Source organism: Hetaerina americana, unplaced genomic scaffold (genome assembly GCF_022747635.1).
Source record: "Hetaerina americana unplaced genomic scaffold, ioHetAmer1.1.p SCAF_4, whole genome shotgun sequence".
NCBI classification, from domain to species: domain Eukaryota; kingdom Metazoa; phylum Arthropoda; class Insecta; order Odonata; family Calopterygidae; genus Hetaerina; species Hetaerina americana.
Window position 1 is genome coordinate 47941400 of NW_027286985.1, and position 67419 is coordinate 48008818.

At 37.6% G+C, this 67419-nt stretch overlaps 1 protein-coding gene across 1 annotated transcript; it reads right to left on the reverse strand.

Moving 5' to 3' along the window:
• Nucleotides 1-38104: 38104 nt before the first annotated feature.
• Nucleotides 38105-47101, reverse strand: LOC139692189 (dynein axonemal intermediate chain 4-like). Its single transcript, XM_071590252.1, has 6 exons — nucleotides 47080-47101; nucleotides 46451-46560; nucleotides 44553-44806; nucleotides 43374-43540; nucleotides 40050-40273; nucleotides 38105-38161 (listed from the first exon to the last, which is right to left on the reverse strand). Exons 1-6 carry the CDS (start codon nucleotides 47099-47101, stop codon nucleotides 38105-38107), a joined length of 834 nt encoding a protein of 277 aa, XP_071446353.1.
• Nucleotides 47102-67419: the final 20318 nt, after the last annotated feature.

Below are 67419 nucleotides of genomic sequence, written 5' to 3' on the forward strand. Positions count from 1 at the left end.
CATCATACGAACATTGTGCAGGCATAGAATGATTGTATTCCATGTTCCTCTCCATTATGACCTCATTACTTCCATGTCATTACGCGTACCTCTCCCATTTCTGAACCCAAACTGGAGCAATAATTTTCCGTTCTCTTTATCCTCTTATTGATGATCCACTAACTGATTGCGGAATCAAATTTATTGTTCTATAGTCCTCACCTATGGCTGCTTTTTCCTTTTTTAGGATGGAAACTAATGCTGATCTGACGAAATTTTTCGGCCTCATTCCTCCGATGTAATTAGTGCAAATAGTCGATAAAAACTCTTCTTCCCATATGTCGACTCGAACAACCCGAAAATTTCCTTACTCTTACCATCTCTTGCATTAGATTAATAAATAATTGTGATTGTCTCATTTCCCCGTTTTTTGCAATGCTCTTTATTTCAAGCACATATTCTATTTCAGTCTTCTTCTGTGTCTTCTTGGGTGCTGCTGTCACTTCCGCTTCGCAAGGTTATCATAATATGGCGATCGTGGAAGCCCTGCTTCTGCCGAGAACGTCGCACGGCCGATTGGGACGAGTTTCGCAGTGGCCACGACTCATTGTTTCTAGAGTGCCCACCCTTAAATTTTTTAGATAATTAATTAAGGGTTTCCCGGTAACTTCCTCAATATTATTTTTAATGTGGCAACATCACCCCATTAGCTGCTCCACTGGTGCCAGATGCCTTTAGAACCGTCTCACTGAGAGTAGACATTGCGCGGACTATATTTCATCTGGCTACTACCCTTATACCTATCTGGCATGGGTGACCCTGGCTAGAACAATTATCATTGCTCCCTCCAGCACAGGTCTAGGGGTCATCAGAACATAGAAACCCTTCCACCACTTCAAGGTCATAGTTCTTGGGGAAGGAATTGATACAATATACAAATAAAACTATTTGCGATACAAACCATAAACATTTTTATCAACCTGAAGGTCGGTTTGATAGGAGATGTTAGAGTTCACCCAATACTAAAGCCAACGGCGTATGAAATTCACACATCAGGGTAGGCGATTCCCTTCCTTGTGCCGCTCATGGTTCCCCAGGAAGTTATGGTTCCCGAACAATCACACAGCTCACGTAAAGTTGAGGGCGCCTAGAGGCTTCCCCGGAATTGAACCCCCCCCCTCCGGTGCAACGCTCTGTCCCCGGAATACCTCGTCCCCCGTTTACAATCTACCCATATTAAAAAACTAAAGAAACTCATTTGATTTTTTCCGCAAAAACACTCTCCCGTCAGAGATTTTAAAATGTTTGAGGAAAAAGGTCGTTTTCTGATCCTTCCTGATCCTCTGCTTGGAAAACCTTTCAATGACTTACTGTTGGAGAAAATTTAAAGTTATTTAAATCCCCTCATATTTTCATTATTTATTTCATAATAATTTATGATGCCATGATTTAGTCGTAAAATATCTCTTGGCCTTTCTCCCTCACAACAGAGTGGCTCCCTTTCAGCATTTCCCCGCCTCCCCTCCGCAAATCCAAGCAAATTTATGCTCGGTCGTGCCGTTACCTCATGGTAAATGTTCAGATAAAGCGTTGAAGTTTTCTCTCCTTCACAGACTCACTGCTCTCAGAACTAGTAACAACAACTAATGTTTACAAGCAACGCAGTTGAAACAGATCAGTCTCTGATTTGCGTCTCCCATTTTACGTCGTTTCGCGTGCGTTGAAATAGCAGCCCCCCCTTTCCAAAAAGGGTTGTTAAAGTTGAATACGACGACTTTTTGAAAAAATAAATCCCCCCTCTTAAACTAACCAATAAAAAAACTCATCCGAAGTCTTGTCTTCTGCTCATGTCTCTTGCCAAGCATTTAAAACTTGAAAGTTTACCCCGAATAAAAAAATGAGAACATAGAACGGCGAGATTTGCGGAATGACTAACGAACTCATCCTTCGAGGAGTTGCCGCTAAAAATTTCTTCCCTTCCGGCTCGCTCGGGTTCTTGTGTTGGGATGTTAAACGTTAACTTATTAACGGGACCTGTCCTTTACGCCTTGGAGCACTTGTGAAGTTGAGCAAAAATCACGACTCTTTTGATGGCTCAAGAAATCCGAAAGTTGCTCTTGGCTGGAAATCTGGAATGGGTCCAAAGATATAGGGTTGGTTTCGTGAAAGGCCAGCAGATGGCGATGAGAAGGAATTTGGCCCCCTGAATCGTTTTCTTTTGTTTCCCCTCCACAATTTACGTGGATCTCCTCCCAAAGCCTCCGCGAGAGTAGGTGCAGGATTAAGACCTAATATGGCCAATTATAAATTACCGCGGAGAAATTGCCTCACTCCTCAAATTCAATCCCTCTTTCTAATGACCCCGACCTGCTAATGCGAAAGAATGAATCAATGATTGAAAAGCGTGTCTTCGCTGAGGGGAATACATTCATCTTGAAACGGATATGTCAATCCCCATGCATTCCTTCTATAATATGTAAAGCATTAGGAATAGCATATTTCATTTATCAAACTACCACAGATTTTTTTTTACTAAGGGATTTATATTTTCTCTGCGGGGCATGGATCCTGTGGCAACACTGATTTAAACCAAATGTCATCTACATGTATAAATCGATGCTGGACTGCTGAATGAACCAAAATATATGGTCTCATTAAGTTATTACCTTCTCTTAAAAATCTAAATTTCAATATTTTCAATTGACTGTCCCTGTTTCCTGTTGACTCTTCTCGTTTATTTATCCTAGGAAAGGGTAGGCAACGAGAAATGCAAAAGTAGGGTTTTTCATTGATCCGTTATATTTGCGAATAACGACGTTTGTTGAGCTAAGAAGATGGAAAGTATTCCAGATAACCTATTGGCTTTTTGGTGTACAGTAGGCGAGTAGAAGAACAGCAGTGCCTGAAGAAATACAATAAGTTTTTAATTTCTCAAAGATTATGGGCAGAAATGTAGCGATGTGTAGAGTGTGCAACATGAACTGTAACTTTTAGAGTAGCTTACAAAATAAAATTAAAGTTATAAGGAAATTTCATTAAAATTGAATAATTGTGTTCCCCACCAGCATTCTCCGGGAATATACTTCCCTACCTTCAGGCTGTTAAGCACAATCTGCAGAGAACGCGTGACTACCACGGACTTTTAGTCCCAGTTTTCAGCTGCAAGTTGGTTGATTGATTGAATAGCCAAGTTTTACTATGAGCATCTTATTTTCAAGATAATCATTGTCAAGAATGTGTCATTTCGCAAGTCAATATGAATATAGTACCAGTCCTCTTTTTTATGTGATGAATGCGAAATTTTTGGTAATATTAATGAATTAATTTGCGTATCGCCGTTTTCAACTCATTTTTACAAAAATTATAGTTTCTTCCATCGAATGCGCTGCAACCTTTTCTGTTACTGTATAATTTCAGAAACGTCGCCTTAACCGATTGTCAATATCTCCAATGCAAGTGAATTTTAAATGTTAAAATTTCATCAAACAATAGTTGTGATTAATAGTTATAGTTGTTTTCACGTTTTAATTCAATGGTATTCAACAAAAGATATTAACTTGACCCATTTCATCCACTTTTGCGAAAGTTGAGTTTTTTGCAAAAGCATATAACTTATTCAGAATTGAACTTTAGGGATCGACTTCGCTTATCATTTTCTGGGATCAATTTAATGCAGAAAAAATTCTACGTATATGTATTATGGTTGCATTTATTTTTTCGAGCATTTTCTAGAAGACGATTTCAAAGTTTAAGTTTCGAGTATACGGTTGCTTCAATATGCCTCTGCCCGGAGAGCCTTGCAAAATGAAAGAATTGGTCTTCATTGTGAGAAATCATTCACCGCATGATGTCTAGCACACCGTAAACACAGATGTTTTTGGTTCATTAAATTACTTAATCTCTTTGGAATGTATTATGAGAACGTCATTTGGTGTAAGGATATAGGCAAGGAATTACACTGTGATATTGGATAATCTTAAATGAATTAGTATGATCGGGAACCTAATCCTGTAGTTAGAGATGGAGGTTGTAAGTAGTTAAATGGGGTGTACGATATCTTGAAGGTGGATACCGCATTGGAAGCGGAGATGTAAAATGAGTCCAAGTTTGTTAGAGATATTTCTTTGGTTGTTCTTCTTTGTAAATTGGAAATGAGAAGGCAAGAAAGTGCAGGAGATAAATGCCCGTTGAAACCCTTTACCTTGTTCAATGTATACGTATTTAAAAGTTCCCATATCAATGCGTGCACACCCTCCTACAGCGCCAGCTTCAGATGAAAAAAATTGTTTGCGGTACCCTTGAAAACGTTTCGGAGTCAACGTCACGCTACTACTCGCCATGTGTTTGGATCGCTCTTTTAATGACCCATCCTTGTTTCCGTGTTTATGCAAGGACGTGGTTGCTATGGTTTTTATCTCTCGTTCTACCAGGAGGAAAGAGAGGGCGAGAGGGAAAGAGGAACGAAGGGAAGACAGGCGAAAAGTTTGGCCAAGGTGTTTACGAAGGAGGATATACTGTATGTACTAACTTATTTTAAGAGAGAGGAAGTTAAAAAGACGAGATCCAAGAGGAGGAGAAAGAATCTAATTTGCCACTTCCGTGAATACTCCCATCAACATGGTTTATCAATAACTTTTCGCGCTTCATTTTTTTCGGCCTGATTTATGATGCCATCTCATTAGAATATGATTGTGTGCACGCTTACCATAATGTAAATGTAATTCAGATTTGTTCATGAAATCTTTCAATTAATGAAAAAGTGCAATATATATTTTGCTATGGCAAAAGTAAGTAAATAATAACTTGAATTATTACCAAGTGGACGTAATGACACATGTAAATGTTGCCATTTATTGATTTGTAATGAAAAATTGTCACCGTTTAAAATAAAAATTGTTGCTATCTTGATCTAATAATGTGTTTATTTCACTTGATTTCAAAATATTATCTTTATTTTTACACACTTCTGTCAATTCATATGACGTTAATGCAACATAAGGAACAGAGTTTCCTACTAGACATGTGCATTAAAAACCTCAAATATACCCATTCAAATTTTCAAGGTAAACATATCAACATTATTAATTCTTCCTGAGTCACCAAGGTAAAATTGTACATGAAATTATTCATAATTTTATTGACCACTGTGTTTTACGCCAAAACAATGGTGCTCGACGAGAAGGTAGGTTTTAATAAGCGAGTTTAGAGCTAACCCCGAATCAATCTCTAAAACTCATTTCCTGTGCCACGATTCAATTTCCTACGAAGTTCTGGTGATAAGAAAAAGTGCACCGCTTCAATTTTGTACAGGATCGTTCTAACTCATCACACGGGATTTGAACCCATGACTCTCTGATCCACGGGGGACATCTCTGGGGTCTTCCATCTGTTCCTCAACCTGTGCAATTTTCTGAATGCAATTACTTGCAGGAAAGTCACCAGGAACAGGAACTACCCTCCCCGCTCCAATGCAGTATTTGTTTTCACAAACCGTATGTCTTAGGGCCAGAGTAGCTCTACCCTCACTTAAAAATCATTTTGAGGCTCGATTGTCTCAACTGCCCAACCGTTTGGAACTACTCCATTGATGATGGTATTTAACATTTCAAAAGTTTGTGTTATTACACCTACGAAATATACGAATTCCAGATACACTTTGCCACTGGGTTCAATGATTAAAGCGTAATTAGAGGTCTTCTGTGATTTCATGTGTACATGCAGTTTTCCCTAGCTCCAGTTACATATGACAATAGTTTGATGGATAAAATATGAAAATTCAATGTAAACTCTTTGGCTCTCGGCCGATATTGATGTAGGTAAAAGTACATATATTTGAGCACGTGCAACCTTCTCCATCTAAAAGAAAACTTAATTTGAAGTTACACGATTATGGAGTTATCATTTGAATCTAATTGGACTTAAAGAATCTATACTTTATTTGAATTTTCATCTTTAAAATAGCATAGGGTGTATCCTATCTTGCTCGAGGTAATAGAAGCAACGTAATTTTTCAAAAGCAAGTTCGTGCAAAAGAAATGTGATTATCGACAGCAATTTTATCATCGCACGCGTGCTTATCGAATCAGGACAGAAAGGCATTTTGCATTTAACTGCGAACCAAAAAGTTATTATTAGACATTTTTTAATATTTCTGTCAAAGATAACAAATATTGATTGGCTTACATTTTGATGATGCAGCATGACATTCCGACTGACTCAACATCGCTTTCGCCAGCTAATCCGAATCTCGTGCGCTTGAATTCTGCAGCAGTCATGTTCAGTTTTGACGCCGTGGTGTCTCCTTAAAACATTACCGCTGCTAAAGGGCCGGCCTTTGGTGCTCATGTACTCTTATTACCGCCAAACAATAGCTAAATCAGAAATGACGCCAGTAGCCAAATTACTGTCGACGGAAAATATTTAGCAAAATGTTTGTGTCCCTCGGTTGAAAGTTTGCGAGAATTTTGCGACGACTTCACGGGATTGCAAAAATGACCACCCGCTCTTAACTCATTAGAAGGCAGCTAAGAGAACAGACCGTCATTAGGGCGGCCGCCCTCTCTCGAACTCTCGACGCCTTGTGCCTACTCTGCATGAGGCTAGATTACTCCCATCAGCGTTTCGCCCGAGCGTTTAAAGATTTTCATGCTGACGATTAAGCGTAAAACGAATGGCATCTTCGTGTTTTGTTCGACGTGGCAATTGGAAAATAGATGGAGAGCAAATAGGAGATGTTATTAACATGCAATAAATGCAACTAACATCAATGAAATCGGAAATTTGGATCCTCTCACAGCTTCTGTAGCTTTCTCAACGATCCTGCAGCTGCTTCATCGATCTTAACTAAGTCGAGAATCGTCGGGCCGAAATTGTGAAAGTAAATGTAATGTGATGGAATTTTAATAATCTAGTAACACTTAATTAGTTTACTAGCATAGAAAATCAGGATGGAGCTTTTAAAATGTCTAGAGTTGAAACAAATATAAGGAAATGGATCCACCCTAACTCTGTGTGAAAAGATTGAAAATAAACCCGATGTAACTGATACGGGAAAAAAACCCAGGACGCCTGGTTATGCAAGATAAAATGAGGAGGTAAGAAGATGATAGAAGACAAAGGTATAAATGAAAAGGTGTGTCACTACATCAAGCATTATCGTGCCGAAATTGTGAAAGCAAAAATAACTCAGTGGAATTTTACTTCCTAATCGAGTAAAATAAATTAGCTAAACGCTCCCAAATGATGTTTTTGCTACTCCAGAATTTTCCGCACTGCTCCGACATTGGACGCTCAACGTCTCAGCGTCTGGATTCGCACATTTTTCCAAAAATCATCCCTCAAAACTTCTCCCACCCTCCCACCCATCGTTTTTAATTTGTTTCACAGCTAAGGAAAACCTCGTCCTCACACTTTGCGGGCCTTGAGTTTTCGGAAGGGCTGGCGTGTTAAGAATGCAAATTGGTGAGGGGATGTAAATGAGTTGGAAAGACTCCCGCCACCTGCTTCCCCGGTCGCATCATCGTCATCTCCTTCATCTTCATCATCATCTTCCTCGTATGCCACTCTCTTCCCTCTCTCTCCATCTATCCATCCCTGTCTCTCTCTCTCTCTCCCTCTCCCCCTTTAAGGCCTCCAGCCGCGTAAACTGCTTGCGGCGCATCAATGACGTTTTGGGTGGAGGTGAGAAATTAAGTTGCCCGACCCCATAATTGTTTGCCTTCGTTTATCCGCTCATTAGAAGACCTCGGATCCCATCGCTCGAGCAGTACTTAATCCACCCAAAAACGTGAATCGCCCCCACCCCTCCCAGCCAGTCCCTTGTGTCCCAAGCGCGGGGTGAAAGTCATCCCATTGAATCCCCGAATTATATGCGGGTAGGAAGAGCAGCAGGATGCGCCCCGCTCCCACTCCTGCCTTAAATCGGGCTCCTTAATTAAACACGAGACTTAATTCGGGTGTCTCGATCGCGCGGAAACCGGTTATTAATTCCCTTTCCCCAACCGCCTAGAAGATTCTAAGTGGGAATTTTAGGTGGAAGGATGAGGAGGTGGGGGTATCCCATATGTCACGTTAATTCTGAGTAGGGCGTCGGAGTGTTTTAAGTCATGAGGATAGTTTCGTGGTGGATTACAAAATTCACAAATTTCGCGCAATTGACCCAGTGAGATGGGCCTTGGAGACCAGCTTTGAGTGAGTACTTTCATGAGGATTTACTCTTGAAATCCCGGCCGTGTAATAAACCTTTCGTGGTGTCAAATAGGGAGGGCATACCCATGGGTGTAATCAGTCGAATTTTCTCTCTGCTCTGGCGCTTTTTAATCTCTCCAACTCCTTGGGAGACAATGAAACGACAACGACAGCGTGACCCCAACGGTTACGCTCCTCTATTCGGAGGCTAAAGATTACTCGATAACTTCTCCAAGGCGCCATCATCTGGTCCCCAAGCCTTTAGACTCATAGAAATTCGGCAGGTATTCTGAATCTATCGGAGAAGACATAAATTGTGGATTTGGATGAAGTTTAATGGATATTTGCAAGGTTTGTATAAATTTGGTGCGAAAGAAAAGTACAAGAGATGCGGCTACGAAAGAAAATCTCCACGCACGGAATGCCCATGCAGGACTACGATTCTTGGAAACACACAGTGAGTGCATTTTATCTAGAGCACAGTGGAAATTATTGGGGTCCCACTTGATTAAAATGAGAGAAATACACTCCATACTCTTAAATGCGATTTTTCTCCTAACACCAACCACAATCGCTATAAATCCAAGGTACTTGAACAACCGCACTAAAAGAAACTCATTGTAACTTGAGATTCGTGCTGCGAAAATATCACATTAACCTTAACTATGAGAGACTGGTGTCGTGGCATCCCACACCGAATGCCCTCGTGGCGGCTCATGTGATATAATATAAGTTTAAATGATATATACACTTGTTCACCCACCCGCCAACTCCGATTTGCTAAGGCGAATGTCCTCAAATAAACCAGCGCAAATCCTTACGCACTGAAACCAACACGCTCATATGTCTCGCAAATAATTAAGAGATCGCGATCATCTCATCGTCTCATCTTGCTCCGGGACAACAATATTTTCGATTTTTTGTTTCCTCCTTTAATTTTGATTTTAATTTATTTGAAAATCTCTAAATATTATTTTCTGCCTCATGTATATAATCCTAAGCAGTAGTTGTGAATACTCGGGTTGGTTTGCTTGTAGCACTATTCCATTTTGTCAATAAGCCCATGACTTCCATTTTGTAGTCACATCTTCCCTGATTTGCCCGAGATTTTCGGTTCTCTTCGTTCGTGTTTCTTATCATCCCTTCTTCCTTTCATGATTGTTTTCAGAAGGGTGCTCTATGTTGCACTATGTTCATTAATAGTTTCACTAACCGCAGCGAATAACGTTGTCCGACCGCACTACGGGGAAAATGTTCGGGTCAATAATAGTCTAGTGTGTATTCACCCCCTGCCACACACTCTAGCGGTGGCTTACAGGGTACTGAAAAATACTAAATAAACACATAATGAATTCAAAGAATTTTAGTCTTCTTCGATCATTCATGGAACTTTTTCATTGGTAATTATATCCGTCCGCTTGATTTGTGTCCGTCCTTTTAAACACCGTATTTTCATCAATACGTTCTTAATAGCAATGCGAAAATGCATTTCTTAACAAGGAAAAAGTAAACACAATCGATATCATTTTACCCACGACATAATCTTACCAAATTAATTCATTGGTGTATTTCCTATATTAATGATGCTATTAACGCTGAATCCGATAACATTATACTCATTCCTCTATTATTAGATGGCTACCTCTCCTTCAAAAATAACTTTGGAATAAAAAAATGCATTATTTGATGCTGAAAGAATATACTTTGTATCCTCTACTAACGCAACTTACATCATCCAACGTGTGTGCAGGAGTAAGTGAAAGAATGTCTCAAACTTGGGGACTTAAGCAATGGTTCCTGGTAGTATCGATCGAATACAAAGAATTTCCCTGTGTTTTCAGTGTAAATCGAAGTAATGTAAGCTAGTCGAATCAGTAATTGCACTGTGTTGAAATTTCATCTTCTCTCGTGCTTAGCTTCTCCAAAAATTGTTCTTTTTCTTCATTACAAGAATCAAGAGAACAATGCAAGCTAAAAAGGAAAATGCCACTCTTCCTGTGTGTGTGTGTATTTTATTTCATGCCGGCAAGAAAAAATATCCTTTGCTCTAGCTTTTTAGACGAACTACGATATGTGACTTTTAGACAAACCCTTTGGCTTAATCTGAACACGCTAATCAATTACACTCATTCCATTCCTTTCATTTTCTCAAGTTACTGTGCTCTAGAGTTACTTTGATGAGCTTCTCCGTACTTTTACCTGCGCGCTATTCTTATTACTCCTTTAAGAGATATGCTAAAATAGAAGTTCATCTTCTCACCAGCGGATAGTCAGAGGCCGACGAAGGAAGACGAGATAGAGAGGAGGGAAGTGAGAATTTAGAGTAGCAGATTTATCTGGGCATTTAAAAGTTTACCAATAGATTAGATTACATAAATTATTAATTATGCTGTTTCCAGCATAATAGCCGAAATTTATTCAAGAAAATCTTCACATCAACGCCTTGTCCTCCATATGTTTTTTTTTAAATTCCTCATTGTGTTTTATCTCCCATAATAAATATTCCTTTAATTAAAAAGCATAGTAGGGCTTCTAAAAAATCTGCAGCAAAAACAAATATAGGAATATGGATCCACCGTAAGAGTGCCAGTTATGCAAAAAGCGTGAAAACAAAGCCGATCCAATTGGAGCGGAAAAACCAGGATGCCTGGTTACGCAAGATAAAATGAGGAGCCCATTAGAAGTAAGAAGATAATAAAAGAAAAAGACGAGAATGGACGGGTATTTAATGCATGAAATAAGTGGAGATATAGACGTTATAGGGGGAAAGTTATTATGGGTATGAAAAATGAACTTTGCAGGAAGAGTAAATGTAATCGTAAAATAACATTTTACTAGAAAAACATGTTTAATGAAGATTTTCAGCCAGAACCTATTCATTACACCCAGCGTCCGAACACAGTATCCAAGCTCATTAAAATGCACCCTCTGTGATATCTCATTAAAGTAGAGTATTATAGTTAACTAGGGTTACACTTAGCGTACATATTTCTTGTCGTCAGAAGATTTGAGAATTCTAGAAATCGTGCTAATTAACTATGAAAAAGAATATAAACCTAAAAGCACATGTAATTTACTGGGAAATAGAAGAGCGAGTCTTCCGGCGACGAGGAAAACTATAACAAACGTTCGCCAAAGGATATTTCCCATTGCTACTTTCCAATTTATCCCTTCGTATTATTGCGGATTTGTCGTATTCTTGGAATATATCAAAACACTCGAGCTTGACGCTCACAATGGGCCCATAAAAAAGTACGCATTTTCGTCAATTTTGCTGCTCTAATTGGCCCCCTTTTTGTATCATCCCATAAAAATCGAGCCATTGTGTGGTATTCACAAAAAAAACTCCAGATATTTGAAAACAAATCTCCTCCCAGAATCGCATGGCCCATCAATGAAATGCGCCCGAGGAGCTAAGTCAAAGAAAGCCTTGAATTAGAGTGGGGAGAGAAAGAGAGGGTGAGAGAGAGAATGGGGAGGATGGGTAAAATGGGTTGAAGTTAAAAGAAAAGAGCATCAAGCCTCCTTCCTTCCCTTTCAACTTCATCCCTGCTCTCTCTCTCTCTCCTCACCCCTCCTCCGCGCTCCATACTCGCCTCCCCTTCCCATGGAGTCAACCTCAAATCCTCCACAGAGGAAGAAATATACTGGAAACCGCTTTCCCGCGACCCCTTTAACCATTGCCCTTTCCTTGCCTTATCCCCATTTCCAGCCGCCGTCTTCGAACCACTTCTGAAAGATTTGACTGCCGACCCGTATCTCAACCGCTGCCCCCTCCCTTCCCCGCCATTCCTTTCTGCCTCGCCACTTCCACGTTTCCCTTTCTTGCGCTTCACTCCCTTTGTCCCTGGTTTTGCCTTGCCATTCCCTCGTACTCGGCGCTTGAGAATAATTCCCGTCATGACTCTGCCCGTCGCCGTCTCAAATACGGATCTTCAAAGCCGTTTCCTATCTCCCGGGCCCGACTTCACTTTTAGCTCGTTTTCATCCTGCCTGGTCACGGTGAGGAATACCGAATGTGAAAATAAAATCAATCACGTACTCTGCCAGAATGTCCGGCATTAAAAATTTGACAATAACTGCAGGGCATCCCTCGATGCAGAAAATGGTCTAGTTATTTATAACGGCACGGAAAAGTACACCTCTGCACAAACGACAAGAAATCTCGCGATCATTTGTACATTCAAACGCAGTAAATACGTTTACATATCGTCCTGGTCACTAGAAACATATTCTGTGGTGGCTCTTTGCGATTGTCATTTCTAAAACATTGTCATGTAAATAATGGTGCTATGTAGATAAGACTTCTTTATTCGAAGTCACAAAGCCCTCCAAAAACCTTAAGATTACCGTAAAACTCATGTTGCGTCATAGATCGTATGTTGTGCGATATCTGTTATCGAGTCACGAAGTCGGCTGTAACTCGAATTAAACAGAACAGAATTTCTTGTCTTCGCTTTCACATTTCCACTTCCTATCCTTGAACAACTAATTTTTTACGCACCCTCTTCGGTATTCATTAATCGCTTGAGTGGGCTTGAGCGTTAAAATGTGAGGACGCGGAATGAACCGTTGCGTTCATCAATTGATGATGGTTAGTTGATATGCTGCCAAATTCTGCCGTTTTGACGTTTAATTTCCGCTTGAATCTCTCGGAAGATTTTAAAGAGGCTTTCTCGTTCTCACGTTTCGTTATTCGCATTAGAATGTGACTAGGGTTCCAATGATAGGATTAGGTTCCCGTTTTTTCTGCAAAGCTGTTCTTCAAGGAAGTTGTTTTCAATTCACCACCTCATATTACAAGTACTATGCATAAATCTATGTTTAGAGTAATGGGTAATTCTGATAAAAATTGAGAAATCTATAGTTAAGGTAATAGTGTGTATAATAAATTTTCTAGTAATATTTTTTCACTGTTAAATGTATGTGATGATATTTATTTATTCATTGAATTCATTAAAATTGTAATACCTTTACATACGCATACCAATGCTAAATTCACCTCTCTTTATTTTTTCTTTTGTGCCATTTTTTAGCTTCGAAATATTACTTTTTATTTTTTTCGCTCATTTTCATATTCATTTTTCATTTGTGACCTAAACATAATCAAATAAATTTAAACTCCCTTGTTCCTACGGAAACTCTTCGCATCATACAGCTCAGTGCGGCTCAGCATTGGTTTCCAATATTATTCATTTCCATGAAATGTTTTTACATTTAATTATTTCATTTTTACTGGAATGAAAATTCCAATAATCCCCCAGCCTGCCTAATAACTGTTTCTACTCTAGCCAACAGACTTGGTAATGTACCGTGATATAATTTTCGTACTTCAATATTCCATGTGTGAACTTTCCCGTAAGAGAATAACCAATCGAGTTATTCCTTTTGCATCCGTTTCGTTTGTCTTCTTGCCTTTTATTCGCCCAAGAATGTGGTGCGCTCATAAGTTACTTTGGTAATAATATAACTGGTAAGTTACCACTACCAAATAAGTTAGCCACAAACTAATGGTTTCTATTTTAGCGTAGATTTTTACAAATTCCTCCACGATTGAGACCTGACTGCTTTTATATTACATTTTTTCAGGATACCGGATTTAGGGAAAATAATTCCAGATCTTCGAATCACCAAGAAAATATAAAACAACGACTTCAGTTTATTTGCAAGAAAAATTCATTTTCTTCGTAATTGAAATGCAATGAACTTTGTGTCCGGCGCACGAGCTTTCCCGATCATATTTGAGAATTAAAATGAGCTTTTTACCTCCTTGCTCTTCTATACAACTCGTACATATATTCACGCTCAGCATGATGTTTCTCAATATAATTATAAGCATTGTGTAATTTTGATTTTATTGTGCATTATTTTGTTTTCATTTGTTTTGATTGAATTTCAAGCTTAACGCTACGCTGTCGATTAAACATTGAAGAAAAGATTCTTTCTTCTTTGCCGTTCGCGTATCATCACCGAGGTTGCAATTCCATCAAACTGGACTCATGGGCCGGCCAATTCTGCGCTATTTCCTCTCGTTCCCTGCCTTCCTCCCCATCGCCTCTACCTCACCCGCCTCCTCCTCCGTCAACAGCGTTCTTACGCTCACATGCTACCGACATGCGATAAGGAAATGTCTCTCACGAGCATTACCGAAGTTCAAATTGGACCGAAGTGCGTCTAGGCAGGTCTTCGCGGTTTTTTACCTCTGTGCTCTGCCGTACATCTCCAACTAGTGGTATAGATAATACACGTATCACTTTTTCACGTATTTATGCATTAGAATATTAATCATTCATGATATCCCAAAGTATACTTATTTTACTCGATGATTCTTTTCAAAACGCTTACTTTGATTTCCATTCGCTCTTACACTCGTATTACCATTTCCATGCATAGTTTATTGTAGCATTCAATACTCGATTCATTTAAACCGCTCGATCATATGCCCTATTCACTCAAAGCCTTCTGCAATTTTCTCCACTTATTCTGTTATTTGCCCTCTCCAAATCAGCAAGAGCATAATACATTTTCTCCCTTTTTCATAGCATAGCAAGGATTTGATGAAGTGCAACAAGACGATACGTACACCCTGTACTTGACATTATACCACATTACACTACCCAGATTTGGTCCCGTTTTCCTCCGCACTTATATCAAGCAACCCTTTATCTGGTATACTCGAAGCATTAATGCTCTAAAACCCATCACAGTAACTTTTTAACATTTCCTTTTTACAAAGGTCCAGTATTGCATTTGTTTTTCATTGCATTCTTGCAGGCATTTTCTTGGGACTACAAAAATATCTAGCATAAACAATACGCTTGAATGACTTATAAGTGACTTGCCCGTGCATTCAATTCTTTAACCCGTGAAAACCATTCTCATTTTCCCATCCTTATTCATTACCCCTTCCTCTGGCCATAGCGCACTTCAATTACTGGCCTTCGATTGTGGATTTCCAAACGAAAACAGGGCTATGGACACGACTTCATATTGTTTCACTTAATTCTTAGTCATCTGGTTCAACAACCACGCCTACACACTGAGTTTGGCGTCATTATCTTTGCTATCTTCTATAAATAACCTTGGGTAAACCATCCATATTCACTACAGCGAAAACTTCCTCCTTGAGCTTTGTTTCACATATTTACTAAAGGAATTGGTTGTCTCCAGCGTAACTTTATGGAATTTGCATAACACATTGAAATGAAGTGAAATTGCATGGAATTACAAAGTAAATAATTTGATTTCATTCCAATACTAAAGGAATATCTGGAATTCTAGTTGTCCATCTAACGTTAAGCAATTTTCTAGCGTGATCAAATCTTACAAAAATTGGAAGTTTATATTTTTCTTCTGGTATTTCAAAAATTGTTAGCATATTCAATTAATAATAGGTATCAATCGGATGTGTCAACGGGATTCCATTACCGAAATACCCCTGAAAGCTGAGGAAAAGTGCGAAAACTGAAAGTTTGAGCGTTGAGACCATATCTGACTTATCTTAAGGGCATGTGTATCAGTCTGGGTCAGGGAACGGAATCATGCTTTGTATTCTCTCCGAAACTCAGGAGTCTGGCAAAACGACTGGAGAGAGAGAGAGAAAAATTCTATCATACCAGTGAAATATTAGTTTCTCAGTTCAGGCGTAACTTGCTAACATTGGGGAGAACTATCTTCGGAAAAGGAGTGGCATACAAAATAGTGCTTATTAATTTGCGCTGGGGACAACCATGGTGCATTCAGTTGTGAAAAAACAGCTACAAATGAGGAAAGCTTATATGCGGAGTTTAATAGCATTGATCCCCATTCACTAGATGCGTTGTACCGAAGAGGTACAGAAAACGCAAAAATATTACATTTCAGAAGAACTGTGTAACGATAAAAAAGGAAAAACTTAGAACGAGCTGAACCTTAAGGGTGACTAAATTAGTGATAAATATAGCCCCCTGAATTTTTGGTAGCTATTAATGTGACTGTGCACACCCATGCCTTCATAAAGAGAACTAAGAGACCCAGAAGCAATTAACCAAAATGATTTTTTTAAATTATCTCTCAGCTATTAGCTTCGGAAAATGAACGAGTTCGCTAAAACATTCATTTTAAGTACTAATGTAGTGTAATCCCCTATATTTTGTCAGGTTATTAATTGTTTATTGTGATTTTATAATAATTATAACCAATACACAAGATAATATTTTATTTTACTCTCGTTTGTTCTCTGTTAGGAAATAAAAGTTTCACCACCATCACGCGGAAAGAAGAGCAACTACTATATAAACAATGTCTAAACACAGTAATCAACCCGAAGGTCAGTTTGGTAGGTGATGGTAGAGTTCACCCTGGACTAAGCCCTATACGGCGTGCGAAATTCAAACATCAGGGTAGGGGGGCCAGCTCCTTTCCCTGTGCCAGTTATGATTGCCCAGGAAGATCTGGTACCCCACACATAGCTTGCGTGGAGCTGCAGGTGCCCAGAGACTTGCCCGGGAATCGAACCCGGGCCCCTCCGGTCAGCAGTCCAACGCTCTACCCCCTGGACTACCGCGACCCACAAACAATGTATACATATATTAAAATGATGGATTGAAATACTTGGCATTTCATGTGTTTAGGGGTCCCACGGGGACTTTTTGAATGTACCGTTCCGCGGCTATTCACATTTGCATATCATGTACCATACTCATCGACACTTGATCATAACACGGGCTCAAAATTATTTACGATTTCATATTTGAATATTTAAATATTTTGTAAAAGACATGCCATATTAAGCATGCTGGTTGACTTTCGGGCTATATGTATTTGATTGGCAGAGATGCATTACAAGCCACATTCCTACTTCTGTAAATGCTACCATAAAATGTAGTTCACTCATTCGACCAATAGACAGCAAGTGATTAAGATACAGCGTATCAGCCCATCGGATCGTAGAGTTTCACCCCTCCGTTTTGAAAATGTACACGCACGTGTGGAGATAGATATGGTGTTGAGCGGGAGAGAGAGCTCCACAAGTTTCGAATCCTTCTTTCGCTGATTCCGATTCCCGTCGACAACCATCGCCACCCGAGGCGCGCGCGTCCCCTCTTCCGGTGTGCTGCCTCGCCGTCGCCCGAAGACCAGGAGCGGCCTCCTAGGACGGGGCGAAGAGAGGGGCAGGAGGACTGAGCCTCCATCCGCACCCTCAAGACGACATACCCCGCCCCCGGCCCCTCCCTCCGATTGTCTCCCTTGGCAACCGTCAAACCCGCGTGCATACGAAGCGTGTGACGCCGCCGCGACGCGAGGGGCAGCGGCGTGGTGGTGTGGGATAGAGGGGAGTAGAGGGAGAAGATCTTTCCCCAAAACCCCCTTCGTCAGGTTCCCTTTAAATGTCCTACTTTTCGGGATCTTCGTGGGGTTTTCGGAGGAGTGTAGGAGGGGAAGTAGGATGTGACGAGGAGGTAAGCGGGAGTTGGGGAAGGGCGGGGGAGAATTCCATGGGTTGAAAAGCTCATGGCGGCAAAACGACGAAGGGGTGAAAGGGGCTGTTAGAGGACGAGGGCTAAGAGCGAGGGGGAAAGAGAGAGAGATATAGGGGTGGTTCGAACGATGGAAACTTGAATGTCGGTGGGTGGGAGGTGTGTGCTCCGCACAAGCTGTGGGATGATGCCCGGGGTCCAGATGGAAGGAGGAATGGAAGCCCGGGATGAGAGAGAGAGAGCGGGTGGAGGGGCTGGGAGGAGTGCAGGGCGGGGTCCTTGGGGGGGGGGGGGGGAAGAGGAGAGGGTTGTGAGTGGAGAGGGACTGGGAAGGGAAGGGGAAGACGACACGGAGGCTCGGCAGGGAGGCGGTCTGCGTGGTTTTCGAAGGGGGGAAGTGAGCGGGGGCGGTTGGACCTCGGGAATGGCGGATGGGGTGGAGGAGGCGGGAAAGAGTGGTGCGTTGGGAGCGCGTGGACGTATTTGCTGATGCGCCCCTCGGGTGTGCAGCTGGGGTTGGAAAATGACGTCCATGCCGTCGTGCGAGAAAAAGGCGGAGGGGTGGAAATACAAATATGGCTGTGCGGCATTCATTTTCCAATACCTATCTCAGATATAACACAGATATCGAATCACCTGGCGATAATTATCGAGCATTTCGAGTGATTTAGCATTATTTCGACCAGGGTATGTCAATAATGCCAATATCGTCTGCATCGTAATATGAACCCTATTTTATATGCTCTCACATCGAATATATCTCCTACATTGATATTATTGCTATATATATAATTCGTCTATACAGTAATATCGACGACAATTATCATTTCTCCCTAGCATCGATTTCTAAAATTACCCCTGTTAATCTGGTGGACATGAAAAACTATGTGTATGGAACTGATTAATCGAGATTGGTCCTATCCCTTACCCCATATAAGAAAAAAGGGATATTATCTCCGAACTACTTTTGTGATATACGTTTTATATTCGTAGACTATTCAGTAGGTTGATCTCTCCTTAACTCTTATTGTGAATGAATACCCGGACTGGTTTAATAGCTAGTTTAATTTTTTTCTCTGTGAGTAACGTAAAAAATTAGCAAATCTTGTTTGCCATTTAAGCTTTTTGCCCGCTGCCCACCACGGTTTTCCTTGTGTTTTTCCTATTTTAAATTTCACAAAAAGAGTTTCAGAATCATGATAAATGTGTTGTAGCATTTTGCAATGAAGGTTTAGTTGGTTTCAGTAGCATGGTAGCCATCAAATCTCCTGCAAAATATTCGTTATGTTTACGCTTTTGAATTCATAGCAATCACATAACTGTTTTTATTGAAAGTATATTAAATATTCTTCAATTTTCTCATTAAAAAGGAATAAAAACGAATTCAATAAAGATCAATCCTTAGACCCATCCTGATTAAATTATAAATTATTGGAAAATTTACAAGAAAGGTGTTGCTGCAGGAGTACCATGTTAATCTTGTATTCATGCGGATTGTCAGTTTTTTTTCTGACATTCCTGTTAATGCTAGGGTATTTTGCTGAGGAATCTAATAGATGCCGTCCATCAATAGCGATTTGAAACCGTAGGCATTGTGACAAATGTCGAAGCGAATACACTAATATCAAATTCAACTTTCTCTCCATCCTATTCTTTTCAGTTCTTACCTATCCCTATTCATTCAACTATTAGTTTTGAACAGTTCCGAAGTAGTACATAAGTTGTACGAGTAATCTATGCATGTTTAACCGTGCGCCAGTCACTCATTTCGCAGAAAACATTCTCTCCCTCGCTAAGCTAGATACTAAAAGGCACTTAAGAAATGAGATCGCATTGAGAAATTATTGTTGAAGATGACCACGTAAAAAGTAAAAACAGAAGATGAAACTTTGGGAAAAAAATGCACACGGAAAGAACATGGTCAGAAGCAGGTCGAGGACATGCGCTTAGCAACAGCGTTGGAGATAATTTACCGAAGAGGTTGAAGGAATCAAATACATTTATCCACAACTGGGCGATTAGATCGTGATAAACTCACGTTATAGCCCGCGAATGATGGAAGCGGCGAGGAATCGCGATTCTGCCGTTGATCCGTGGGTGGGAGTTAAGGGTAACATGGTGTGGAGAAAAAAAAAGAAAGATTTTATGGATTTCAAGGAGATAGAAAGATGGGATGGAAAGCTGCTATCGCGTCTGATGTTTTGAAGAGCAATCCATTATTCCAAAAAAATATTCTGAAAAAAATAATTGTCACAATGCACGATTATCAAGTATCAACAGTGCCAGGTCCGTATCTCCATACCCTCCTCTCGATTCTTTTATTTAGTAGGTTTTTAATGCATTCCATTGTTACATTTTATAAATGTGCTCTTTATTTCACGTTTAAATGCGCTCAGCGGTGTTCCTACATTCATTTCCGTAGAACCTTCCTTCGCTCATTTTCATCATCGAGTAATTATGCCTATAAAATGGCCTGATCAGTTTACCTTTTATTCAAGAGTTTCCATTAGCATCCTTAGCCAATTAGAGTCCATTAGGTTAGGTTCGTCTGATCGTTCTGCAGTTTTGCCAAATTCCAGTTATTCCAACTTTTATGCTTCATTAATTCCGCCTTCATAAATACACACACACACACACACACACACACACACACATATATATATATATATATATATATATATATATATATATATATATATATATATATTATATATTATATATTATATAATATATATTATATATTATATAATATATATATATATATATTAAATATATATAATGTATATGAAGTTAGCACTAGTGGACAAAGACAAAAACACAGAAATACACAAAAAAGAAAAGAAACTGACTGGTTTTTGAATTTTCAGTGGTCAAAGGCCCCTTTCTCAAGAAAGAGAAGAAAAGAACTCTTTCCTTCTCTCAAAAGTCTGTCGTCAGCCAAGGCATGTCTTTGAGAGCGACAAATTCGATTAAGCTGTATTCGTCGAAATAAACAAGTCATAAAATCAGTCTTTTTTTATCACACCTTATGCATACACATACGCAAATGTGTAAATATATATATATATATAGTATATAATGTGGGTGTGGGGAAGGATGGAGAAGGTGAAATGGACCGAAAGGAAAACAAATGAGGAAGTACTAGGCATGATGGGCGAGGAGAGGGGTTTGTTGGGAGAAATCCTAAGGAGGCAGGAAAAATGGGTGAAGGGCATAATGGTCAGCAGTGGGAGGTTGAAGACTTTAATAGACGGGAGAATGTTAGGCAAACGAGGAAAGCACAGGAAAAGGATGGGGATGTGGGACGGGATGAAGGGAGGAAGGAAGTACTCGGAGATGAAGAGGGACTCGATGTAGAGTAGGTTGCTGGATTGTGTTTTGTTAGGAGTCACAAAATATTTATTTGGTAGTTGTGTCCATCCAAAACCTACCTTAACCGGTAGATTAATTTAATTAATAAATAAATAAATACATATATATGTGTATATATATTTTTTTTTCAAGCACAAACAGACGAAGTACGCAAAAAAATATAGCAAACTAATCCGCCAGACCTCGTATAGAACAAGTACTACTTCCTCGGCTATAATAATGGAAGGTACTTGCTTCGCGCATCCATCTTACCTGTCACGCATGAACTTTGTAGAATAAATTTTTAATCGATAAGATGGCGCAGCAGTACTCTTCTACCAAGGCGTGCTAGCTTATCTGATTAAGAATTTGCAAAGACTCTGAATAGGGCAAATGTGCTGGGGAATACTCCGCATACATCTCCTGATTTCACCTCTCCAGTCTTTTATCTATCGGGGAACCTAAAAGATGCCGTGTATCGCAGAAAACTGACTATAGTGTTAGTTCTTAGGGAAGGGAGGAAGAGGCCCAGGAACCTATAATTGTGATGTTGTGAGGATGCTAATTTAATAGGTGGATCGAGAGTGGGAGGTGGTAAGCTGGAGAAGATAAGAACGGAGAAGGGGAAAAAGCGATGGAAGGAGGGAGGGCTATGTGTGTGGGGGGGGGGGGGTTGTAGCCGTTGCTTAGAGCCTAGTGACTTTAGGACTCGAGACGAGTTCAGGAGACATGAGAAGAAGCAAAGGGGAGGGAGGGAAGAAGAAGGGAGGTGGAGGAGGGATGTGGGAGAAGAGCGGAGTGAGTGGAGAGTTCAGGAAGGCGGAAAGGAGGACACTTCGGCGCGTGAGGTGAGGGGACCGTTTAGTACGTTCGAAGGTAGCAGGGGAGGAATGGAGGAGGAGTGTGGAGCGGTATTAGGCGTGGGGGAGTGCTGGAGAACACGTACCGGAGAGGAGGAAAGAGGGAAGGAGGGTGGTTTTTCGATCCTTTGTGGGGGTGGACGAGCGGCAATGGGCAACGGTTTAGTGTTGGCTGTGTGCGGAAGCCGTGGTGGCAAGCAGCGCAGATTCACATCGTAATATCGAGCGCCAAGCCGCCACCCAACTCCCCCTACACCCTCTTCACCCTTCCATTCCCCCATTTCGGTCCCACCTCAAGCTACCTGCCTCCCGGTTCACCCCCTCTCCTCCCCATCTCGGGACCTTGATGGCGCGTGGGAGGGAATTCGAGTCCCGAAACCACCCCCGTCCACCCACGCCCGTCTCTCTCCCAGCACCCTCCCAGCTCGTTCTCATCGTTTATCCGAGTGGTCCTCTAGCGTTTCTACCCTCCCCCAACTCTCGGACCCCTTCGCTCCGGTCGGTCCACGGAAAAAAACATAATTCCCGCTAGGTGCAAACCCGTCTTCTCTCCTCCCTTCCTTCTCCAAATTGTGTTGCCTTGGGGCTGACGAAAAGCAGAAGCTGTAAAAGATTTCAGGGAGACCTTTCGCCGTGGCAGAGGTTAAAGAAACGTTTTTCAGACACGGGGGAGGTAGGAAAAAAGTTCGAGATCCAGGGAGGGTAGTTGGAGGAGGGATGAAGGCAGCCACATTGATAACTTGACTAAGAAGTGCAAGGTACATGCGGTGGCATAGTCGAGTGATGGGTACAAATGAATACGATGATTCAGATGCAGATGACCGACGTAACGCCATAACGATGCCTGTAACCACATAACGGTGCCTACACGAGATTTCATATCCATTCTATCATGTGAAAAAAGTCAGATGTTGTCCAGGCTATTTACACATCCCGTGTGTTTTATATTTTTTAAGTGCCAGTGAATACACGAAAGATATTTGAGGTATTTTCTTCATGGTAATTCATTATTAATACAATTATGCTTTGCTCTTAGCATCAGACAAAGCTATGGATTAATGGCTACTATCCGCTTATCGAGTACATGGTATAACACCAACTATTCATTATGGTATTTATATACCTGTAAAATATTGAAATTGTTAATTGTTCCTACAGTGAAACCATAAAAAATAGAAACCTAACATTTTCGGAAATACAAAGTTTCCCACGTTTCTGTCAAGCTCCTTGATCCATTTGTTTAATAAAAATGTTTATTTCATTCGTAGTATATTCATGCAAGAGTTCGTAATTGAGTGAATATAACATATTGCACAGTCACGTTATGGTAAAAAATATATACAATTAGTAATAAAACAACAAAAACACGTTTTCATATTAATAATGAATTACCTTGAAGAAAAAACTTAAAACGTATTCCACATATTCGCTGGCACTTCAGCAACCATTATTAGAGAGAATCTTTTGAACGTTCATTTTCAAGAGCAGCGACAGAATACATTTGATGTCCTTTGGAATTTTGTTAAATATCACTGAAGCAGAGTGAAAATAGAAACTCAGGTAGAAGAAATAAAAGTGCAGATTTGGATCAGTATCATTTTTTTTGAGCGAGTAGAATGGTTGTGAAATGGGGGTCATTAAAGATAAAATTAAAATTTGTTTACAAGTATATAAAAAGACCTCTCCGCATTGATTTAAACCTTGATCTGGTGGAAGAGTTTGTGCGCTCTGATGACCCCTAGAGTTCTGCTGGAAGGAGCAATGACAAATGCTCCTGGTATGAGCCAGACGAAAGGTAATCCGCGCAGCGTCTGCTCCACAGTGGGACAGCTACAATGGCGCCTGGTCCCATTGGAGTCGCAATATGAGTGATGGTGTCATGTTAAAAACACCATTGAATAAGTCAATTGAAAAGCATTGGAGGTATAGTTATAGAGTAAGATATAGCGAAGGGGAAGAGAGCCAGTGAGGGGTGATATTAATATTAAACAAATACAGGTGGGTAGGAAAAAGCGCAGCCGGCAAGTGATAAAATATTTTTAGTAAAGCGGAACCAAGAAACTTAGCTATTTTTCAGCTCGACATGCCACCAAGCAATCATAGGTAGGAAGAAATCAACAGGATGAGCGATCAATTAGAGGGCACAATTGTGGGTGTTCCTGGAAAGAAACATTTGAGAGTGATGAGGAATTGGAACGCGACGATGGGCGAAGGGAGTGATGGTAGTGAGGTAGGGGACTACGGTTTAGGAACAAAGAATGACCGCGGGGAGAAAACAATAGCCTTGTGGAGAAGACTGTGTTTAATAATTACAGGTCTAGGTACGAGTATACATGGAAAATGCCAGGGTATTTTTTAGACTATTTAATGGTAGGGCAAAGATTCAGGAACAGCGTGGTAATTGCTCACAGCTTCCCAGGATGCCGATTCAGATTATAACTTAGATCACATTAGAAACCTATTGCACAGGCTAATAATTTTCTCTACTTTAAATTGTTGTCTTTTTCATTACAATATAGTTATTTCTCTCCCTCATTTTCTGTCGTTCCTTCACTGAACCGTAGGTTAAAAAGTAATCTGAACTGAGAAACATGTACCACACCTCTTGGCCTTGATATTTCCCATAACTCGCTTTGATATTCTTTTAGCTGACTTGGAGGACCCAATTTACTTGGATTTACGTTCTTAACGGTCACCTTTTCGATCCTCTCGAGCCTATATTGCTCTCATCTCTCTTCCAAATCCAGCGCGACTGGCCGACTCAATGGCGTGCGTGTACATTACTCCCTCCCAACCAGCTCTCTCCGCCGCCTCCTCCCGCCCCCTCGATGGCTTCATCACAATCCACGTCCCCGGTCCATGAGGGACAACCTCCTTTGCCGGAAGCTCTCATTGTCGGAAAAGCCAAAAACCTGAGTTAAACCCCCCTTGCTCCCCCAAGCATACAAATGCGCTTCTCTTCTGCCGGCAAGTATTAGAAAAATTAATTCATTCGAAGCTATCTACGCAGAATGAGGTAATCTCAATATGATCTGGCCTAGCCGTTAATAACTGGAAATCACGAATGCTGGGTGAAATGACTTGGAGTGATTTTCCAATTATATCTTTTTATTTCACAAGAGTTTCAACAAAACATTGACGTCAACACCAGGTGATGATAATGATTTGTTGAAACTGGGTTTTGTAATGAAAATATTTTTTTAAATTGATATTTAAATATTCCAGTACCATTAATTTCAATTTCTGTATCTGAAAAAATCTATTTCTGCATACCAAAGAGCCTAATGAATTAAATAACAAATAATGAACACCCTTCCCATGGACTACAACTTTGACGTGGTTGAAGGGATTGTGCGTTCCGATGACCCCAGTAGTTACTAACTACAGTAATTTTACACTACACTTACAACTAAGTACAGTAACTTTACTTGTGCCCCCTGTGGTTTCCCAGGGAGATTTGGTACCCAAATAATCACACAGATTGGGTGAAGCTGATGGTCCCCAGAGGTGTCACCAGGAATCAAACCCGGGCTATCCAGTCAGTTGTCCAACACTCTACTCACTGGTCATCCCCAATGAGAATTTATGAAGTATTAAATGAGCGAGAGATTTTCGATAAAAGTGACCACAAGTTTTTTATATCCATAATTTTTTGTGAAAAATGTTTTACTGTATTTCGTCCGTAGCAACCATAGCGAGTTGAAATAAGTGTAGTCCACCTGCGGAAACTAGAGAAGCAACAAGTGACGTAGCATTGAGATTTTGCTTTCACCTTAAAAAATCATCAACCTTGGTCTATTTAAAGCCGCAGGAGGCTTATAGAGAGTGTGTTTCCCTATGTTGCAACTAGAAAATGGTTTGAAATGTATAAATGGGAGACAAAAATATTATCAAATGCAAGTGAATCCAAGACTCCAAACACTGCTCCTAGAGATATAAATATTAACACATATGATGCCATTCTGAGAGAAGATCATCAAACATATTAAAAGCACCATCAGAAATATTGAAAAATGTTTTGAATGTCAACCACATGTTGGAAACAGAGAAAGGGCCCAATACACGCGTTTTTTAAGTGGTTAGTTTCGATATTGATAATAAAGAATGTATGGGTGTTCACAGTTGAATTTCATTTCGTAGGAAGTAGAGAAGTTCCTTTCAACGTTTGCTATTGCAGATGAAACTTGCCTTCACCATTTCTATCCTGAGAGAAAACAGTAAAGCTCTAAGTGGAAACTTCTGGCATCATCAACACCAAAATGAGCCAAAAAGAGAGTTCACTTGGGAAAGTTATGGTAATATTATTCTCAATTATTCAGGGAATGGTATATCAGAATGTCATACCAGCACACACAACTGTAGATGGAGCATACAGCATAGGGATGTGCTGAAAATTCCCCAAGACCACATTATTTGTAAAAGGCCACATTTCAAATAAGCATGCTGCACTACGATAATGCACCACCTCATATCGCGAATATTTTCGCGGAATATCTTGCGAAAATCAGTGTGAAGTTGTTCTTCATCCCCCCAACACTCCAGACCTATCCCTGTATGACTTTTTCGCGTTACCCAATGTGAAGAAACACCTTAGTAGAAAGGGCTTATCATCATTAGAAGAAGGTGTAAGCGGACTGAATATATTTCAACGATGGCGGCCACTCACCAATCACTGGAGTCAAATCAATGTAACAGAACCTTGTGCGCCAGAAACAGTTGCTTATGCATATGTTACCTTTAAAAACATAGAAAAATCAATACACAGGTTACACATCAATAGAGGCAGTTAAATGAAAAAACCGAATCTGCCATACCACCCAGTCCTCGCGAAAGAAGGCAGCACTGTTGTTATGTACCGACACTGCCATCGCAGAGGTAGGAGAACTGCAAAGTGACAACTCAAAAGCGCACGCAGTTGTTTGGTCACGTTCTTGTTGGTGCGCTGATTGGCCTAGTGTGTTCATCCGTTAGGTTTTCATTTGACTGCCCCAAGTACTAAGGTATTTAGGATGCAATGCCGGATTGAATTTTATGAGCACTCGATCTAAGCAGCACTCTTTATATCGGGTAAATACTCAATAAACACATTCCCTTCGTGTGGTTAAGGAATAATTTCACGCTCTCCATTGGAAAGCGTGAGATAAAACATTTGCGATTTAATTAAAGTAAATTTAAACGTCAAAACAGTCCAATAATAAACGCTTTTTTCTTAATTTAGCAACTTTCCTGTAGACATTTGGCATATTTAAGTGTCGCAGAAGAAACATTTAGTCTAAAAAATATATAAATAATCTTTTAAAAGTATCCCTAAAGTATGGAATCGGAGATTAAGGGTTTCGAGTTCAGCCTTGCTCTAAATCGAAATGATATGAGGTTCAACGGGACGATATAATGAGAAAGGCAAATAGAAATACGTAAAAAGACATCGTGGTTTTAATTTGTCTCTCGAGAGCTCACTCTTTCTCTACGGTCCCTCGTGCCTGTCTGTCCTAAGGATCCATTAGGTGGCTCTGACGGCGCGGGAAGCGAGGATTAAAATTAGAAGAGGCCCTGAGCAGGAATGAGATATGCGAAATTCTGCTCATATCATCAACTTGGGTCGTGGATTTGCGTACCCTGTATTTTCGGCAGTAAGTTATTCCGAGTATTTCAGAATGAATAATATGTGCATTCTATTGCCTCAAAAAATGTCTTCGTTGCTCGAAGGTGAATTTAATCGCCAACATTATAGCGAAATATCGTCGACATGATTATTCAAAATTATGGCCTGTTGGATTTGGCGTGAGGGATGGTAGGATTATACGAACAGATGACGAGCGGTCATTGACGTGTTTTTGACGTCGTTTTAATTGGGTTACATCAGTTAACGAAGTTTCTCTCAGCGACCATAATTACCATTTAAGCAGAAAAGTATAGCACGCAATATAGAAATGGTTTCTACCTTTGGGTGTTTGCCATGTTACACCAAAATATCTAAGAAAAAATATATCTCTCATGCCTTTCGTGGTCTCAATATGGTTAGTTTTCTACTATTGGATATGAAATAATTTATATTTGCTAATTAAAAATTATAGTTGAGTATATGTTTATAATCAGAAAATTTTCCTCTGTCCTTCCGGCCAATTTTTCCATGCTCAAATGAAGAAGATAAATTTACAATATTTTTATTATCAATTTATACTATCTAAGATAAATTCAAATTAAGTTTCTAAACAAAATTTTTAAAAAAAAAGTTATTCTCAACGTACTTTGTCATACGTTTAGCCTTAACCTAGGTTTTCTGTTATTCAGCCTTTTTGAATGGAGCCCCAGTGTCTTCCAATTCCGCTAAAATCTCCGGCTTATTCACAAGAGCCTTCTTAATAGCTTTTACAAGGTGCTGGACCTGTACCGAGAAAAGTGATAAAATTTTAAGGGCTACAAGGAATAATTTTATTATAGAATTATTCTTTTCTCAAAATTTAGCAAAACTACGATATTATCTGGAATTTTTCCATCATTTACTCGTAATTCCAACAATCATCCAACATTACAATTAATTTCAAAATATTTCTACTTCTCAATGCATGAATGTAAAAATCGTATATATCATCCAAAGGAATTACTGTACTTACTGGAAATTTCGAAATAAATGGTACATCCTTGAGGTGATAGATACATAGGTTGCCTTCTGAGTCCCCAGTTATAATGTTCTGCGGAAGAAAATAAGATAATAATGGTAGGAGATGAAGTAATATTTCATTTTCTATCTCCCCTCTTTATATTAGAAATGACATGAATTTACAATAAATTCAAGGAAACTGAGAGAAATACTTAAGCTGTAATTTTTGACGCAGTCGTCCGCGATATATATATGTACAGGTATACACACACATTCAAACACGAAATCCCACCTTGTGGTGAACAAATATTCATTCATATGGATAGGAACATATGCAAAGGACGAACACAGGAGAGGTGGGGAAGGCGGAATCGAGAAGATGGCACTATATATATATATATATATATATATATATATATATATATATATATATATATATATATATATATATATATATATATATATATATATATATACACACATTCAAACACGAAATCCCGCCAAACGGCGAATAAATACTCATATATACAGAAACAGATATAAGGAAAAGGGATAGGAACACGTATAAAGGACGAACACAACAGAGGTGGGGAAGGCGGAATCGAACGGATCACAAGAGTAAAAATATTTCCTCAACCGGGACTCGAACACCGGATCTTTCCACTTGCCGGGCGGATGCTCTTAACCACTTGAGCTATCGAGGATAGTCAATTTACCCTGAGATCCGTGGGTCTAATATGTCGCCAAGCGCCCCGATTCTTTCAGCCAAGAGATGGCGTCAGGGGGCTGTTTCACCCACCAAAGGAGAAATAGACAATACACAAGGAAAGGAAAGGACAGTGGGTTAGAATTCATACAACATCATACAGGAAAGGAACAGTGCGTTTCGTGGCACGCATAGCCAGAAGAAAGAGATGAGCCACATTGGCCAAATACACATTCAAACACGAAATCCCGCCAAACGGCGAATAAATACTCATATATACAGAAACAGATATAAGGAAAAGGGATAGGAACACATATAAAGGACGAACACAACAGAGGTGGGGAAGGCGGAATCGAACGGATCACAAGAGTAAAAATATTTCCTCAACCGGGACTCGAACACCGGATCTTTCCACTTGTTCCTGTCGGGGCGCTTGGCGACATATTAGACCCACGGATCTCAGGGTAAATTGACTATCCTCGATAGCTCAAGTGGTTAAGAGCATCCGCCCGGCAAGTGGAAAGATCCGGTGTTCGAGTCCCGGTTGAGGAAATATTTTTACTCTTGTGATCCGTTCGATTCCGCCTTCCCCACCTCTGTTGTGTTCGTCCTTTATATGTGTTCCTATCCCTTTTCCTTATATCTGTTTCTATAATCGAGCAAACCACTATATATATATAGTGGTTTGCTCGATTATATATAAATGAAACTATTCTTACCAGGCCATCAGTGCTAAAATTAACAGATGTAAAATTGTGCTTCCTTGGATTAACAAAAACAGAGACTGGAGAAGATGTTCGGCGGGCCAAATCCCAAATGCATACTTCATTTTTCCTTAGGCTTACAATTATTGTTGGATAATGCATCGACCACTGAGCAGTTTCTACATGCTCCTGAAAATGAACAATACTACATTAATAGCAAATCATAATGAAAGACAAGTCATCTAGTCTAGTTAGATCATGAAATATTTGCATACTGATTTAAACTGGTGAACATTTCACTTTCCTTGTCTGCATCATAACTAAAAAATACATTATTGATAAGTATAAACCGGTTAAGTAAGGTTTTGGATGGGCAAAACCACCAAATAAATATCTTGTTTCTCCGAACAAGACACAAGCCAACATCCTACTCTAAAACAAGCCCCTCTTCATCTCCCTATACTTCCTTCCTCCGTTCATATCGCCCAACATCCCTATCCTATTCCTGCCCTTCCTTCATTTGCTTGACATTCTTTACTCTACACGCAACAGTCTTTAACATGCCACAGCCGATCAATACGACCTTCATACATTTTTCCTGTCTACATAGGATTTCTCCCAACAAACCCCTGTCCCCGCCCACCATACCAAGTACTTCCTCATTTGTTTTCCTTTTGGTTCATTTCACCCTCTCCATTCTTCTCCAGACCCACACTTCAAAAGCCTCCAACCTACTTCTATCATCCTGCTTCAGTGACCACTTTTCCGTGCCGTACATAACTACGCTCCATATCAAAGTTTAAATGAGTCTTTTCTTAAAATCTTTACTCAACGTCCCTGTATTCAACTCCCTCCTCCTTGTGAAAGCCTCTTTGCCTAACGCAATTCTTCTCCTTATTCCCCTACTACTTTGACCGTGTTGGTCCAAAACACTACCGAGATACGTAAACTGTTCTACCTGCTCTAGTTTTTGCCCGCCTATTTTAATGTTTAGCTTGGCCTTTTTCTTTCGAGAAAATCGCATAGCCTTTGTTTTATTAAATATTGATTCTCATCCCATTGCTGTCGCACTGAATTTCCAATTCACTCAGCAATGCTTGCAGCCCCTTGGCTGACTGACAAACTAAAGCTTGGTCATCAGCAAACCTAACTGATTTTACGAATTCCCCGCCCACTTTCATTCCTACCTCGAGTTCTTCCCATGCCTCTTTAATCATTTCCTCTGCATACAGGTTGAACAGCAACGGTGATAATGGGCAACCCTGCCTTACACCCCTTCCTAACACTGCCCATCCTGACTCCCCGTTTCCCACCCGCACCTGAGCAGTCTGAGACATGTACAGGTTGCGGATTAGCCTCCTTTCCCTCCAATCTATTCCCATTTTCTTCAAAATCCTCATTAGTTTTTCCCAATTCGCTCTATCAAACGCATTTTTGAAAACTACGAAAGAGGCAAATACGTCCTGATTGTATTCTATATTCCTCTCGATTCGTGTTAGACATTAGTGACGGAGTTTCTCCTCAAACGAAGACTAACTAAAACTAACAGCCGAAGTATACGGGTATTTTGCAGACCTGAAGCGATTTAATTTTCGAGATAGGATCAAGACATTTGAGTATCGTTGGACCAAAGTGCATTAGTGTACAGGGTGACTACATCTACATAATAACCCGCAAGCTTCCGCAAGGGCGTGTAGCGGGGGGTGTTCGGTAACCATCCGTAAAAAGGAATAAAACCACATGCAAAATCAACACATACATGCAAAACTATACCCACCACGGCGTATAAATTCATATAAAAATCCTCTCATTCTGTACGCATGCAATTACATATACTATCATCTAACAAATAATGGCACCTTAGGATGCAGTACAAATTTATCCAATAACGAGCAAGTTAGAATTTGAAGTGTAAGGAGGCGAAATTCCAATACCACATGGATATGTAACATACAACTACATTGAAAAATTAAAAAGTTTCATTGAGGTAAGTCGTTTATTTCTATTCCATTCCTAGAACTTATCAAATAATCCTCGTACAATCTAAATGATACCTTTCTGAGTCACTTGGCATTTTCCATGTATACCTAGGCCTTTTGTGGTGTCTGAACCAAGTGTTGGTGATGAAAAACCCCCATCTCCTGCAGAATTACGTACTTACACCCCACAGTCATTCCTTGCATGTAAACTGTACACAACCAACTCATCACCATCTCTTCCTTCGCCTACCATCGCATTCCAATTCCCCATCACTATCAGATGTTTCCCTGCCAGGACACATGCATTAATGTCCCCTAACTGATTGTATACTCAATTGACTTCTTCCTCTATATGATTGCTTGATGGCATGTATGCCAGTGCACTGACCAAGTTCGTCGGTCCTGCTTTATCTCTAACAGTAATATTCTATCTGTTGCTTGCTCTAAGTTGACTAAGCTTCTTCTTACCTTTTTATTCAATATTATTTCAATAGAGCATTTTTAACGTGACCCTCAATGGCCGCCTGCCTGGGGTCATATGCCTTTGCAGGTGCCTCACAGAGGAACCAACTCTTTGCAGACTACGTTTCGTCTGGCTCCTAACCTTCGGCCTATCTGGCATGGGTGACGCTGCCAGGAGCAATTGTCATTGTCCCTGCCAGCACAGCTCTAGGGATCATTGGAACGCACCTCATCACCATTTCTTCCTTCAACCACGTCAAAGTTGTGGTCCATGGGAGGGATCAGAAAATATTTTAGCATATGGTAGACAAATATATTTCTCATTCCAAGAAATTTCAAGAGATACCGTGACAGTGTCTATTAACGGTGTCATCCACTAAGATCTCATTAAAATTCAACAATTTCAGAGTCTAAAAATGATTCGCCTTGACCGGGATAAAAATTGTGTTCACCTCACTTTTGTAATGAGTTATCCAAGATCTACTAAATTTAGCCGAAGGGTTTGATAAAAACATCCAGCTGAGGTAATATTCGATCCACATATTTTATATTGGTTAAAGATGATATTGGAGAATTATATTTTGGCAGATTGCTTTGGTATACATACATATTGGCCTATATTTATGATAAATGCACAAAATGAAGGAAATTCACCTTATGCTTACAAGTGAGAAAGAATTGAAAACACCAACAGTGGGTTGAGCAAAAACAGCAGTGAGTACAACTCTCACTAAGGAATAACTGAATAGTTGTGTCCTTTTTGTAAGCCTTATAATAACCCTTTTGCTTGGGCTTACTCTCTGGAAACCTACTCCTCACATGTGGTAGAAAGGGAAGGTATTGCAACTCCTTAGCCTTTATTATTCCCAAAATAATATAAACAGAAAAATTATGAAAATAATAAAAATTATATAGATTCACTGTTAATGTAATGGAAAATTTTTAATTATTTATTTTGATGAACATACTTGAAATATATTTTAAAGCATGATAGCACACCACAGAGAGGATGAAAAGGTATATTCACAACAGCCTTCTATGTGAACATACTGCGTACGTTTACATCAGTGAAAGAGTTAATGGAAATACTACCTTGATCAAAAATTTCCCGGAATTTATTCAGAAAATTAAAAATACAAGTTTATTCATCTAAATCTATATTGTCCCCTTCAAAGTAATCCCCATCGACTGCAACACACTTATGCCAGCGCTTGATCCAATCCTCGAAACATTTTTTATATTCGGTTTTCGGTATGTCCATCAGTGCTTCCTGCGATTTTTCCATTACTTCCTCTCGGCTGCTAAAACGCGTTCCCCGTAATGGTTTTTTAACTCGATTGAACAGAAAGAAGTCACAGGGAGCCAAATCAGGTGAATTCGGTGGCTGTTGGATGGTATTTGTTGCATTTTTCGTCAAAAAATTACGAATAATGATAGCACTGTGCGACGGTGCGTTATCATGGTGCAAAATCCACGAGTTTTCTGCCCACATTTCTGGTCTCTTTCGGCGAATTGCTTCACGCAAACGTCTCATAACGCCCAAATAATACTCTTTGTTTACTGTCTGGCCTTCTGGCAAAAATTCATGATGCACTACACCGTTGTAATCCATGAAAACCGTCAGCATTGCCTTCTTTTTTGACTGAAAACGACGTGGTTTTTTTGGTCTCGGCTCATTTGGTGAACGCCATTCACTCGCCTGATGTCTGGATTGCGTGTCGTACTCATAAACCCACGTCTCGTCTCCAGTAATGATCCTTTTGATGAATGTGGGATCGGATTCAGCCTCGCAAATCATGTCTTTTGCGACGTCAACACGGTCTCTTTTTTGCATGAAATTGAGGTCTTTTGGCTGCTACACGACGGAAACCCAAATCATTAACCACAATGTCTTGGGCGGATCCATAGGCAATGTTCAAGTCCTCCGCTATTTCTCTGATGGTTAATTTGCGGTTATTGACCAACATTTCTTTTACTTTATCAATTTTTTCACCGACTTTCGATGTCGATGGTCTGCCACTGCGTTCATCATCTTCGATTGACTCACGACCACTTCTGAACCGCTCGTGCCACTGGTAAACGACCGTTTTTTTTAGAGAATCGTTGCCGAAACACTTTTCCAACATTTCCAACGTCCGTGCGCCACTAAATCCGTTTTTTACGCAAAATTTAATACAAGTTCGTTGTTGCAAATTTAAATCCATTTCTGCAATTGTAAAAAATCGCCAACACACACAGAGATAGATGTACTCTTGGCTACGTAACTTTTGCAAATGTCAAGTTATGACACTAAGATTTAAAGGGAATATCAACAACAGATGTACCAATTTAACAAAAAAAACAGAACTCAAATCGGAACGATGGGAGCGCCACACGGTGGTTATTCCGGGAACTTTTTGATCAAGGTAGTATAATCCAAGGCAAGCATAATTGGCAGGAAAATTGACACTCATTAATACCACTGTCCAATATTAGTCTATCTTAGATTGATTAAGAGTCATAGTAGCAATTCTGCATGAAAAATCAGCATAATGGAGACTTGTGCAGATGTAGTGTGGGTTTCTCGGAAACCCACACTAACGATTATCTTTCCCAAGGAGGAGTACCCCCCAGCATACCCGTCAGTGTATGGTGATGTAGTGTGGGTTTCTTGGATACCCCCACTAACAATCATCTCTCCCATGGAGGAGTACACCCCAGCAAACAGGACAATGCCCGCTACCCAATTCCCCCTTTTGGCTACAATGTAGCTGCTATGAAGTCATCCCTCCCCCCGAAGGAGTGATGGCCACACTATCTCGATCCCTTATAAAGCGAGATAATCCTGGAGCAGAACCCATTCCCTTCCCCATTCCTCCCCCGATACACTGCCTCTGAGTCCGTCAGTCGAGCTTACGACCACACCCGAGACGCCCTACACCCGTAAGAGCTCCCTCATCCTTACCCCCAGGTGCCCGAACCCCATTGCTTGAAAAGGGTTAAATAAAGACTCATCAACCAAATACTACTGTCTCATTCTGTGCTACGCTCCCACAAATGATGTTGCGGCTGCCAATCAAGGGACACAGACTATACACAGAAGATCTACCATGCTGTAGCTTCACTGAAGTCATTTCAAAATATTTTGCATAGAGGTGTGATGTGGTGACTTCACAATGAGTTTTCATTGGCATTTTGAATTTCAATAAATATACTCGAAAATAAATAATTTAAAACACTTTATTTTGTTAACTTAAATGCCTTGCCTGACAAACATTAATACTCAGTTTAATGTGAGTGTATTAGACTAATACCAAATCCAAAGGTTGTGGCTTTGTGTCCTGCACTGGCTATTCATAATTTTCTATGGTAGTGTTTCAGTAATTGAGAGATATCCAATTCAAATACATCTACAAATATACTGCGGGGACACTCAACCCACCCATGAAGAATAAAAAAATCATTAAATACTTAATAAACAACATTTGATGACTTGAAATAAAAGATCATAATAGGTACCACATATCAAATTCTCCTAAAAGATCATACTATTACATTGAGACTCAACAAATCCAGTCATCAAATTCAAACTTCTGTGTTGATTTAGAGAAATAATCTGATATGTGAAAGTGGACATGTAAATGTCAGTCTAAAAATTATGAACCTAAATATCTTTTAAATTAAGCATTTTGATGGATAAATGCATTATGATACTTTCATTCTACAGCCTATCATTCTATAAAGTGTATAAGGTAATATATGTAGAGAAGTAACAAGGATTTCTGTAGATAGTACACCAAAAAGTCATGACTATAACTACTAAGTTGAATTTGCAATGGATCAGGAATGCTCTAACATAAATAAGATGCTCATATTTAATTCTGGCTGTTTCAGCTTTCCAGCATTTCTTACAGATAAAATAAAGCATGCTACTCAGTGAAGTAGCTGAACTCAGAATGCTCTGCTTCGTCCTTGAGTTAGTTTTCTTGTGGTGTGAAGCACAATAGGTGAATCTCATTATTCTTCGAAAAGTTTTCCAAAAATCATTCTCTATAGATACTACATATAGGATATGGTTTCTTACCATATCCTGAAGGAGAGTAATGATAGGCTCCCCAACGCCTAAGCACCAAATACGAATAGTCCAGTCACCTCCACATGTCAGGAAGAGTCGGTCTATGAAGGGACTAAATGAAACACAATAGATTGGTCCACTGTGTGCCCTGAAGTAATCTAGATGGTAATGAATTTTCTTGAAGTAGCACTGAAAGAAAAAGGTGATGCATTTCAAACATTAGTCTGATTTACATGTTGTACCAACCTTAGTATTTAAGTGTGGAAATAAATTAGTATCAAAATGGAACACTAAATTTTAATTTAGGAGAATCATCAAGATTATAAGAAAAACTTTGAAATAAAAATTTTGATTACTCCTGAAGTGATGAAGATATACATATGTGGTACACTTAGTGGTCCATAAAGTTGGAGTAAAATTTTACGGAGTGGATGTCAAGTGACGTTAAGTATCTTTTGTCTCATGAATATCTGTTTTTAAATTTCTAAGTTACAGAGCTTTGTAAGCACGAACACATGCTAAAATATGGTACCCAAAGATCACTGAAAAAATGTTTGGTAAAACTTATTTTTTACCATGACCTTTTTAATGCTAGATATATAAAGTAGATTTCCATTACACAATTATTAATAGTGGCAAAATTAATTCTCTAACTTTATTGTTAGTAACCCTCCCATGGACTACAACCTTGGCGTGGTGGAAGGGCTCTGCTTTCTGATGACCGCTAGAACTGTGCTGGTGGGAGCAATGACAATAGCTCCTGGTAGAGTTATCCATGCTAGATAGGTCAAAGGTTAGGAGCCAGACGAAAGGTAGTCGCACAGAGAGTTTGTTCCTCAGTGAGGTGGCAGCGTATGACCCCAGACAGGCGGGCATTGAGAGTGACGTTAAAAATACTATTGAGAAAGGCAACAGTAAACCACCTTAATTATTATTCCCAAGACTTTTATAATGGGCAGTATAGAGAAAAATAGTCCTGGCAACTAAGGGACTCAGCCCAACCGGCCATGCGTCCTGCCCGAAAGTGGGAGAGGCGAGGCTTACACAGTCATCATCTTGCGAAAGAAAGTCTTGCAAAGCAAAACCACCAGCATCAGGGCAGAAGATGCAGAAGAAGAACACCAAATTAGTTAGAATAGGAACATGGAATGTTAGGGCAACGTTAAGGACATGAAAATTAGAGGATATAGACCAAATGATGGAACGAGGATATATAGATATTTTAGGTCCATGCAAGGAGAGAGGGAAGGATAATGGGGATTACTGGAGTGATAGTTATATAGTAATAAACAGCAGAAGGGATGATAGCGAACAAGGGATTGCCATAATATTGAATAAAAAGGTAAGAAGAAGCTTAGTCAACTTAGAGCAAGCAACAGAGAGAGTATTACTAGTAGAGATAAAAGCAGAACCGACGAACTTGGTCAGTGTACTGGTGTACATGCCATCAAGTAATCATACAGAGGAAGAAGTCAATTGGGTATACGATCAGTTAGGGGACATTAATACATGTGTCCCTGCAGGGAAACATCTGATAGTGATGGGGAATTGGAATGCAACGGTAGGCAAAGGAAGAGATGGTGATGAGGTGGTCGTGTACAGTTTAGACGCAAGGAATGACTGAGGGGTGAAAGTAATGAATTCTGCAGGAAACGTGAGTTAGTCATGACCAACACTTGGTGTAGACCCCACAAAAGGCCTAGGTATTCATGGAAAATTCCATGTGACTCAGAAAGGGATCAGTTAGATTATATTATGCTTGGTCACAGATGTAAGAACAACATGATCAATTCATACAGTTTCCCAGGACCAGATGCAGACTAGAATCACAATTTAGTGCTCATGAAATGTAGCATCATATTCAAAAAGATAAGGCAAGGGCAGCAGGTTAGGGTATGTTATTTAGAAGCATTAACTGGAATGACAAGGAAGGAGTATCAGCAAGCTTTAGAGAAAATGATGACTGAGGGAAAATAGCAGAGTACTGTTGAGGAAAAATGAAAATATATCAAAAAAGGGATATAGAAAGCTGCAAAAGAAACTATAGGAATTGATAGTAGTAAAATGACAAGGAAGATCTGTGTTAACAATTAGATAAAAGTCGGTTAAGATCAATTTAAAAAGAAAAGATCCAAGAGAGATGGAAGAAACATACACAAGAACTGTATAGTAAAGAAGTTAGACCAACAAGCTTAGGCATGGAAAGAGAACATGAAGCAGATGAAGAAAGCTTAGGTCCAAGCATACTCGATGATGAGGCATAGGGAGATGAAATCAAACAAGGCCATGGGGGTGGACAATATTCCTGCGGAACTACTAAAAGGTTTAGGAAAATGGTGGAGGAGGAGATGGGATTATTGGGAGAAATCATAAGGAGGTATGAAAAATGGATGAAAAGCGTATTGATCGCCAGTGGAATGTTGAAGACTGATAGAGGGCAGAATGTTAGGCAAACGAGAAAGGGACAGAAATAGGATAGGAATGTTGGGCAGAATGAAGGGAGGAAGGTAGTAAACACAGAAATTAATTGGGGTTTGTTGTAGATTAGGATGTTTGGTTGCATTTTGTTAGGAGAAATGAAATATTTATTCGGTAGTTTTGTTCATCCAAACCTTCCTTGACTGGTAAATTACCCAATAATAATTAGTAGCACAAGAATATCCCATTTTTAATAGCCTAAAAACTCATCAATGCCTATTGTTTAGATGTTAACAGCCTGCAAACTCATCGCTGTGATTTAATGCCTATTATTAAGATGTTAAATTAGTAGCACTGGCATAGGAGAAATCCTTGCAAACCATGACTCTGTATGTGAATGCAATTCACAAGGGTCACCTCCTTATTCCTTAATACACCCAAGTGAATGAGTGGTTGTGGCCCTGTTTCCTTTTCATTTATGTTTGAATTGTTTGTGTATGATTGCAGTTCACAAGGACAACTGTTTTCCTGAACACACCCGAGTGATTGAGAGTTTGATTTGCTATCTCCCCAAAGTTGTCACCTTTCTTTTATTTACCCCCTAAACCAAACCCAAGTTTATGGCCTTGGTTATTTTATTTTTCCATGAGATTGGTTCTCGAATATTTCTAATTTTTTTTTATTTCATAAAGTTTAGCTAACTTCTTCAGAATCAAGATGTTGCCTTTCCACTGAAGAAAGTGTCAGCAAAATTTTACCCATGAACCAAAATTGTGAGCGCTTGGCACACTTAGGTACCTACATGTTCTATGTCTCTTTATTCCTAGATATGTATTTTTCAACAAAACTGTGGAGTACATATAATTTATTGGCGAGGCTTAGTTTGCATGCTGACTTCTGTGCATCTTTTCTGACAAAGGTTGGGATAAAGGTATGGGCAGGCAAATGAAAACTGAACACCCGCCTCAACACACAGTCCATGCAAAAGATGGCAACACTATTGTTATGTATTCATACTGCCACCGCTGTGGAAGGAGAACCACATAGTGACAACTCAAATGCCCAAGCAGTAGTTGGGTTATGTCCTTTTTTGTGCATTGACTAGTCTAGTGTGTTTATCCAGCTGTAGGAATGGAGGCAAGCAAAGAATAGCAGAGAGATGTGGTTCATTTTCTGGTAACTAATGGTGCTGCAGTACACATAATTCATCATCACATGTCTGCTGTGTACAGTGAACACTACATGTCCATGTGTTCAGTTTTTATTTGACTGCCCCTAATATTTACCTACCTGATGAATAGCTCCATCATCTGTAGCTACCAAGTATAAATGAGGTAAATCATATTCAAAAGTTTTAGGCATATCATTCATTTCAGCTTCCTCTTTAATATCAGTATCATTTGGTTCTTTAATTCTCTGACCCCTAGGATGCATTTTAATGCATGTAACTGAAGCTCTTGGTGGCACAGACATTGGAATTTTATGGTCTGGAAGAATGTCTTGAATGCCTTTCACTGTTCCACAAATTTTTGGAAGTGTGAGTACAGCTTCATGAAAAGAAAACAAAAAGAAAATTTCAGAAAATGAATCCAAACAAAGGCCAGTGACAAGACAATTTTTGGCTTCCCACCAGAAAGAATCTTCAGAAAGAGCTTATAGGCTTAACATTAACCACCGAATGAATTAAATCAACTGCTTACTCAACACATGTATGTGAATATTTCAGCTACTAACCTGATTTTAACAGCACATTTGCATATCTGGTTAATTTTAAACATCAAAGCTAGATCTCTTTACTATGTTACCTATCTCTTAGCTCCAAAAACTGAGCTATCACTAGCGTATCTGCTTATTACGTTCACTAATGTTTCCAGGCAGTTTATTTCTCATGAATTTTGAATAATTATGAGTAGCATTTATTCCTCTATCCCTTTGAAGCACTCATGGTAGTCAAATATGTATAATCTCAGGCTCAATTGGCTAAAATCACTTTTACCTAATGACCCTTGTATTCTCTCTCTATATATCTCTAATGTTAAAAGGCCAATGGAAAATTCTCACTGAAATATGACCCAAAATTTCAATTTCATATTAGTTGTAAACAACTTATTAATTATGGTAGAATTACTAATGTTGCTATATTTTATCCTTTATCCCTACCCAAGCCACAATTTTTTCAACACCATGTTAACTCTAGCGGTTTCAGCCTGATAATGAATCATTAATATTTTTGGCATTAATATCACTATCAAGATGGTGGGCATAGATATAGCATCAAAAAATCCTACTCCAGAAAATAATAGTTTCCAGAATTATTAATAATGATTATTGTAAGACTGCTACTGTTCTCTCCTCTGTTCCCTTACAGGAACCACAGGTTGTGGGATACTGGTGAGGTTCTCTGAATGTATATGTGGGTCCTTTAAAACCTGAGAAATGACTATGCAGAAATGCAAAAGCTGTAGCTGTGCTGTAATTATCACAGTTAAGATTTCCAATTTAATTTGTGATTTATGAAGTACTCATTGAATTTATCAAGCAGAAAATATGCCAACCATGGTAACATTACACAAACTTTCCTCTTTGAGTCCTAGTTCAGGATGTGGGTTGCAAAGGACTTGTTTCAATAAATGGTACCCTTGCTGGAAATGAACTGGCCTCCCTCATCCTGATATGTTAATTCCACATGCTGCTGAGCTGTGAGCTCAACCCTCTGCTATTAAACTAGCCTTCATGCTGAGGTCTTGCTGGAAAACTTCTCAATATTCTTTGTCCTGGCTTTCTTTTGACATAACTTAGTTTTGATGCAGAGAGACACTCAAGGAAAGCATATTTATCTGTGCAGGATGTAAACTAAACATGAAGTAATTTTCCTGTGCAAACAGGTAAAAGTTGAGTATGTATACATATACAAAAATGTCCTTGGTATGTACTGACCCTGCAGGCTCTGGGGTGTAGGAAAGATCAGAAAATACTTTAGGTGGCCCTATACTCATCGTGATTCACATAAATAATCTCTAGGCAATATTTATTTTGCATATAGCCTTTCTCTGTCCAAATCAATTCAGAATGATGCCAATGCTAAAATGTCACCTTTAAACTTCACACCTACTATGCAAGTATTAAACTACTCTGTGATTATCAATGAGTATCTCACACAAAATTCTGCTTTTTTCTTTGCTCAACATAAATAGGGGGCCATATGCATACCATTACTGCTAAAGGAATTCTTTTGCCTTCGACAGCTGATTACCACATTTTTAAAATTTTGGCTGGTCGTAATTAAGAAAGTTATCCAAAAAATCACTATCTTTGCTATGAATTAGAGAAATCGTAAAAATAAATGCAATTCTCACAGAAAGAAATGCTAATAAGGGTCCATGTTAATGAGAAGTCTTTAAAATTATTTAGGCAATTGATAATTTGAATCAGGTATGCAGTGGTTATGATTGAACTATTTTTCTTGCAAGCCTCTTCCATTCATTTCTTATTTAATGTTTTTCTCCTCAGAATCATTTCTTGTTCCAAAATCTCATTCCTCCATCTCAATCTCATCTTTCCTATTGCTCAACACTGCATTCCAATCCTCCATCAATCTTGGGAATTTTCTTTGGTGAATTCTTACAATAATTTCCTATGGTTGGTCGAATACACTATCTACTCCTTTCTACAATTACTCATTGTCATGTAAACCTGAATCAAAACCAAATTCATTCACTCTGTTATTTATTCTAATTACTATATTTTATCACTCACCTATTCATTGTCTACTACTCTTTTTTTACCCCTTTTCTTCAATATAACTGCTACCCTCATGGGCTCTCTACCCCTCTAATATATACTATTCTACAACTATTACTTCAATAACTCACTCTATCCTACTATCTCACATTATACAGCCCTAAGCCCATCTATCCATATTTTATATGATACTTTCTGGTTTCTCTGACCTCCACATCACCCTCACCTACAAATCCCAAGTCTAATGGAGGTAGTCTTATTTTTTCTGCTGTCAATTCATTTGATGACCTCATAGGTATTGCTTCCCTCACTAGCAGACAAAACTTCTCCCTCCAAGAGCTGAGTTCTATAGTGGCCAGGTCTCATAACAGCATTAATAGCCATCATAATTTAGTGGAATAAATAATGGAGTTGGTTTCTCAGTGGCTTCAATGTTTTTAACCTTTTACTTTCATTACCAGCCGCACCACTTGGATCAGATGCAACCACCTTAAAAACGAATAGATACTAAATGGTTTTGTCTGGTTCCTATCTCTCAGCCTATTCGGCATAGGTAACCCTACTGGGTGTAATCATCCTTACTCCATCCGTACTCCCTCCCTCCTCTAGGGGTCATCAAAAAACACAGGCTCTTCTAAAACATAAAGGTTGTACTCCATAGGGAGGTAATCAATTTTAGTGTATGAATTTAAGTCATGACTATAAATGATTAAAAATCGCCATTTACATTTAGAGTACAATCTCATATATGTATGACCTAATAGGAGAAAATATTGATTAGCTTTCCAGTATTAAATACTACCCACTGTATCACATATAGCATGATGTCCTCTAATTTAATTACATGAAATAAAATGAGATTAAACTACTTACATTCAGAAATCAAGAATTGATTTGAGTTTTTCCAAGCAAAAAGAGTGCTCTGACATCCTCCAGTTATTAGTTGAACGTCGTCTGGGTCCTTTTCATTTGACTGATCTTGCTCACTCAAAAACCATGCAAGGGCATGTACTTGCCCAAATGAGGCAGCTTGTTGTAGCCTAAAATGTATTCAGTAGATATTTTTCCTTATAGAAACACATCAAGTTAATTGAGCCTTTAGAAATTGTTATGAATATCATATTAGATTGATTAATTATTTATACGTATGCAAATATTATTTTGATACAGATAGCAGCAATTTCAGTCTATTTTTGAAACTCATCATATCCACTCCAATGAAGTCTGGGCTACATGTATATCCAAAAACAAACTCCCATTTTTGACTATATAGGGAAAAATGCAATAGAGGATTCAATATCCAAACAATATTTGATAACAGCATTCGTTTGAAGGCTATTGAAACGGTATACATTTCTCTTGGTTTCTGTGATATATTTTTATTCTTGAGACTTATGTTTGCACTATTTTATCATTGGGTTAATTTAATTCTGATTTTGGAAATCGGGTTCTTAAATATTTGAACAAAAATAGTCTTCCTTTTACCAGTTTAAATAATATTACAGGTTTATGTTTTGACCAAAAAATGAGACTCAACTTCAATATTGTAAGAGTATATTCCACATATATGGTGGTTAAAGGTTACCACAAGGGTAGATAAATGCTCTCACAGCAAAGCAGTAGTAAATTTGCCACTACAAGGTTGAAGTTAGGTGGCAAGTGCAAAGTTTTAATTAGACCACAAGGTTTCTATTGCAAGACTAAATTCATATTTTCATTTCAATCTCACCATAAGGTTATATTGATAGCATTATCACAAATTATAACCTGAACTTAATCTTGTTACAAAGTGCTATGAGGTTAAACTTTGTTACGTGTTCTTGCAATGCTACATACATAGTGTTGTCACAATGTTGCTGAAGGTTGGTGTGCTATATTTTCACTATTTTTTTTTATTTTGATTCACAATCAAAATTTGTAACAACCTTGAATGGTGTGCACACAAAAAATATATTAATGTGCATATAATTTGTTTCATAGGAATATTTTTACATAGTTTTGACATATATTATTGACATTAATTTGAAACTGAGATTATTTTGTAAAACTTACACTGCGATGCAAGAAATGCTTGACACTAGCTTGTTAACTTGTGCAAGAACAACATCACCACTCATGAGACCCAGGGCAATACGGTAGAATGACTCTGGATGGAAGCAAATGCTGATTACAGAAGATTTTGTCTCAAGCCTGCAAAGCGGCTGCTCTTTAGGAAGGATAAAAGACCATATTAAAAGAAGTCCTTTATCAAGTGGAGCCAAGATGTTAACATATCCTTTGCTGCCATAGCCAGTTGCTATAAGATCCTATAAACAGAGAAACCCACAAAGGACTCAGTCATGAGCAAAATAATTTTTAGAATATAACAGTTTGCTAGCCGACTTCAATACCTTCACTGCAATTCATGAAATGATGCTAGGTAATTAGCATTGAAGAAATTTGTTGGCTTATTAAATATATTGTTATAATAATAATGCCTTTACTTTTCTGGATATTTTTAGTGCATACTCACACATGCATAAATATAGGACATTTCAGATATAAACTTAGTTATAGAAAAAATACAATACGTATATAAAACTATTGTGAAAGCCTCACGGATGTGAGTAATATTGTCTGTCAAGTTAGTACTAGCAAACAAAGCAAACACAGAAACAAGAAAAAAAACTCACACGTTTTGGAATTTTTGGTGGTCAAGCCACCTTTCTCAATGGAGAGAAGAAAGGAACTCCTCTCTCCCTTGAGAAGGGTGGCTTCGTGGTTCTTTCCTTCTCTCCCTTGAGAAACCATCATCATTCATCAAATATATATATATATATATATATATATATATATATATATATATATATATATATATATATATATATATATATATATATATATATATATATATACACACATATATATACATACATATATATACACAACCCACACCACACACGCCATTCACAGATTTCCTCATGGAACTGAGCCAAATCGTCCTCACCAAAAATACTTTTTCCAATTCAACGACAAAATATATTTGCAAATAAAAGGCACTGCGATGGGCACGCGTATGGCAAGGGTGAAAGCGTCGGGTGTGAAGTAATGGGCAAAGCCCATTGCTTCACACACAAGAAAAATAAACAATCAATCAAAACAATTGATTCAAAAGGGAGAACGGGCTCCAAAGAAGGTGAAGACCGTTTCATCGGCAGGCAAGGTCGTAGCGTAACTTTTTTGGGATGCACGTGGGATAATTTTCGTTGACTATCTTGAAAAAGAAAAAATCATTAACAGCGAGTATTATGCAAACTTATTGCAATGTTTGAGCGAAGAAATCAAAAAAAGTGACCACATTTGGCTAAGAAAAAAGTGTTGTTTCATCAAGTCAATGCACCACCTCACAATTCCATTATTGCAATGGCCAAAATTCATGAATTAAATCTTGAATTGCTACCTCATGCACCCTATTCACCAAATTTAGCCCACTCGGATTATTTTCTGTTCGTACACTTGAATAAATGGCTCAGTGGTCAAAGATTTTCCAACCATGAAGAAATGATGTCGGCAGTTAATGGCTATTTTGAGGATCAAGACAGTTCTTATTTTAAAAAGGGTATCGAATGTATTGAACATCGCTGGGAAAAGTCTAAAGAGCTGAAAGGAGATTGTGTTGCAAAATTAATACATGTTTTTCCAAAATATTTGTGTTTTCGTTGTTGGGTCGGTTACTTATGCGATCGCCCTTGTAATGCATATGTAACAGATGATTCCATTGAAAGTTACCGGTAAAAGTGGTGGCATCTCCTGCAGTTTCTTGGACTTTGTGAACTTTTGTTTTATTTCTATTTACAAAGACATATATGTATTTGTGCTAATGACAGCAATTTAATTTTGTTTTATTTCAATAACACTATAATATAATTTGTAAAACAATGCTTTGTTTAACCCAATGCATTGAATCTTACCGGACACGCCTTGCACCAAGTTATGCAATTGACTGCCTTCCCTTTGGCCTCTTGATACCTGAATTCCCATAGAAGCTCCAAGTTATACAAGGATTGAGCATCAGGTTGTTCTACAGTAAAATCAAAAACTGTTTTTAAAATAACTCTTCCATGGATGGCATGTATAAAATAATTCTAAATATTCAAATATACAAGATTTATAATTATGCTCACACTACTGACTGTTTGTATAATCAAAATTAAGCATGGGTTTGTAAAATGATGGCTAGTGATTTCATAAAGATTGATGTACAGGCCTGTATAGCCTAGTCACCACCTCAAAAATCTGATTGACACATCTATAAACACTAATTTTTATGGGCTTAGTGCTAGTATTATTTAAGAAAACATAAGCATAAACAGGAAAGGTTCCATATCCTGCCCATTATTACTTATCCCTAAATAACTTAATAATTACTAACTTTCAGCATTTCATTTATACTACTAACAATCATGGTGGTGATAGTGTTTTCTTTTTTGTACCCTTAATTATTTTTGAAAATATTTTGATTCATTCAGATAAAAGTTGACTAATATTAATGCACAAATAATAACTTAACATTAGACTAATTGCATGTTAATTATCTTACCTGCAATGCCTTCAACCGCCATAGCTGTTTTTAGACGGTTATATTCTTTCTGATAAGCAAAGATATTTTCCATTTTAGTCAAAGCTGACAAAAACTCTTGACTTTTTGATATTCTGCTAAACTCTGATTCAGTTTGGCTTAACTTGTTTGATGGGTAACTTGCAAACTCATCCAATTGTAATATATCTTGAATAAATTCTTGATTGATAGCTATTTAAAATCAAAGTCCAACACTGTCTAATAAGTGACAAGAAATTTGATATTTTTTTATATATAAAGTTTATAAAAGAGTTCAAGGAAATAGAATATAGTATGATTTCTGGTGAAAGAAAAAATATTTTTAGTTTCAGCTTTTTTCCAACTTCTCCTCCATTCTTGCTATCATCCTTCACATATTTGTAATTCCCATCACTCTTTATACCCATTACTCTCATGACAACTTATGACGATATGTTTTCACCATTCCGCATTTATTAATGCATAGGTATTCCCCCATTGTGCTATGTGGGTTTCAACACACATGTGAGCATGGTGGATTGCTGAACACTTAGGATAGTTTAAGTTTACAACAACCATGTTGACAAAAATTTACTGAGATTTGGCAACTTTGTTTTACATCATCAAAACGCAGATTTTATAGATGCATTAATCAAATGTATCAAGATATGAAGAGTTTTAAAAACAAAATGCCATCTGAACAGTCATATTTTTAATGCAATACACCTATTTTTTGATGCTGAATTTCACCCAATAGGTGAATTTCGAATAAGTAATTTTTTAAAGAAAAACCTAATTTGTCAAGTTGAAAAAGTTCTTTAAACTCTGAAAATGCACTACCAGCTTAGAGTGTGTTATTATTACTAAAACTACATGCATGCATAGTATTTGTGCATGCTACGCAACAGGGGAAAATGGTAATTTACTGTTAATACCACCAATTGGAGGAGTTGATTTCTTTGGGTCAATCTACCATCGGTTTGGCTATCAGTTACCTAAGAGAGCAGGATTTAACTCCTCAATTCCTAATGCCTTTTTCTCCCATAATTAACTGTGCTGGTATTTCATTTTTAGTAATTTCATTGGTCTCTTCAGGAAAATCAAATGCCAAAAAAATTTAATTTTACTGGTATTTTAAGAGCTTAATCAGAATATGGTTAATGATAGCATTTCAAATTTTCTGAAACTAATGAAGAATCATGCTAGTCATATTAGTGAAAGCAGAAGTAGCTCATAAACTTTCTTATCAACAACAATCATTCATAAAGCCATCATGGGTTAAACTATTTTTTTCTTATAGATTCAATAAAAATTTTATTTTAAAATATGAATATTTTTTTATTCACATATTAAAATGAATTTCAATTGGGTTGCTGACATCTGGTTTGCACCTAAACAGATTTCACATGAAAAAACAAGAAAATTGCAAAATTTCTAATTTTCATGAATCGCTAATTTTAAAAAATATATATTGAGAGCATTATTATTCAGTGCACTCATTATGGCAACATGGTATCCTGATGGTAGGTAGATTACGCAGTTGATAAAGGAAGATTCTGTGTTCAAAATCAGCCAATTCCTCTAAGCAACACCATAAAGACACCAAGCAGTGTGATTTATGCATACCAGAATTATATTGATAGAAAACTGCAGATGTCACAGAAAAAGTAATTGATGAGCAGGTGGATTTCACACTATATATACATGAGGGATATCTATCCTTACCTATGAAAATCAACCTTTGGATAAATTATTACGGCGATGGTTTAATGCTTATTTATTGGGCTTAATTATGTGTACCAAAGAAAAGAAATGGCATTTATATAATTTATCAAATCTTATCAAGTAGTATTAAGGAAAAGAAAAATTCTCAGTTTATTTCATATTACTTAACATATTGCAATGGAGCTCCATGCTTTGGCAATTATCTAGGTATTCGTCAACCTCAGTCTAATGCCATTAAATATAGTGAGTCATCTAAGCCACAGCAATTTTTATGTAAGCTTTCATGAGCTCATAATCTAATCTGAAAGAGCAGATTTTTAATTTAACCTGCAATAAGCTCCAGCATAATATGGACCTAAGAGCCATTAGCACTCTGCTATTTCACCAACTAGGAATTGTGTTGTTACGGTGATTTCTCAAGATCATGCTTAGAGCCAGGTTGTAGTAGTATAACAAACATTGAGAATTTCTCTTGCAATGGCAACAATTGGACATCAGATAATTTTTTTATCAGATTACAATCTTTCATTGAGAATGCCTATTAATAGCTGACATCAATGTACATACCGGTTCTAAAGCCTGGGATTATAGTCACTGCCATTTTTTCCACTGCTGGCTCAATCTCCTCAGCACCTTCTGTTAAAATTGATATTTTAAAATATAAACTCCAAATGAGTTGGGATTAGTATTTGACTCATTTTTATGACAATAAGAACGAGGAAATCAATTTCAGTGTCACTTCAATGTCCAATTGGAACGACAAATTTAAATAAAGTGATTTAGACTATCCAGTGTCCACCACAAAAGAGGTGCAGTGAGTGCAAGGTACCTTAGCCTCCTGGATCTAAATTTGGCTTCAGCATATTTGGTAAATGAGGGAAAGAAATGGGAATGAAGCAATAATAATGAAAGTTTTTAATCAAGTTAATTAAACTAAATTGTAAATCCAAACTGGGAATATTGAGCAGCTGCAAGCACAAAGGGAATGCAGTATGAGCTTTATTTTTACCATCATATTTACATGATAGTATGCAAACATTATACTAGCCATTTGGACACATTTTCAAATCTCCTATGCTCTAGCAGATTATACCACTTGCTACAGAAATAGATTTAGGTGGTGACTAGAGATTTCTATCTACAAGAATATCGTTAATGTGGATAACATATATCGTTTGCTATTTTTGAGCATGTCTTTGCATTAATACATACTTTGTAAATACATGACAAATAACAACGTTTCTATTTGAGCAGATGCTGCTAATCATAGAAATAAAGAAGCAAAAAATTGAAAACTCACCAGAATTGCTTTTGTGTCTTCAATATAAATTTGATAATAATGAAACAAGTTCAAGAATCGAAACAAATGAAGAGCCACGCTAACAAGAAGAAACTATGAAAGTTGCAATTAGAATACAGGGGCAGTAATACTGAAACAGCTTGTAAGGAAAAAATTGGCAGACAAAATGTTGAAACGGTACTAAAGATATTTTGTCTGAGGGAATTAATGTTCATATGTGTGAAATAACAAGTCATACTAAAAGTTGAAACACATTTTGAACACAAAAATTAAAAAAATTGAGTCTGCGACCACCCTTTCCCAAATTTCCAGCAAAAAATTCATTAAACTCTCATTTTATTCCTTTGAACCAAAATTCTTCCCTATATTTTCAAGCACCAAAATAGATTTATATCTTTCTCCAGAAAAATAAACTGTTACCCATGCAAAAGATATTACCCAGAACATTAAAAATCTGTTATTTATCAAATCAAATAGCCAACCTTCCAACAAAGCATATACTGACTAAATCAAATGCCTAATCCTAATAGAGTCGAGGAACATTTTCTCCCTCGTTTCCAGAAAAATCCAGGGCCACCAATAATCTAATTGATTTTAACCACTCCACATCTGCAGGTTTTCACCTTCCAAAATAGTCCCCTCCTCCCCAATCACCTCATTAACCCCTATGTATGTATCTCTTTGGAAAATCAGCCAACAGTTTTGATTTATACATGGTCATCACTTTCTTCCCCCTCTTTTGCTGATCATCACACACTTAGCCCACAAGTATTTCTTCCCTCTATCCTCTTTTGCCATCTCCCAGTCCCATTCCCTCTTCTGCTTTAATTTCATATCCATCTCCTTCCCCACAGTCAGTTGATCTATCATTCTGTAATCTCACATTTCCTGACTCATTAATGACACTGTGGTGATGTGATATCATTGAGGCTTCATTTTTTTCCTCCTCTATTTTTACTTTTTCTACGGTCCTTTTCTTCAGAGTCATTTGTCCCTCAGATGCAACCCTCTTCTAATCCTCATTTTCTATCATAATCCTCTACCCTAGTGGCCAGCCACTATGTCCCCTAATTATTAGTTTGATACAATTGCTAGTGTATTGAATTAAAAGTTTACTGCAAGTTAGGAAATAATCTGAACTGGTAAGTAAGATATAAGTAAGAATTTTACCTCCTCTTTCTTCTGGTGGGTACATTTCATCTCTCGCTTTCCTGATTTCTCTAATGAGTCCATCATAGTCATTCTCTGCCCATACATAAAATTCAAAATGAATGCACCCATGTTTCAAATATGAATAAAAAAGTATGCAAAGTAAATGTGCATGCATTAAAAATGTAACCTCTACAAGGTTAAATACCTAATTCTTTTGACAGCTGATCTTTATCTGCATCTTCTTCATAATCTTTGATGAATTGGCGAATGATTTGTAGCTGTTCATTATCTGTTCTTACGGAAAAGTTAATTTATAAAATGCATTAGATATAAAAAGGAATTTTAGGTTGTGATAAACTAATGCTCTACATCATTTGGATGGAGCATTAGTATTTATGAAACAAATTCAATCAAATTTTTGGTTAGAAATTTAAATTAAGCATCAGGCACACATATATTTTGTTTCTCTGATGAATATAAACTAAGTAAATGGTGAGAGCAAATTGTGAACATAACAATTAAATGAGTGTACACTAAAAGTGTATACATAGAGCAAACGATGTGAATAAATGTATGTACGTATGAAAGAAACACTTGGAAGGAAGCAATTTATGGATCTCAGGTGAGATAAGATGGGAAAAGATGTTTTGTAAGTCTGAAATAAATGTGCAAATATGGTGCAAAAATGCTAAGATCAGGCAAGTTTTCCAAGGAAGGAATCGCAAATCCAAGCAAGCTCTTAAGACCAACCCTAATTTCAGTGAATGGATCATTTTGATTTTATTAAGTTTTAAACCAATAATATGGAAGCTTTGCACACCCCTGAGATGATCTTTTCCCACCAGTTAGGCTATTTTAGGGATTTATATAAAGGGTTTTTTTCTAGCATACAAAAAAGATCACAGTATTGTTTGCCATGAGTTTTATGCTGATTCAATCAGAACATGGAATAAATAATTTTCTATTATTATTTATGATTATCGGTATGATCTAGCTTTAATTGTGGTATGTGCTCGTATGTATATCCTTACTTTCCATGCTTGTTGATATCCTATGAACAACTAACTCCTCAGTGAATAAAATTATTCTAATTTTCCATATCAACTCTTTTTGCCAATAATGGTCCGAAGAGTTCAAGTTTCTGTAACTTAGAGGAAACCAGTCAATTGAATGTCTTTGCTTGTAAAATGTATATTACTTGTTTACATTTATGAGCAATTTTTAAAAAAAGTTAATAAATGTCAAATACATAAGGCTGGTGATCTTTAAAAAATATAAACAGAGAAAAATATTATTTATGCTTAAAACGTTGGCACAATTCTACTCCATTTTCTATTGCTAATTCACATTGTTTTCCAAGCATATATTTAGTATTGATGTTTCATATGATATATATCTGTTCTAGTACTTTTCTTCATCCTTCAGCCTTGTTGAAACTTTGAGAACCAAGCAACTTATTGAGGCGAAGAAAGATCTGACTTCTTTCAGGCAAGATGAAGGAAGAACTGATATTAATTTGGCCTCTAGTAGGATTTTGAAAAAACCATTGTAATATATAAGAAATCTGGATAGCTCTTACAGCAGTGCTTAGATGGGTTTTCTTGATGGAGAATTTTTTGACAGTTTAAGTATTACCCTTTCAGTTATTTGTACTAAGATTTTTAAAGAATAAATGTTGAAAGGCATTCCTTACTCTGATTGAAGGCCAGAACATCATTTAGAAATATTGGCTATGTTGAATAGTAATTCCGGCTACCCACTGGATATACAAATCCATTTGTAAATTTTGTACATTACAATAGTCCCAGAAATTTGAATTGATCAAGGGGATTTTTCCAGTATGATAACTCTACCAACCCTCCATTGACCAGACTTTTAAGGGATATCTGCAGAATCAATAAGTGCCTTTAAATAAGACTATTGAGAAAGGATACTTTCTCATTTACTCACATTTAAATTTCTGCAATTCTCCTCTCATGACTCTTAAATAAAAACTGATATAAGTTAGATCATTTTTGAAGTGACCTGTGAACACAAGATGAAAATATATTGATATTACATGAAGTACAGAAAAGGCATAATTTAAGTAATAACAGGTATTCACAAAGTAAATTTAGATATGTAACTGAACACAGGATTGTCACACTTGTTCAGTAAACATGGGGACTTAGACTCTATCAGTAGAAGAAAAACAAAGAAATGTCAGGTGAAGATATGAGCATGACTGTGCATCTTTGAAGTTATCTACAGGCATAAAAAGGCATTAAAGGGAAGCTACCTTGCTCTTTGAACTAAAACCATATTAAAATGTGTTTACAAAAGAAATGATTTTGGACCCTTAATGCAAGACCACAGTCTTTTTCATGGTCATTTCATCTCTCATACATAGGTTAGCATGAATGTATTATGTTGTATTTCTTCATATTATTTTTGGCTGATCCATGGTACAAATGGAAGTTGTTAAAAATTTGTGAGATATATTTTTATTTTTTCAGGCTGAGTTCAATTTTTAGGCTATTTCACCATATCACAACTCTTTCCACATAGGCACAATGAATTTCATATTATATTTTGCGAATCTTTATCTACCCAGAAAATTCCTATCCCCAAAAAGCACCACTGAAATTGCTCAGCATATAAAAATGGAAGGCAATATAATTAGAAATTTCTTTACTTTATTTTATTTACAGAATAATAAATTATTAGTACAAATACTCATTAAACTGAAAGGATTAATATTTTATTTAGACTTTTCCTTTCTTTTTAGGCAAGAAGAGATAGGAAGAAAAAATATATATAAATATATATATATTTCTTTGGCATATCTCTAGCCATAATATTAACTTACCGTCAGTATTCGTCATCATGTCACTAAGTTTTTGCCAAAAGTAATTGATTTCCTTCTCAATATTTCTTTCATCTGTAATTAAAATACTCAAAATCATTTTTTAATCTTTACCAGTAAGTTAAAGCAATAGCATCCTATTTATGAATCTCTTAAAACATTGCTTACTAGGAAAAATGTAATGAAAATCGGAGGATAAAATTAGTGGGAAAGCATTCACAAGATATAATAGTTTTCTACTGAGCATGGAATGAGGCTGCCAGAGGAATTATTTAAGCTTGCCTTATTCCCGACCATTGGTCTCACTCCAGCTCCTCTTTTTCATAACCCATCTCATCACTGCTGTTAGGTCATTAATTGTTAGCTGAGGTACAATAAGTATCGTGACTGGTTCGCTGTAGCCTCAACGGAGTGGTGGATGGGGGTCCGACTGGTCGGCTCGGTAGAGGGGTCCCCCACCACTCAGGCGCACTTTAGTTCAGTCGCCTTTGGGCATGCGTGTGTATAATTGTTAGTGGTGTTGTTGCACCAGCATGGAGCGCACCGTCGAGCAATGCTACCCTGTGAAGTTTTGTATTGAACTCAGGAAATCCACGTCGGAGACCCTTGAACTCATTAAACAGGCTTATGGGGATGATGCCTTAAGCTTCACAAAAGTTTTTGAGTGGTACAAAATTTTTAAGGATAAGAAAGTAAGTGTGATGTAAAAACAATGTAAGTCATGCAAATTTTAACCAAAAGTATACAGTAAGAGGCACATCACTACAGAGCAGAAGGGACTGCTTATGTACATTCCAGTAAATTGACCCAGGATTAGATTGTACTCAGAGTATTGTTTGTCTGACTTGCTGATCAGAGAATCATTTTTTATCTGAAGCATGCTACCTTCAATGAATTATATGTAATTATCATGTATCTGCCTTAATCAACATCACTTAATTGATGCCTTCAATTTATACCTTCTAAAAGCTTCTTTTCCTTGGTAGTTCTTTTTGTCCTATTGGCTATCTTTGTCCAAAACACTTCCGAGATTCCACCTACTCAAGTTTATGAACTGATTTTAATGTTTAACTGAGACTTATGTTTAATTTCATTTTCTCTTTCTCAAAACTGTATACCTTTTGTTTTGTTCATGCTTATTCTCATCCCATACCTAGGGCACTGACTTTTCATGCTGTGAATAGAGGCCATTTCTTCAACTCTGAAGACAACAAAGATGGTGCCATAAGGGCATGTTGGGTGGTTTGCTTTGGGGAGAGCAGTGTATTATATGTTTAACAAGTTTATTTATGTGGGTCACGGTAGTCCAGGGGGTAGAGCGTTAGACTATTGACCAGAAGGTCCCAGGTTCGATTCCCGGGCAAGGCACTCTGGGCACCTGCACCCTATAAACCCAAGCTATGTGATTTTTTGGGTACCAGGTCTTCCTGGGAAACCATAACCGGCACAGGGAAAGGAACTGGCCCCAAACCGACCTTCGGGTTGATTACTGTGTTTATGGTTTTTTTTATGTATAAATATATATGTGTGTGTCTGTGTGTGTGTCTGTGTGTGTGTCTCTGTGTGTGTGTAAATATAAAAAAACCATAGACACAGTAATCAACCCGAAGGTCGGTTTGGTAGGTGATGGTAGATTTCACCCAGCACTAAGCCTGACGGCATGTGAAATTCACACATCAGGGTAGGGGGGCCAGTTCCTTTCCCTGTGCCAGTTATGGTTTCCCAGGAAGATCTGGTACCAGAAAAATCACAAAGCTTGCGTGGAGCGGCAGGTGCCCAGAGACTTGCCTGGGAATCGAACCCAGGACGCTCTGTCATTAGTCCAATGCTCTACCCCCTAGACTACCACGACGCACACATATATAAATATATATCCATTCACATGGAAATAGATACATAGAAAAGGGATAGGAACACACATAAACGATGAACACCCAAGAAGTGGGGAAGGTAGAATCAAGCAGACCATTTTCCTTATATTTCCCTTTCCTTTTACATATGTACATATATTTCCATGTGAATGAATGAATATATATACACACATACAATGTACACCATTTGCCGTGAAAATGGTCTTATAGTGCTCTGTGAGCTGTGGAAGCAGCAGGACGTAAGTTATTGTAAACCTCTCCACCCACCATGTCATGAAAAAAAATGGAATCAACGACCAAGCAACATTACGCGATTAAGTTTTGTGCAAAGCTGACAAAATCTCTTGAGGAGACTAGCAAAATGATTTGTGAGGCTTACGGGGACTCTGCTCCATCCTACTCACAAGTTTTGAGGTGGTTAAAGGCCTTTGTGGAAGGCTGGGAAGAGGTTTACAACTAGCAACGCTCTGGGTGACCGTCAACCAGCAAAAGTGACAAAAATGTGGCTTGTGCTCGAAAATTGTTGGACTGTGACCGTCGATTGAGTATCAAGATGGTTGCCAATGAACTGAACTTGTCATTTACTGCTCTGTTTCACATTGATACTGAAGATTTAGCAATGTGGAAAGTGTGCGCCAAGCTCGTGCCCAAGGTGTTGTCAGGCCATCAAAAGATCACAGACAGTGGAAAGATACATTGTATTCTTCATTTAATAAACATGCATTTCCACAAAGTTGAGCCGGGAACAATTGAATAATCAAAAGATCAACCGAGGGGAAATTTCAAGTGAACTTTTGCAATGTATTGAAAATGAATCTGATTACTTGGACAACCTCATCACTGGTGATGAAACCTGGTTTTTTAAATACGACCCAGAAACAAAACGCCAAAGCTCTTGAGTGGCACACCGACCAGCCCCCCAAGCTCAAAAAGGCAAGAATGATCAAATCAAAAATGAAAACAATGCTAATTATCTTTTTCAACAGTAAAGGAGTGGTCCATGAGGAGTTTGTTCCACAAGGACAGATAGTTAACGCTGCCTACCATGTGGATGTGCTAGAAAGATTCTGAAAAAAGGTCATCAGGCCGAGAAAAGACATGTCCGCTACCTGGCCACTTCATCGCGACAACACACCTTGCCACAACGCACTACGAGTCCACGAGCTCCTGGCCAAACACCAGCAACCAATGCTGTGCAACCCTCCCTATAGTCCTGATGTCACCCCAGCAGACTTCTTTTTGTTCCTTCAGCTTAAGGCAGCCCTGAAAGGAACCCATTTTTCATCCATAGAAGAGATCCAATCAGCCTTGACAAAGACCTTGAGAGAGATCCGTGAAGACACCTTCTAGGGCACGTACCATTAATGGCAGAATCACTAGAAAAAATGTGTAGCCTAAGGACAGTACTTTGAAGAATTTTAAGTGTTTGTGCAAATCCATTAAATAAATTACTTTTAAAAAATAATTGCATTACCTTTGGCACGCACCCAGTGTGTGTGTGTCTGTGTGTTTCTAAACACACACACATACATGCATAAAAGTATTAAATATATATATATATATATATATATATATATATATATATATATATATATATATATATATATATATATATATATATGTACTTATTTTGTATATGTGTGTGAAAAAATAGAATAATAACATGTGTACAAAAAATCATTAAGCAGAACCTTATCAGTTTGGAGTAATTAAATTAACATGAAATTGAGAAATTTCTTGAAGTGCCTCATAAATTTTTATAAAATTGAAAATTCTGTGATACCTTGTTTTGCAACTTCTTGGTAGCCATCATAAATCTTGGAATCTGTCACATAGGTACCAAAATTCTGAAGGAAATAAAACATTTTTTTCTATTAAAGTACGTAAGCTTAAACATGCTTTTTTATGCTTATTCTTGGAGTGTTTGCTCTCAATAAACTAAAACAGTCACTCAAAGTCCTAGAGTGACTAAACAATAGCAACAGTTCAAAAAATTGCTACCCAGAGGGCAGTTTGTAAAAAAATAGGTAAAGTAACTCTAAATGCACAAGTAAAAAGCAATGAACAAGGGACATTATTTTTATATGAAATAAGCATTGGGAATAAAAAATGATGAAAAAGTCTGCATAATCTGGCATACCTTTGCTGAAAACACAAAACTTTCTTGGGTTTGGGTAAAGGATAAAGAAAACTTACTTAGTGAATTTTCAGGTTAGCAATATAGTTTCTAATTCACATTTGAGTGACTCTCTGCATAGTAAAGTGAGAGTGGCAGGGAATGGGGAAAGGGGGAGTATATAATTTAGTTTTGTTTGGATAAAACCTTGAGTTTTTCCATTCAAAGACCTAGAAGGCAATTAGGGCTGGAGAGCATATGGCATGAAGAGTGAAAGAATGATGAGATAGGAAGGCTGTGAGTGGTGGGAGTGTATGGGATAATGAAGAAAGGAGGAGATATTGGGAAGGCAAAGGGGAAAAAAAGAAAATCTAACATGAAAGTGATGCTTACAAAAATGACTTTTGGTGCACTGAATTGGTATGTTGAAGAGAGAGGAAGGAGAATAATGGGGAGAATGCAGAAATTTATATTAAGTGATGATAATTAGATATAATACTTTGCATGAAACAATTAGGACTGGGAGGTCACATGCCATTAAGGGCCCATAGGTTGATTTGGACTTTCCAAGGCAAATACTTTGATGGGCATTGTATCAATGGGTAGGCAATCTAACATTTGCTTAGTGAGGTCAATCCATTTTAATGTGTTTTTATAATGGCCTGAGTAAACTAGTTCCTATTCAATACAATGACTGACCACCAACTTTTCACTCACATAACTTTTCCTCTTCTCCCTTCAGTCCCAATAGACTACATGCATCTATTTTAGCCCAAACTTTCCTTCATTTTAAGAGACTATGCACCAGTATTATGAAATTTGTTGTGCCATCTAAAGCACCAGAGGATGAGTATCTATTTATTTATTGCTTCCTTCACCTTAGGCCAGTTCAGAATGGTTTCATCATGAAACAAAAAACATGTATTGATTTTTTTAGAAAACATCACATGAAAAAAGGTAATTTATATTGCATAGGGATATTTAAAAAAACAACATTTTAGACTTTTCCTTACATGATGCACAAAGCTGATTCACAGAGTAAACATTTTTAATTTGCAAGAATACTTTAAGATCACGATTTAGAGTATTTGAAAGAGAAGCTTTCAAATCTGGACAAAGCAGGTTAAAACATTTGGCTCCTTAGTGGTGTGGTCCCTCACTACCCATATTGGATGTTTTTGCCTCAATGTGTATGTCAAGCTTAGAATGTGTCATGATGATGGATATTTAAGTTTTGTTTGTATATATGCATGTCATCCTTAACAAATATGTACCAATGCTTTAATCTTTCATAACATTTTTTTTCTTTTCGTTCATATTCCTCATGACTAAGGTCTAACCAGTAAAGTTAAATGACCAGCATTTCCTGCTATTCAAGCATATGTATGTTCATTTTAAAAAATTGATAGACTTGCATATCAAAATCAATCCATTTATATTATCAATAATTGGGAAACATTTGTTAAGGTAATAGTTGAATGATCAGATATAAAATGAAAAGAATTATCTAGCCTCCTACCTCAGAAGAATATGAGTTAGCTCAGAAATGAAAGAGATGTGTAGATGTGGTTTGTTAGGTTCTAAGAGTATTAGATAGCAAGACAGAAGAAGGACTATGGAAAATGAAGTCAAGCTAATCAGGAGGAACAGATTAAATCTCCACAAAATTACTGTAAAGTTGGGGGAAAATGAAAAAAAGAAATTTTTGGACTAACAAATAGCTTGAATCAGGACAGAATTTGGTCAAATGCTGCATGTATTAACTTTGATCCCTATACCAAAATGAATAAAATGGCAGCATGTGAGGACTTTTGGACCATAAATGTAAAATCATTGCACCCTTACAGTTTAGGCTGAACAAAAATTAAGTTAAATTTCATTTATCTGATGAAATAATTCAATGTTTATGGAGTCCAGGGAAAACATAATTTAATCTTTGTGTTTTGCGAGTTATAAAAGAGAATTATGCATATTATGAGCAATGCTCCTTGTGATGCACCACGTAAAACTCTTTTCAAAAGAATTGGTTTATTGCCAGTAACCTGAATATATACTTGTATATTTAATGTAATCTTGCATGCAAATAGTAATACCTCCCAGTGCAGACCCAATTGCAATTACCATAGTCACTATATAAGGACCGGCAATGACCTACACCAGTCATTTGTCAGAACAAACAATTCTGCTCATGGGCCCAAAGCAATGGGCTTGAGGTTATTCCATAAACTTCCCCATGACTTGAAATATGTAACCAAAGTACCTATTATCAAGAAAAAAGGCTGTTCAACTTATTAAAAAATAATATGTTCTACTCTGCAAATGAATTTTTGGAATTACCACTACACATCAATTTGGATTTAAACAAATGATATGCAAATATAGTAGTAATTTGATATGTTTACGCATATATATTTTATTTTATCTAAAATTGTGAAGTTTACATCAGACTTGTGCTATAATTGTGCATGTGTGAATATGGACCAAATCTCCGGACAAATAAATGCATTATTATTATTAACTCTGGCACCAACCTACAAGATATAATTCCTACTTATTATTTAGTCTGTTTTTTGGTATTCTTCTTTTTAGAAGTTATACATAATTGTTTGCTCAAAAGTGTACACAATTATAAATATCAAAATTTTTGTATGTATTAAGAATTCATCTCAATTGTAAATGTATATCCCATGAGGGATTATGAAACCATTTTGTGAAATTACACCATTAAATTTCATATTTACCTTTTTCAGAGGATTAATTGTTGCCACCTGAGCATCAATCTGTAATGGTAGTATAGTCTGGGTCTCATGGCTTATTTTAACTTTTCTTACAATCTGTGGAGAGGCAAAAAGGGTGAATTTTAAAGTAATTTCAAGATTATGCATGGAAGATCCATAAATATTAGTGATGATCAGTTGAGTTCTTTCAGTATGATCGAAAATGATCTTAAAAGGTTTAAAAAATCAACACTGTTATTTTTTTCTTTTTCGCCTGAGGTAGAAACACCATCAGAAGAATCTTCACCCTGTGGTTTCTTTACAAGCAATATTTTTAAGGATCTGAACATTTTATTATGGTTAATTTCATTTGAAAATTAATCACATCTACATAGGTAACAACCACTTAACCACCATTGCACTGTCACTGTTGTATGACATAGTGGTCAATCACTAAGCAAGTGGTGAGGGTTCACCGTGGTTGAATTGAGTGTGTAAGGGATGCAACTAGCTACCACCACAGAACAGAGTTCTTCAGTGTGAGGAAGCCTAGAGAAACACCACAAGGCAATGCAGTGTCTGAACAGGCATTCTGTGCAGTGTAAAAGTTGGTCAGCATGGAGAGCGGCAGCTTTGAAACTCCCATTAGAGTTGACAACTGGACCAGAGTGTGAGATGCTTCTGTTTCAGTTATACAAGTGACAGTAATCACAGCTAGTACACCCCACCCCCAGGATGTGTTATGTGCTGATTCATAGCCACCAGAGTATACTCAGTCTTGCCAATTCACAACTATCACTCTCAGGGTTGCACTACTTTACTACCATTGATATTGACCCTTACTGACAGTAGGGATTGGAAATTTTTGACAGAGTTATTTAAATATTTAAGGTTTAAATAAGAAAGAAATGAGGAGTAATGCTTCTTGCTATTGTCCTTTCCACCTAAGGGTTACAAGTGAATCTTTGGCTGAGGCTGAGAATGTTGACCTCAGTTTATAAGCATGCAATATTCAGAAAGAAATCAAAGGATGACACAACCTGCAGCTGTCCTACAGCACTAGGAGAAAACAAGAGTGATAAGGACAGACTGAGTGGCCAAAAAGTTCTAAGAAATACCAGGGAATATGGATTCCAAATTGTGCAGGCATGGAAATGAGTGCCCTCAGTTTCACAAATGTTGAGGCGATATTTTGCCAAAAAGCTTGCCATTCTTGCTAATGCAAGACCAATTCTCACTTGTTGCAGGACACAGTCACTTGCATAGTTACAGGTAGTGTCTCCAAGCATGGCTACAAAGATTTCCTGTCTGCCTCTTAGGAGTACTAGATAGCATCACCACTGTCTATTTCTTGTCTATTTGATATTCAAAATTATTTTATTGCAAAATAACAGTGAATATGTATTCTTCTTTCCTGATTTTCTTCTTTTTTGTCACCTGGTGTACTTCCAAGTATCACCTTGTTTAACTACAAGGGTACGTCTACCCCACTTTGAAGATCACTGATCAAAAATGCCAATAATGATGAAAGGCAGGCCTAAATCAATCTCAAAGGATGAAGGCTTGATATTTCAGGGAAGGGTTTTTCAACATATTTACAGAATAATAGTGTCAATTGATTGGCCATTATTATGCCCTTGGGCAATTCAGTGTTCTAAGTACTGTAGCAGCACTCAGATGTAGAAGGTTCAAGGAAACATCAGAAAAACATTACCCAACAATCTAAGTGAGTACCTGCTTCACAATGGCAAAGTTTTACAGTAAGTTTTTACTAGGGGTACCACTTTTATAACTCACTTATAAGTTAAGTAGTGAGAATATGGACTTATCTTCACTTGGCAGTCATCATCCTCTATCAGATTGACTGCTTTTGTTTAATTTTGTGACAATTACTCGTACATTGACTGCCCTAATTTCCTGGAGATGCTAACATATAGCTTGTGAAGGATTCATCTGCTAAGTTTGCATTGTATGTATACAGTGATGAAATAATTCTATATGCAGAGATGACATGAATTTAATACTAAGTAGCAAGAATAACCTATTGCTGGAGAATAATGTTACTAATTTCCTAGCACTCAGTTCACAAAAAATGAGCTTTCCATAAATTTTGAAATAACAAATTATATACAATTTAAAAAAAGAAACACCTGAAATGGATCTTTACATCAAAGATAATCTTCTGAAGAAAGTTAACAGTACCAACTTTTCATCCCCATAAGTCCCAAAACCCATCATTGGGGATTTTCTCCTCCCATATGCACTATCAATCAATAAAATCACAATGAGATTAATGAGGAAAGGTTATCAGTAAGACTGGATGCATGGACAAAAATGCCAAATGGAAAACTATATGCAAGCTCCACCAAATACGATGATTGAGAATTTTATCAAACAGCATTGGCCAACTGATCATTGCTCAATTCACAACTGTGATGGGGAGTATAAAATCCAGAAATACTCACATTGCATTTCAATTAAGTAGAATCCTAAGTTATGCCCTCCTAGCTAATATTGTTTTACTAGAGAAGTGAATGGTAAATGATAACTACCTTTGGAATGTTGATTTGAAACAATGGTGCATTGACATTAACTTAAAAACACATTGTAAGAAGTAGCATAATGTAGCAAGCAAGTTAAATATGACATTAAAATTCCATATAAGTTCAGATGCTTACCTCCTTTTTATCCTTTTTCTTCTTACTTTCAGATGAAAATGTTGAAGTGCTATTTTTTTCTTCATCACCATTTTCACTAAAGACTTCTTTTTTTGGACATGTAATCTCAAGGAGAAATATTGTCTCTGTTTCTTCCAGCAATATGGCAAACTAGAGGTAATTTAACATTGAATTAATGAAAGTTGTAAAGACTGAACTTTTTACTATTATATGGAGGAGAAAGGCGAAGGAGTGAAATGCCCATTGATCATCAAATCCCAAATTTACCCATTTTGAATTTTTTTGGAACCTAACAAATGCCTTCAGGCTAGGCATGGGTTGTGGAGTGACTTAGCTACATAAGTGATTGGATTATAAGAGACTGTAAATAATTTAAGCCATTTCACCAGCTTACATCAGTTTCCAACCACTTTATCTATGGCCATTGGAATCAAAATGAAAAATAGTATTTCTTGCTGTGGCTTAATATAAATAATTATTGTGTGATGATTTCCAATGTACATTTCTGGTGATATGATTGCAAACCATTATATGTATGTGAAAGCATAATTTCCAATATTATACTACACAACATTTTCATTGTTCAGTTCATACACTGTTTTAGTTTCCATATTTGCATGAAAATACAATATTTCCTGAAGTTGAGAAAGGAAGAACGTAATGCTGAAACCTTTCCACCTTACATACCAATATACAAGAAATTTATATAATTTTTCTACTGCTCCTTTTGGTTTGCTTGTTTAATACGCATGCATCAATTGTTTCATTTTTACTTAGTAGTATTTGCAAAAGCTGTTTTTGCTATTATGCACCAATAATGCAAGGAGGTAATGTCCAACTTAGGTATGTCAATAATTTAGGTTAATCTTTCTCTCCAATGACAATTTCATCAATTCTAACTACTTAGCATGTTAATGATTCATATTGAAATTTTATTAATCTTTATGTTTAATAGTTATTATTTAACATCATTATTAGAGCGATATACCATAGATTCTTAAGACATGAACAAAAGCATAGCATAATGTCAGTATAAAATAGTGACAAGTTAGTTTTTTTGTTTTCAGTTACAGACTCATTATGTGTACCAACAACGAAAATATTTTTAAACCATATAGTAGTTTTTAATAGGTGCAATTTTCCACTATGAGAAAATAATTTTGATTGCTGTAAATTCAACACCCAAATTCATACAGTATACTGCTGAGGGAATATTGCAGGTGGTGAGAGGACAATACATATTGTCATAGAAGTCAGCATGGGAAGTACTTACCTAATTAGTTTTTGCTCTTACCTTATCTTCTGAATTCTTCTTATATTCGGCTTTAAAATATAGCTCATCATCTAGAATTTCCACTTTTATCTCTTCTTTCACTTTCCCCTTCAAGGATTTCTTGTCTTTCTTGACCTCCGTTGTTAATCTCTCAAGAGCTTGAAAATTATGATGAGAATCATTTAATTTCAACTTGATATATAGTTTTGAAATAATTCATTTATTTTACTCCATTAATACAGGGAATTACCTTAATAACAGTGAGAATTTTAGAGCAAATCATAAAGCTTAGGGAAGGCAGGTCAGTTTCAAACTCAACCAGGTAAATTAGGTTTCACTAACAATTCTATAGTTTGGTATGTAACTTGAGTAAGCTCAAAGTTGAATTCTTAATTAATTAATTCCAAAAAAACTGTGGGAGATGCTGTTACAGTAACCATTAACATAGCCGTCCGATAAAATGCATTTCAATGCAACAATTTCAGAGTGTAAAAATCATTCGCCTTGACCGGGATAAGGCGAATGATTTTTACACTCTGAAATTGTTACATTAATAAATTATCTTGCATTATAATTTGATAACTCGATATTACCATAATAGACAAGGGATATTTTATGTTTCCTCAAGATAATATTTCAAATTTCAATTATTCACTATTTCTCTTATAATAAACATTGTCAACCGATACAGCTAATATTGTCCCTGATCTAATGCAAATAACTACGTATAGCAACACAACAAAAAAATAAGTTATTTTGAGCATGATAAAAACAGGAATTGTCATTATAAAACATCTCCTCTAAATACTTTTTACATCCTTTTTCATCCATACTTTTTTTTCCATGCATGAAATAACAATCTAGTACCTCGAAATACACTGAACCTCCTGCGCCCATCTGTCATTCAACTATTTTGTTGCTAACACATCAGTATCAATCATACCAAGTAAAATTAGGATTCACTTAAGTTTTTGACACCTAATGGCATCATTTAGAAGAAGCATTGATTTTATTATCTATTTATATGGTACATTCCGATGGACAGCAACCATGCCATGATGGAAAGGCTTGAGCCTTTTGACGAACCCTAGAACTGTGGTGGTGGAAGCAATGATAATTACTTCTGGTAGGGTAACTCGTGACAGATAAGTCTAAGGATAAGAGCCAGATAAAAGGTAGCCTTCTCAGCATTTATTCCTCAGATAGGCAACCACACAGGCATCTGACCGCAGTGAGTTGAATTTTTGATTGGTATCACATTGAATGGTATCACATTAAAACGCTATGGAGCAAGGCAATGGAAACTACCTCAATTAATCATCCCATGAAACAATGGTGGCCATTAATGAGTCCTCAAATTTACAGGCACAAAACTAGGCCTCCTGGAGCATGTACCATGCCCAGCAGTGGGAGATGTAAGGCTGTGGTAATCATCTGATGATGTCCTTGCAAAGGAAAATCAACAGAAGCAGCACAAAAGACAAAGAAGAGGGCTGAACAACTAAGTGTAGGAAATTTTAGGATGATGTAGAGGACAGGAAAATTAGAATAAATTAAGTAGGAGATGAAGAGAAGAAATATTAATATATTTTTACTGTGTGAAGTGAGATGGAAGAATGGTAGGGATCACTGGTCTGAAACCATAGGAACAGTAAATAGGATAAGGGCCAGGAAATAATGGACTGTAGAAGAGATGATTAGAAAGATAGATGAAAGATAGAGAAGGAAATGAAACAATGGAAACACAGAGTTGGGTAGAAGAAAGTACAAAGAGTTGAATAATAAAATGAGACTGGAAACATCCAGAGCAAAACAAGCATACTGTAAGACTCAGTACAAGGATATGGAAGCTGAAAGCACTGTCAGGAAGTAAGGTTGGAAAATCCACGCAGAAAATCAGAGATATGTCAGAAAAATTAATAATTGGACCAGGGAAGATTCAAGAGAGATGAAAGGAATATTTAGAGGAACTATATGGTAAGGGGCATTATAAATAATTTGAAAGATCTAAAAGGGGATTAAGGGAATTAAAATCACATACTCGTAGGACTATGGGAGTAGATAACATACTCATGGAAGTTCTTAATGGTTTAAGAGAATATAGGATGAAGTTGCTATGGACTGATTCTTAGCATTTGTGAATGAGTATAGCATATAGGAATTCGGCTTAAAGATTTCATCCGATCAGTGTTAGTTACTATTTAAAAAAAGGGAAAGGCAGCCATATGCTAGGACTACAGAACAATAAGTTTGATTTGACATACAGTTCAGATGATTCTCATGATCATTAATAAGAGGATGGAAAGCAGGTCAAATGATTACATAGGGGATGATCAGTTTGGGTTCAGATAGAGGAGATGTATGAGTTATGCAATAGCAGCAATGAGGTCACTAAAAGAGAGGAACATAGAATACATTCAGGAAATTCAGAGAAAGTATTTTATGGGTGAATGGGAAGAATGAATTTAATGCAGAAAATAGGAGTAGAAAATTGGTGAGATAGGCAATTTGTGAAATTCAGAGAAATTATTTTATGGGTGAATGGGAAGAATGATTTTAATGCAGAAAATAGGAGTAGAATATTGGTGGGATAGGCAATTTGTCTGCAATCTGTACATGTCTCAGGCCACACGGGTGTGAGTGGCAGATGTAAAGTTAGAGTCAGG

Bases quoted from the DNA above. Each gene is read 5' to 3' on its own strand.
- LOC139692189 (XM_071590252.1), bottom strand. From the start codon at position 47,101: ATGGCGGTTGAAGGCATTGCAG. The intron at 44,807-46,450 runs GTAAGATTCAAT...CTCTGTTTATAG, and splicing joins CTTGGTGCAAGGCGTGTCCG to GATCTTATAGCAACTGGCTA. The intron at 38,162-40,049 runs GTAGGTAAATAT...TTGTGATTCTAG, and splicing joins ATGATGGAGCTATTCATCAG to TCTGCATCTGGTCCTGGGAA.